This window comes from Vulpes vulpes, chromosome 2 (assembly GCF_048418805.1).
Source record: "Vulpes vulpes isolate BD-2025 chromosome 2, VulVul3, whole genome shotgun sequence".
In the NCBI taxonomy this organism is placed as follows: Eukaryota; Metazoa; Chordata; class Mammalia; order Carnivora; family Canidae; genus Vulpes; species Vulpes vulpes.
Genome location: NC_132781.1, coordinates 138186628 through 138254457, shown reverse-complemented (window position 1 = coordinate 138254457; position 67830 = coordinate 138186628). Strand labels below are relative to the sequence as shown.

Genomic DNA, 67830 nt, shown 5'->3' with positions numbered 1-67830 from the left:
TCTCATGCCTCGCCCCTGATTTAAAACTTTCCTATGCCTCCCTGTAGAATTTTGAGTAAATGCCAGATACTTTAGCTAAGGCCAGAAGTCCATAATTAGCTACCCAGAGGCAAACTGAGCTAAATCCTGAAACCACTTGCTGTTCACGAATTAAGAATAGACTCCCATGCATCCTCTTTTAGACCATCCCCAACCACATAGCCCCTGTACTGACCCATCAGAGCCCTTAGCAAATCGTGTGTGCATGGGTGGGCGTGAGTCTGAATGCCCCCAACATCGCATGGGAGCCCCCAGCTCTGGGTAGTCGTGTTGGACAAGAAAACAAATCTGCAGGGCCAGGGTTGTGCTACCCTATAGAAGGATGTTGGGGTCGGGGTGTCTCTGCTCCCCAGCCATGGCCCGCATCATCGACCTGGTGCCCTGGGATGATGGCTCCACGCACATGTATGCCTCCCCGGCCATTCTGCTGCCTGTGGAGCGGACACGCAACCAGTTGGCTGGCGTGAAGCAGCAGCTCTACCACCCGGCCCTGCCCAGCCTGCGCCGCATGGACATGGACTCGGTCAGGGCCTGCCTTTCCGACGAGCACTGCCAGTCCACCACCTACTGCCGCAAAGGTCCAGCCACCTGGCTGCCTCTGGGCCTTGGGGGAAGGGGTGGGTGATTTCGGGGGAGAGCCCTGGTGGAGGGAACACCCGGAAGCACGGTGGGAGGGTGAGGGGTTAGGGAGGTAGGAGAGGGGACCTGCCCAGGCCTGAGCCTCTGCTTTCTTATTAGGAAAATGGGATAACAGGGCCTGCCTCATATTATGGTGAGATTGAAACAAGCTAAGAGAATAGGGGACAGGAGGGGAAAATAAAAAGAGATAAAATCATAGAAGGAGACAAACCATAAGAGACTCTTAATCGTAGGAAACACACTGAGGGTTGGTGGAGGGGAGGGTGTGATGGAATGAGCACTGGGTGGTACATACAACCAATGAATCACTGACCTCTACCTCTGAAGCTAATAATATACTATATGTTAATTAATTGAATTTAAATTTAAAAATAAACAAGCTAAGAGAAGCACTTAAAGTTGTGCCAAGCATATAGTACCTGCTCAACAATACTATAATGGTGGTTACTCTTGGAGAGAGAAGTGTGAAGTCAGTAGTCGGGGTGCTAGGGATGATCATAAAGTGATAGTGAGGTCTTCTGTCTGATGTGCTGTCTGTGTGGAAAGGGAAGAAAAAGACCCTCCTCACACTTGCCATGAATGAGCTGTGGACAGTAGAGAAGAGCCTTTGGGATGAAAAGGCTGCATGCACCCGAGGAAGAGCCCTTCATCGATTGAGGAGCTTGGGTGTAGAGGTGCGGGTGCCTGTGAGTGAATGAATGAATGGATGGATGGGTGAATGAATACATTTTCATTTTCAGCACATTTATTAAGCACTTGCTTTGTGCCTGATGTTCCTGGGGAAGCAGGGAAACAAAGGTATCCTAGCTAGAGGGGTCAGTGTGGGTGGGGGGACCTGGAAGGCAAAACCTGCCCCAAGTGTTGGGGGACCTTGAGGGGTTTGGTAGGGTCAAAGGACAAGTTTGGAGCGGCAGCAAGAGCCAAGGTTGGGGATGAGGGAACTGTTGCTAAGCTCAGAGGCCTGGACCTTGGAGGCACAGGGGAAGTTCTGAAGACTTGAAGTAGGAATGAGGTCTGAGCAATCTGGGGGTGGAGAGGTAGAGGATGGCCCAAAGGGACCAAAGATGAATAGGGGCTGGGTAGTATGACAGGGAGCGACCACAGTCTTCAGGAAGGAGTGACAGTGTGTTGGCCACTGGAGAGGGCTCGGGAAGGTATTTAGGAGATAAAGACAGGATTTGGTAGCAGCGTGGATGAGGGGCAAGAGTAGGAAGTCTGGAACCATACCCAGTTTCCAGCTCAGGTGACAAATGCGGCAAATGTATCATAGACTGCATGGAGATCTCTAGAGGTCCCATGCAGAGCCCTGGGGGGCCAACATGGGAAGTGCTGGAGGTGGGTGGGGAAGCAGTGAGGAGGGAGGGATGAAAGGTGAAGTGGAGCCCCCACACCTGGCCCTCTAAGGGGGAACAGCCATGGGGCTCCCGATGACTGCTGCGTGGGAAGGCTCAGCACGTTTCTTCCAATTTCCTGGCTTCTCTTGGAAGTCAGGAATCTAGATTTCTAGGGAAAGCTCTTGATTTAGATATGTATTTTATTGCAAGCATATGCTTTTTAAGAAAGTGATAGAGGAAAAATAAATAAATAAATAGTAATAGGGTGGCTCAGTCAGTTAAGTGTCTGCCTTCGGCTCAAGTCATGATCTCAGGGTCCTGGGATCGAGTCCTGAGTCAGGCTCCCTGCTCATCAGGGAGTCTGCTTCTCCCTTTCCCTCCGCCCTCCACCCCCTGCACTCGTGCTCTTCCTTTCTCAAATAAACAAAATCCTTTTAAAAAGTAATAGAGTCACAGGTTCAAAATTCAAAATGTTGTAACAATGTACATCTCCCTCCACTGCAACCCACCTGCGCTTACAGGTAACCACCGTTTCTAACATACCCTTACACTATTTACCAATATGAATACAAACATATATTCTTTTGCTCCCCAACTTTTTGTTATAAATATGTTCCAACATAGAGAAAAGTTGAAAGGATAATATTATGGACACCCAGTGCCTTCCACCTTCTCCAGTTAATCTATTACTTTATTTGGTTCATCTGTAACACACACACACACACACACACACACACACACTCACACACACTTCAGCAAGCAGTTCCCAGTGACAACAACCTCCTATATGACATAATACCATTTTCACATCTAAGAAAGTTAACAATAATAGCACCTACTCTTTGCTCCATATTAAAATGTCCCAAATGACCACTAAAGATGTCTTATAGCTTTAAAATCTTTCTGGAACCAGGCTGCAATCTAGGATTGTGCACTGCAACTGGTGGTTATGTATCCTTTGTGGTCTGAAATAGTCCACCCACTTTCCATTTTTCCCTAATATTTCCCTCTTTAGAGTTCAAAACAGTTATGTTGTATACAGTCCTACGTTGTGAATTTGAGTGATTGTTTCCTTACAATGTTGTTTACCATAATTGTTTTCTGTAAACTAGAAACTAGGTGTACAGGCTTGGTTAGCCAGGTAAAACATTGCTGGCCAGAATCTTGCACAGGTGACGGATGCCATGTTTGCCCTAATGCTTCAGCAGGAGACAGGTAATGCTATTAGCCCACTATTCATGATGCAAAGTCTGATGACTTGGTTAAGGTGGTGACCTGAATGTATATTCTTCTCTGCCTCCATCATCTCAGTTTTAGGCTTTCAAGCAAAAGATAGCATACAGCATATATTCTCATGCATCTTGGAGGGTCTCGTATGGAGAACTTCCTCTATTTTAAGTAGCTGCCTAGTAAGGAGGTATCATAGGGTATTTAATGAGTCCTTTAATGACAGACACTTGAGCTGTTTCATCATTCTCTGCTACAAACAATGCTGAAATGGGCAGATCTTTTACCCACATCATTTGCCAGTCATACACCAGTAATGTGGGATAAATTCCCAGAAGTAGGACTATTAAGTCCAAAGGTATATGAATTTATACTCACATACTCCTGATAGATAATGCCAGTTGCTTTCCATAGGCTGGAATCAATTTATACCTCCTCTGGCAATGTTAGGGCAGTGTCACTGTTTCCGATAACTGCACTAACTTTTGGATTGTTTCCAATCTGATAGGCAAATACTGGCATCTTAATGTAGTTTGAATATGCATTCATCTTATTGTGAATGAGGCTGAGTGTCTTTTCACATGTTTTAGGGACCATCTGCACTCCTTGTGTTTGTGTGTGAACCACCTATGCATATGGCTTGCTCATTTTTCTTTTCTTGTCTCGATTTCTAGCAATTCTTAGGGCAATTGCTCCATCTGTAAACTAAACGGGAATATTTTTTCCCCATTTGTCCTTTGATTCTTGTCAGTTTTGCTGAGCAGAAGTTTATGTTTATGTAGTCAAAGTCATCAATCTTTCCTTTTTGGCTATTGGATTGTGGGTGAGTTGGTATGGCCTTCCCCACCCCAAGGTTATAAGGGAATTTACATGTTTTCCTCTAGTACTTTCATGGTTTCATTCTTTTACATTGAAATCTTTGAACTACTTGGAGTTTATCAGCTGTAAAAGTAAAAATCTAGGGACACCTGGGTGGCTCAGCAGTTGAGTGTCTGCTTTTGGCTCAGGGCGTGATCCCAGAGTTCTCCTGCTTCTCCTTCTGTCTATGTCTCTGCCTCTCTCTCTCTGTGTCTCTCATGAATAAATAAAATCTTTTTTTAAAAAAAGTAAAATCTAATCTTGTTTTTTTTTTTTTAAGTTGCCAAAAACTCCCAAAAACTTTTGAAGCAGTGTGGGCCAAAGATCTCCTGAATGGGTGCACAACGGGCTGATGGAGGAGACATCTCTTCTTTCTCTTTTTCAGATGATTTTGACAATGCCCACTTCACACTTTTGGGTGTCCCCAACAAACCCCTGCATTGCTTGGTAAGTGTCCTTTGCTCCTGGACCTCCCTGGGTTTGCTCAGGAGAGAGGATGTGAAGGTCCTGCGTGCGCCCAGCCCCAGAGTGCCTCGGGTTCTTCAGCCGCCTGCTTGGGCCCCTTCCCCCCTTCCCATGTCCTTTAGGGGGCTTCTCGGGGTCTAGGCCAGGCACCTAGGTCAGACGGGCCAAGATGTCAGTTGCGGTCTATAGGATGGACTGGGTCGCCCCCCCCCCCCCCCCCCCCCCCCCCGCCAAGCTTCTGCACCTACCCACGCGTTCCTGACTCCCCTGGCCCCGGCAGGACATCACGGCGACTGGCCAGAAACTCCGCAACAGGTACCGCGAGGGAAAGCTGGTACCCATTGCTCCAGGCATCAACCGGCTGGACTGGCCCTGCTTCACACGCGCCATTGAGGACTGGTCCCGCTTCGTGTCCGCCGCCGGCGAGTTCAAGCTGCCCTGCCGGAGCAGGAAGGGTCAGTCTCCTGGGCCCGGAGGATGCCCTCGGGGAGGGGCTGGGGGAGACCCGGAGCTCCAGCTGCGGCGGGGGGCATCGGGTGGGCTGCGACAAGGACCGCGGGGAAGCGGAGGAGCAGCTGGGGCGCTTGGAGCGGGCAGGACCGCGATGGGAAGAGGGACAGAGATGGGGCTCGTCCTGGGGGGGGGCAGGGGCCAGGTCCCGCCGGAGGGAGCCCCCTGGGAGGAGGCCGAGCGCGGGGCGCGTTCCGGTCCGGGGGAGCAGGGGCGCGGGGCGCGGCGGGTCCCGGCGGGGCAGTGGGGGCAGGACTGGCTCTCCCACAGGTGTGGGCGTGGTTTGGGCCGGGGGCGGGCCTAGTAGGGGCGGGGGGGGGGCGGGGGCGGGGCGGGGCGGGGCGGGCTGGGCGCTGGAGGCTGGCGGTCCCCCCGCAGGCGAGAGTTTCAGCGGCTACGCGGTGCGGTACTTGAAGCCGGAGGTGACCCAGAACTGGCGGGTAAGGAAGATCTGCGCGCTGACCTGTCCCTGGGGACCAGGAGGTAGGGGAGGAGAGGCCAGCACGCGGAGCGGGGTAGGGGAGAGGTCACCCGGAGCAGAGTTTTCCAGGCCCCAGGGCCAAGATCTCTGGCAGAGAGGGCTGTGGGGGCCGGGGAGGGGGCCAGTGTCCCCCTCGGCTCACTGCCCCCCCATTTCTCTGGCCCGCGCCAGTACTGTCTCAACCAGAACCCCAGCCTGGACCGCTACGGACAGAAGCCCCTGCCTTTTGACTCCCTGTAAGTGACACCACAAGCCCTGGGACCCCATACCTGGAGGAGGGAGGATGAGGGCTTGGCCACTTTCCTCAGAGCACATTTAGGGACCCTTGAATATGTGAGACCCGGGAAAACTGCTTGGTTCCAATACACCACAAGAAAACAGCAGTTTCAAAATGGATAGATGTTTAATTCTCATCAAACGGTGCATCCTGTCGTCCAGTCCCTGGCAACCCCACCCTTTCGGAGTAGAGGCCTTAGGTGGGACAAGGGTGGAATGTAATCCTCCCGGTGGGATGGCGCCTCCCGAGATGGGAATGAGGTTCCCGGAGAGGGTCGCCCCCACCTCGGGCTCACCTTCCTCTTCTTCCACAGGAACGCTTTCCGACGCTTTGGCTCTATCTACAGGTAGGGGAATGACCCCGCCCCGCTCCACACCCAGCCACTCCCCAAGGGGCGGTGCCCAGATAGCCTCGGGGCTCAGGCCATTCTCAGACCCCTCTCCACTCCACTTCACCCAAGGATTGGTACCTCCTGGGTGATATGGGGGTGCCGAGCTGCTTCCCTCCAGGGAGATCTGCACCTGCCCAAGGTGTGGCCTACTGAGAGATGGGAGCAGAATGCATGTCCCACCCAATTTGGCTCAGGCTGGGCCAAAAGGAGAGGGCTTACCGGGTGGAGATCAGGGGCCGGAGAAGTAAACAGACATATAAGAAACATGATAGAGAGAACTTAAAGTCCACCTTCCAGAATGGGGGTAGGTGGGAGAGGCTGAGGCTCCTGTTCCCAGCAGGACAGTGCAAGGTGTTAGGCATCTTGGTCATTTGGCCATCTCCCACCTACCTAGCCCTCTTTCCTGCACCACAGCAGTACCACATTCCTTGGTGTCACCCAAAGTACCAGTACACCCAAGTACACCAGGCCTTTGCTGGTGCTGTTTCAGGGCCTAGATGATCCTTCCTTCTCTGCCTGGAAATTTCCTCCTCATTCTTGAAAGCCCAGCCTAGATGTCCCATCCTCCTTCAAGCCTTCCCTGCCCCTCTACCCCGCCCCTGCAGCTCAAACCCTCAAGGTGGGCCACCACAGGTGCATCCCTATCTGATAAGGATGCAGAGTATTGCATTATAGTTACTGATGGAAAGCTTACCTTCTCTCACCCACCCTGTGCACACACAGGGGAACACTTTCTGATATTTTACTATGATATAATGCCTGCCAGAGTAAGTGCACTAAAAGTTTGAAAAATAAGTAAAGCAGGGCAGGACTGGGGATCAATGAGAAACAAAGATGAGGCAAACTGGAAGGGGAGGGGACTTGAAAGTCAAGCAGAGTCTTAGAAATTATATAAATAAAATGAAATAGGGAGCTGTTGAAGGCTCTTGAGCCAGGAGAGGCAGGATAGAAGCTGTGTTTTTGGAGCCTTGAGGACAGGAAGGTGGGGTGGGGGGCAGGCCTGCAGAAGGACAGCCTGATTTTCCCCAGGACACCCTGGAGGCCCCTGCATCAGCCCTCCTTCTTTCCACAGCCGTGTCAACTACCAGACCCCTTGGCATTAATCTGTGAAAAGGAAGCCAAGCCTCAGGCTGCTGGACTATGTCATCTCAGGTTCTCCAGCAGGACGGAGGGTATATGGTGGCATCACTCATCTCCCTAAGAGTTCAGCCTGACTGAAAATAAACCTAGTAATAATAGGCCAGGCCCATGTCTATGTTTGTGTGTGCATGCACACATGTGTTGCAGGGACTGGGAAAAGATGATGGTATCTTACCTGTACCTGCCCCCTGCCAACTCCTGGAGGACAGTACGGAGGCTAGAAAAAGATGTCTCATGACCCCAAGTAGAGATCCAGGGTCTGCACCCCAAGACTCAGCTGGTAGTGAGGTGTAGAGGCAGCCTGGGAATTGCATTTCCCCTGTGCCCTTGTTAGCTGCTTGCAGCCCCACGACCAAGCCCCCTCCACCTCAGGCTCTGAACTTGGTCCCTAAGGAGAAAAGAGGAAGTTTGAAAGGGATTTTAGATACCTCTCTGGGAAGCTTTCAGCAGACCAGTATAATCTGGGGGACTTCCCTCGGCCTGGCAGGCTCTGGGGAGCTAGATGCATCTCTGGGCATGGAGCAAGAATTGTCTATTCTATCCACATAGCTTCAGGACTAGCCCTTACATCTGTCCACTGCACTACAGAAAGGAAAGCATGATGTCCTGGCGACAGCCATCGGCACTCCTGGGCCAGGTCCAGAATGATGCCACTCAAAGGGCTAAGGAAGAGTTTCTCTGGCATGGTTGGGGGATTAGAGAGCCAGGATCAATGCATAGCTCCCAGACTTTCCAGACATCCCACCTGCATCCTGCTTGTGGGCAGTCTGCAAAGACATATAGCCACCAAGCTCTATGACTATTTGGACAAGACCCCTGCTGCTAGGATCTGGGGCCTCAGGGACCCACGAACCTTTGGAAATTATGAGCAACACTGTGTGTCCTGGGGCACCTGGGTGGCTCAGTGATTGAGCCTTTGGCTCAGGCCATGATCCTGGGATCCCGGGTCAAGTTCTGCATCGGGTTCCCTGCAGGAAGCCTGTTTCTCCCTCTGCCTATGTCTCTCCTCTCTGTGTGTCTCATAAATAAATAAAATCTTTATTAAAAAAATGAAACTTGTCCCCCCCACACATACATTTCCCCATGGAGAGGCTCCTTTTCATCTGATTCTCAGGATAGTCTGTGCCCACAAAGGTTAGGAAACCCTGACTTATACCCTCCCCAGCCCCTTCCACTAATATTTACTGAGCAACTACTGTATGCAAGCCAGGTCTCCAGTGGAAGGGATTTGAAGAACAATACTATCCTTTTATTTCTGGACTCTATGTTACACTATTCAGAATACATTGTCATGTGACTCATTATCACTTTTTGGCTGTGAGCCCCATAAAAACTCTGAAAAGTGACCAGAATGAATGCTATCCTATATCACAGATAAGAAAATTGAGGCCCAGATTGGGAAGTAGTTCACTTCAGCCAAACCCACAACTCAGGACTCAAAGCAAGTCCTGGCACTTGACACAATGGTCACTTATAGTTTATACTCAATATTGTAGAATAAATTATTTCCCAGAATGGGAGGTCTTTTGTTTCTCGGGTAAAAAAACAAGGAGGTGAATTATATTATTGTCATCTGAAAATGCAGAGAGAGCCTGCCTTACAGACTCTAGGCTGATTTTAATTTCTTTTAGGGGTGGAGGTGATGGTTACTATCCTTATACTGAGGTGAGGGACCAGGGTGTCTGTCTCTGTCCTCAAGTGTGGGATTCTGCTGACAATAGAGCAGAAGCTTGGGGGAGTGGGATGCCTGGGTGGCTCAGCGGTTGAGCGTCTGCCTTTGGCTCAGGGCGTGATCCCGGGGTCCTGGGATCAAGTCCCACATCGGGCTCCCTGCATGGAGCCTGCTCCTCCCTCTGCCTGTGTCTCTGCCTCTCTCTCTCTCTCTCTCTCTCTCTCTCTCTCATGAATAAATAAAATCTTAAAAAAAAAAAAAGAAGAAGCATTGGGGGCAGAGCAGACAGGTAAACAGATCACAGAAACCCTTCTCCTTTGGGGGCCTATTGGGAAGGTACTCAGCCTCCTGCCATTTCATGCAGGAAGAAACCCTTTCGTCCCAGCCCAGTGGGCGGTCCACCAGGCTTGAACCTTGGGAAGCCACTGACAGAACCCTTTGGGGTGCCAGAGCCACACTCTGCAAACCTGAGTGCCTCCTCCAACACAACAGCTCAGAGAAAAGATAGAATTGCCCAAGGCTCACATCATGGCAGGGATGCTGGAGTCCTGGCCCGTGTGGGACTGGGGGCAGCCAAAGAGCACACTTCAGTATGCCAGAGGGAATCAAGGGCCTGGGAGCTTTTTCCTGGCCCTGCCTTCTTGACACCAAATGATGGGGCAAGGCCCTCCAGGAATTTGGCCCCGCAGACATTTGAGGCCTTGCCTGGCCCCATGCTGGCTGCAGGAAGGACACGGACCAGATGCCATCCCTGCCTGTGAGGTGCTTCCAGTCCAGGAAGAGGAAGGCAGGCCACACTGATTCAAATATGAAAGTGGAAGGTGAGAATATGGGTGACCATGTTCCTCAAACCCGAGACACTGTGAATGGTAACCTGCACCAGCAATTTAATTGGGTTCTTGTGACCAGTTGTACATTGAATCCTGATTCCACAGACCTAAAAATGTGTGCCCAAGAATAAAGGAAATGCAGAGTAGATGAGTGTTAATAAGGCTTATTAAGTACTCACTTTTTCTTGTTATTTTTAAGTAATCTCTATACCCAACATGGGGCTCGAACTCAAGACCCCAAGATCAAGAGTCACATACTCTTTCAACTGAGCCAGCCAGGCACCCCTGCACTTTCTATTTTTTAAGCCAAGGTAATGAATTAAGCATTTTACAGACACCGTGAGGTGGATAATTTCAGACCCCTTTTATGGATGATGAAATGGACTCAGGGAGGTTAAGTGACTGGCCCAAGGTCACACTGCTGGTGATTGGAGAGCTGGGAATTGAAGCCAGCCTACCTGACCCTTGAACTTGCAGCCACCACATTCCACTGGCTTCCAGCTGTGAGAGAGATTCGAGTCAAGAGTGGAGAGGAAACCAGACGGGGCTTCCTGGGGATAGGGACAGGGAGGCCAAGAGATCAAACTGGAGGCCAAGAGATGGGCAGAAGCCCCATTCCCACCAAGCCTGGGCCACTGTTTCCTGGCCTTGGAGTCCCCTCAGCCTCAGGAGCTCTTGACTCATCATAAATAGATCACATTAGAAATCCTCCCTATGGCCCACTACCTTGGGAGCAGTCCAGCCTCCATGGGCTCACCCACAGGTCTTCCTGGTCAGTCCCCCAGTCCACTTCCTTGGCCCTGAGCCTCAATGTATTCCCCCAACACAAACCTCACCATCAGCCTCCTTGCTGTTCTGAACAGGCTCTTGTCTGCCTCCCCACCTTTGTTCAAAGCCTTCCTCCCACCAGAAATACTTTCCTCATCTATTCCTACCCAAATCCTGCCACTTCTTCCAGGCAGGCCTCTCTCAAGCACTCCCTTCTCCTCCCCCCACCGATTTTCCCCAGGCCTACAGAACAATTCCTAGCCTCTGGCCCACAGTTGTCTCTAAGGAAATACTGCACTTGGAGGCTCTTTTTTATCTCTTTGAGTGAACAGCAGGGCTCAAGAATGGGGCCTGAGACCACCCAGAACCAACACACAGATCTAGACTAAATGAAACAACTTCTACAAAGCAATGGCTATGTTCGTTACAAAGTAACACACAAAACACATCCTCACCCAGGGTCTGGGGCTGGCAATGGGGATGGGTCAGGGGTGGGGTGAGGGTCAGGGAGGACTCACATGTAATATTTTGTGCTACAAATCAGAAGCTCTGACCTTTCTAACCCTACCTTTTGATACATGAAAACTTCAATGCTCTCTCCTCTGAAGTTTTAGCTGTGTGCCCTGCAGTACCAGCCCTTGGGGAACAAAGGCGGGAATGCAGACTTAGGTTGGGGATGCACACACAGGGAAAAGGGAGACCCTGCGGGTGCCCCCCAATCTCCACCCCTCTCCTCAACCACCTTCTCAGGGCCCTGAGGGGGATCGGGCATTCTGGGCCTCGGAGTTCTTTGTAGATTTGTGAAAATCAATGCGGCCAAAGCTTTTCCTGGAGGCCTGAGCCTCAAGGAACAAAGAAAGCAACCGTTTGAGGATGGGTTGTGGAGCTTATCACCAGCAGAGCCTGGCCCAGGCTGGGAGGCCCTGGGCAGATGTCCAAGGCCTGGGCAGCCCACGGTCTTCTTGTCTGCGGCCTGCTCTGGAGGCAGGAAGGAGGCAGGGAGGTAGAAGCGAGGATGGAGGGCTGGAGACAGAAGACTCCCAAAGGCGTCTAAGGAGGTCTAGGCTCTTTACAAAGCTGCCTCTGCACAGATGGGAGACAGAGCACGGCTGCTTTAATCCCTCAAGGAATCCAGGGCCCACCAGAGGGCTGGCCGCCCCCTCTGCCAGCCGGTGAAGAGCGCTCTTGCTCCCCTGGCCAGACCGTGTGCCGGCACGGGTCCCAGCCCTTGTGCCCAGCTTCCCGACCCGCAAAGAGTGGGGGTGGAACCAGAGTCCCAGACTTCAGCAGCCGGACCTGGAGGCCTGTGAGGTTCAGACCCAAGGGCTGTCCCATTTCCCTCTGTCTGTTCCCACCGGGCCAGCCCCCGAAATTGCAGGCATCTTTTGTCACCAACTACGTGGTTTTGGGCAGCACCAGGGCTTCTCAAGGGTCAGCCGGAAGGGAATACTCAGGTCTGCCCTGCCCGTTCCTGGAGATGGTATGAGGCTCTGACCAGCTGGTGGATGGGAAAGGTCTTATGCATAGGGTGTCAGGGTGGGGTGGGGAGAGCCCTGACTGTCAGAGGGAAGAGTTAGGCCGGCTCCCTCCCACTTTCGACCTCTGATAGTTCTGCTCTCCTGAGTGGCCACTACATGCCAAACCCTTCACACAGGCCATTTCACTGTGCCCTCACGCTCCCCAGTTACTAACTCCAAACTGGGAGGCTTATGTCAGCCTCTCCCTCCTGCTCCTCCCAGCTCTGGTTGTCATATAGATGTCACCTCTCAACCCAAGGTACTACCTTCTTCCTATCTTGTCAGTGGTTGGAACAAAGGGAACAATTCCCCAGACTAAAGGAGGTAATACTAGTCTACACCCCTCGTCACAACGTCTGAAGTCCCCTCGTGAAAATGCTAGGCTCTACAAGAGGGAGGCTCACTTCGGCTATGGGACTCAGGAGATGGCAGGGCTCCCAGGCAGACTGGTGGGAGGTGCAGTCAGCTGCAGGCAACAGCTGCTTATGCCAGTCTGTGCTCCTTCTATCACAACTGAAGCCAGACTGAGACAGGAAGACCACAGGCTGGAGGCCAGGAGGGGCTGGGAGAGGAAGAGGAGACAAGGGTTGATCCTGTCACCCTCCCAGAATCTGAGTGTCAGGTCTCTAAGAACCGTTAGAGATCAGGGTCAAGACCTCTGCTTCAGATGGGGAACGGAGGCCCCCAAGACCCCAGAGTGCCTGGGGTCACTTTTTATCAAATGACTAGGACTTGAACCTGAACCTCCAGGCTCTCAGGCTCCATTCACTGCCCCGGTTTTAGTGCAGGTTGGAGGCCAGAGCCTGAGGGCCAAGTAGGGGCTGTAGGAGCCCCACTGCTTTGCAGGCAGAGGTGAGGATGGGCACAGAGCAAGAGAAAGTCATTGCAGGCTCCATGTGAGCTCAGCATGCCCGGCCTGGGCTCCTCCTGCCCCAGGCACACTTAGACCATTGTCCATTCAGGAAAGGAACCTGAAGCCCTAGAGTACCAAACACATGCCAGTGCTTTCCAGAAGTCTCTGCAAGGTGGGTGGGTCTTGCTTGAGGTCACTCAGTTAGAAAAGAGGGCAGGATTGAAGCCTGGCCTACAGGACACCTGGGTGGCTCAGTGGTTAAACATCTGCCTTTGGCTCAGAACATGATCCCCGGGTCCTGGGATCAAGTCCTGCATGAGGCTCCCTGTGGGGAGCCTGCTTCTCCTTCTGCTTGTGTCTCTCTGCCTCTGTGTCTCATGAATAAATATATTAAAATATTAAAAAAAAAAAAAAAAAGAAGCCTGGCTGACAAGTGGATGCCTGTAGGAAGGACCCACACACAGATCCTCAAGGGAAGTCCTCCCATGAGCTCACACAGAGGGAAGAAGGGGACTGTGGGGTCCAGGTCACATCTAGGGTCCCCCTTACCCTTTCCACTATCCGTCTGCACCTAATTTTGAGCTCCCTGTGGCATGGGCAGCTTCTTGTCCTCTTGACTTTCTACTCTCATCACCCCTCATCTCCAGGCCAGGGTGTTGACCACCCTGCTAAGCACCCTCCCCTGGCTCTCAGATGTTCTGACCTGGGGAGACTGTTTCTCCCTCTCTCCCCATCTCCGCTTTTGAGAAATGGAAGGAGTCTGAGTCACAGTTCACCCACTGGGGGACTAGGGCAGGGGAACAGAAGAAAGGTGGGTTGGAAGGCCAAGAAGGGAGGCAGTTGGCTGGACCCACAGATGGATGGCCATGTGACAGCATGAGTACAAGTGGGGCGAGGGCAGGCAACCCCGTGGGGCAGGGCATCTGGCTGAGGCTACTGTTGCTCCAGGGAAGCCCTGGCTTCCCACCGGGGCAGAGCAAGTGCTCACACTTACCAGGCCAGGTTCCCGGCTTCTGACCACAAGCTGCCTGTCCCTCCCAGCCCAGCTCCCCCTGCATGGGCCGCAGTTAGACCCCTAGCAGGTCAAGAGGCTGCTGGCCTATTCCCTAAGGCCCTGAGTACTGTCAGCGCCTTCACAGCTTCCCCACCGGGGCCTCCAAACATGATGCCATCAATTATCACGGCAACCAAGCAAGGCAATTGAGGCAACTGAATCCCAAGAGGTTGAGTGACTTACCCAAAGCAATATGACCAGAACATTCGAAACTCAGGATTCAAACCCAGCCTTATGTCCCAATCCCAAGCCTGCCACCCTAGCCTGCACTTCTCTCTTTCTCCATGCCCCATCATTCCCCAGTGGAAGAATGACCAGAACAAGCAGTGCTTTGGTCTGTGATGGTCAATGTCTTTACTTCTAAAGCATACATTGGACTCACTATATATTAACATCAAAAGGGGCTATCTAAAATGGAGTCATTCTTTTTAAAAATCCAAATTTTCACATTTTTATATAAGATCCAAAATGACATGAAATTAAACTATACAATGTTATGAACAGTATAACAACTGCTTTTAGAAAGCAAAAGGAAAGGGAAAAATTAGCAGTTGGGGCCTGTTGTCGGCCTGGGTTCCGTGTCTTTTGAGGCATTGTGAACTGAGAGCCAGCACCAAGGGGAAGGCCCAGCCCCTCTCTGCAGGCACAGGAAGGGAGTCCAGTCCCATAGAGGAGGCGGATGTGGGCTGTTCAGCCTTCTCAAGGCGAGAGCCAGACAAGACAGGCCTCGTTGCTCCTCCGGGCCCTTGGTGCGAGCACTGATTGAAGTCTTCTTTCAAGACCCACGCCCAAGGAGGGCTGGAAGAGAGCAGGGCAGGGCCACAGCTGGGTTCAAAAGAATCATTTTAATAATAAAGGTCCTCTGGGCTTCCCAAGGGATGCCCCCCCACACACACACACTGGCCAGTCGAGTTCCCTCAACTCCAGGCACCTATGGATTCTCTTCACAGCCTTCTTCCCTGGCCTGCTCCCTATCGCCCCAGACACTCTCAACTTCATGAGTCCCAGTGGGCAGGCAGAGACCTAGAAGGACCCCAGAAGGACCCCAGAGAGAATCTCCAGCCTTGGAAGTCACTGGATGTCATCCAGGGCATCTTGGCAGTGCAAGACCCCTGGGGTCCAGGCCAGCAGCCAGACCATGGTCTAGGGAGAGTACTGTGGTTCAGAGTCCTTTCATTCACCTCCCCACCCTGGGTGCCCAGGCCTGGTCTTGGCCCAGAAATAGAGCTGGGCAAGCTTTTGAGGTCAGGCCTGGACACTTTGGTTCACACATTCAAGGGGGAAGACACTTGTGTGCATCCACTGGTAAGATTGTGGGCTTGGCCCTGCTTCCTCCCAGGCACCAAGGTGGTCTAACATCTAACAATCTCTTCTACAGTGGTTCTGTCTGGCTGAGAACACATTCCCCAGAGCTTGGAACCATGCTGCAAAGGTAGGAGGGGTACTTTCTGAACAGCAATGTTACAAAAGCTGCCTTTCGTCCTTTCACTGTGGATGGCACTGTCCCTGGCTGAGTGTGTCACGGGAGAATTTCTCTGCCTCCTCCCTTCTGGCTGGGCCGATTCTCTCCAAGCAGCCCCAGCTCACAGCTGTGCAGCTCTCCTGTATGTCTCACTGTGGGAACCCGGGAGGCCAAATTGCCCCTAGCTGGAGCAGAGAGGCCTGTGGCTCACCGTCCGCCCTCGTGGTCCCCAGGACTGCATCACAAAGCTGGCCTTCATCAAATGGCAACCTGAAGGAGGATGCCCTATATCCAGCCCACCTATAGGACCCAGCCCTTGTCCCAGGCCATCGTCTTCTTTCCTAACCTATCTGGTTCCTAGTTAGGCTAAAGAATTTGGGAAGGTTGGGCCAGCACCCATTCCTCCGTGGGGTAAAGAGAGGCCACTTGACTTCCAGCCTGGTTTCCTGCCCCCAGAGACAAGGGAGGCTGATGGCTCTCAAGAAAAGGAATCCCACAAAGGGAAAGAGGTTTTTGGGATCAGGTTCAGCCACAGCAATCTAGCTACCCAACCACCACCTCCCGCCCAAAACCAGGAATGCCAGGCACCCACACCCTTGCAACTGCCCAGCCCAACACCCACTGTCTTCAGGCCCAGGGCCTCAGACCACCGAGCTGGGGAGGACAGGGGTGGGAAGAAGGGGGAGGGTTCAATGGGTGGACCCGGGAGCGGGGACCATGGGGGGTGGGGGTGGGGAGCCTAGCGCTGGCGCACTCAGGGCCACCCTCAGGGCAGGCAGGCAGCCACCTGGTAGGCGCCCTCTGCAGCAGCTGCGGCCGCACTGTGCTGGGCGCTATGCTCCTGCAGCAGGGCCACGTCCAGGAAGCGCTCACCACACCACACGCACTTGAATTGCTGCTCCCGGGCATGCACACCCTGATGCTTGTTGAGGTGCTCCCGCTGCTTAAAGGCCTTGTCGCAGTTGGGGCACTTGTAGGGCTTCTCGCCCGTGTGCACGCGCCGGTGCCGCTGCAGGTCGGACGCGTACTTGAAGCGCTTCTCGCAGTCCGGGCACTTGAGCGGCTTCTCGCGCGCCGGGTCGCAGCGGTGCTGCACGAACTCTGAGGACGAGAAGAAGCGGCGCTCGCACAGGGTGCAGCGCAGAGGCTTCTCGGCCGCCGAGCAGTGTGCCAGCTGGTGCTTCTGCAGGGCCGACGCCCGCTTATAGGCCTTGTTGCACACGGGGCACTTGAAGGGCCGCTCAGCCGCGCCTGGCAGGCACTTGTGCCGAAGCAGCTCAGCCGACTGGTCGAAGCCCTTGTGGCACACAGGGCACTTGAAGAGCGTCTCGAGGGTGTGCACGTGCTGGTGGTAGAGCAGGTGGCTAGGCTGCCCGAAGCCTTTCTCACAGAGGCCGCACTTAAAGGGCTCCTCCGTCTTGTGTGTGCGCCGGTGCCGCATGAGCGCGTACTGCTGCTTGAAGCCCATGGGGCACAGGTCACACTTGAAGGGCCGCTCCGCACTGTGTGTGCGCTCGTGCTGCCGCAGGTCCGATGGCCGCTTGAAGGCCTTTTGGCACTCGCCACAGCGGAAGGGCCGCTCCCCGCTTGGCGTGCAGGGGTGCTGCAGCAGCTCCGAGGACTCCTTAAAGTGCAGCTCGCACACATTGCAGCGGAACAGGTGGTGCTCACCCGAGTGTGCGTACATGTGGCGCACCAGGTGAGAGCGGTGCTTGAAGGTCTTCTCGCAGACCGCACACTTGTAGGGCCGCTCAGAGCTGTGCGTGCGCTTGTGGTGCACCAGGTGCGACGACTGGCTGAAGCTCTTGTCGCACAATGTGCACTTGTACGGTTTCTCCCCAGTGTGGATCCGCTCATGCCGCGATAGCTCCGACAGGTGCTTGAAGGGCTTCTGGCAGATGGGGCAGCTGTAGGGCTTGTCGGCCTGCTCGGTGGCAGGAGCAACGGCAGCCGGCGGGGGCGCCGGGGGCAGGGAGGTGGCAGCAGTGGCGGCTGGCTCAGCCGCCTCAGCGGGTTTGTAGGTCTTCTCACAGATGGAACACTTCACGAGGCCACTCGTGCCACTGTGCGCGCTGTGGTGCTGCGCCAGCGAGGTGAGCAGCGAGAAGCCCATCTTGCAGACACCACAGACAAAAGGCTTCTGTTCCGCCTGCACACACTGGTGTTCCAGCAGGTCAGTAGCCTGATGGAAGATCTTGAGACACTGCGTGCACTGAAATGAGCGGTCGTGGCCCGCCAGGCACTGGTGCTCATGTGGGCTGGACAGGTGTGCCAGGTCGTGACCACACACACCGCACTTGGGGCCTGGCTCACCTGCGGCCTGCAGGGGCGCATGCTGAGGGGGCTGTAGGCCAGGGTCTGGCTGCAGGAGGATGCCATAGACGGCACAGCCCAGGGGGTTCTCCGCTGAGCCTGGGGGCAGTGTGTGCTCAGCCAGGGCCGGAGGTGGCTCTGCGTGGTGCTGAGGCTGTGGTGGCTGTGGCTGCTGTGGCTGTGTCTGTGGCGGCTGCTGCCAGCTTTCGGACATGCTTGGGAAGATGAAACAGTGTTTGGAGAGTAATGGCTTCAGTTTCCCACTTAAGGTGATCCAACCCACAGAGAAGCTGCCCAGGATCAGGTATGGACCAGAACCTCAGACAAGGCACAGAAGAGTGACGGGTCAGACGGCCCAAATCATTAACCAACACAGACTACGAGGCTCTGCCTACAGGATGGGAGAGCTCTCCGAGGCAAGGTGCCAGCAATGCCAGACGGGCTCTGCCTTCCGGGATGATTGGTTCTGGAAAGAAGAGAAAAATCATGAGCTTGAGGCAGGGATATGCAGCTGGTCCCTGGGCCTCTCCATTTGGCCCACACCACTGCCACATCAGGGAAGAGAGGGGGGTTCAGGGCTGGAAGACCAGCTCTCCTCATACCCGAGCAAAGAAGTCTGCTGGTGGCTCAGCCCCTCCAGCAAAGGGAGCCTCCCAGCTTCCCAGCCTACCGCCAGCTCTCTTTAGTTAACTATCTCACAGATAAGGGTCTGCGATGGTCTGCCCATAATACGAAGAAGTCATAAATTCTGCTCATGCTCCAAAGGAAGAAAGAGGGCCATGGCGTCCAAACCAATTTCAGCAGCATGACTTTTTTTGCAAATAAAATTCTGACTTGGAAGCCCAATACGTTATTAGATAAAAGCAGAGAGGCATTGGTGGAGGATTCCCCAAGGCCTTCCAGCTCCTCTCCCCTGGCTGCCTGAATCTCAACCCAGCACATCGCTGCTCAGGGTAAGAGCCTGCTGGGCCAGAGAATCAGGCCTCCCAGACCTGAGGGCCCAAACAGCAAAAGGCCTCAGGCAGCCAATATTTAAAACAACTACAGGAAATGAGGACCATCTCAAAAAACTTACTTTGTCAAGGGTGACCAACATCCCTCTCAACTATCCCCAGGCCCTCTATCCTGATTATGTGCCTGTTTCTCACTCCACACAATAGTTAGGATGGCCTTGCAGAGACCCAAGCCAATGTATGATGGGGGTTGGATGATAGGTCCAGAGACCCACCCAGGCTGGAGGTCTCCACAGCAGAATATCCCCACTCTCGTTAACTCCCAGAGCAGCCAAAACTCCTAAATCTTCTGAATCTGATCGTGCCAAGGAAGATTCCCTGCAGGGAAAAGTAGGCAATTAGGAGTTTGCCTTGGCAATGTGGCAAGTAGCATGCTAACCACAGAGCATTCCTCCTGCTCCCAGGACAACCTGGAAAAGACAACCTTTCCAGAGATGCCCTTGTTCCCTTGCTCCAAAACTCTACAACATTTTGGGTAATCGATGGAAGGTAAAGAACACCCAGCCCAGGCAGATCTCTAACTCACCACTTTGTGGCAGCATAAGGTAATGACAGCGAGAGGGAGGAACTTTTAGAATTACATGCAACCCACTTTCAGGTTTCCAGCTCCTCTGCCTCAAACACTGAAAAGTTTCTAAGTTTTCTCCTGAGGGAAAGAGGGGGGGAAAGGGGATGCCTTCACAGGCCAGCCCTGCCTCTAACTGTTCTGCCAAAGAAACCGAAGACTCGGGTAAAAAACTGTCATCCACAGCATCCTCCAGGAAGGAAAGGAGGAAAGGCGCCGCTGCCCCGGGCAGATGCAGCAGGTTGCTTGAGCAAGCAGGTAGGAAGCCTCCCCAGGAAAGAAGGAAGAGGGGCTCCTTTGAGCACAGTCTAGGTCCCGGTGCGCCAACCCAGGTGATTTCCCCCCCTCCCCCCCGCGGCATGAATGGCTGCCAGACCAGAACCAGGGTCCTAGATCCTGGTGCCCAGCTCAGCCGCCCACCCCTGCCCTCTCCAGGAAGGTGCGGCCTGGAGACCTCTCTGACCATTCCGCAATGAGAGACTAGGGTGAGGGAGGCGAAGGGAGGCCCCCACCTGCGCCGCACGCCAGCCCTGCCTCCAGCCCTGCCTCCTCCCCGGGGAAACCGAATGAAAGGCGATCACCGCCCGCCGGCACTGCCAGCGGCCCAGCGGGGCTGCCTGCTGTCAGCCCTCCCCGGTGATGGCCAGGCCTCTCCGGCGCTCGGGCCGGCCCCGCGGGCGACTGGGCCCGACGAAGGCCCCAGGGCCGCAGGCTGGGCCCGGTTAGTCGCTACCCGCCCAGGCTGGCCTGGGCCGCCCCAGAGCTCAGGAGGCCGCCGGGTCGGGCCGGAGGGGGGGAGGTGGTGGTGGAGGCTGGCGGGCCGGCTGGGGAAGGGGTGCGGCGGGCGCGGGAGTGGCCCCCGCCGCAGCCCGGGGCGCCCCGCCGCTCACCTGCTCCAGGCCGCCCGCGGGGTCAGGCGCGGGGCGAGGGCGACCGGCTGCGTTCTCGGCCGCCCCTTTATTCCGGCTCCGGCGGCGGCGGCGCGGCCTACGCGCACTGCCAATCCCCGGCCTCGAGTAGCGGCGGCGGCCGGCCCGGGGGCGGGGCACGGGCGAGCGGCGGCCGGAACCGAGGAGGCGACGTGCGCGGCCGGGCTAGCGGGGCCAGGGCGGAGGAGCGCCGGGAGGGCGGGCGGACGGACCGACGGCCTTGCGGAGACCGGCGGACGGGCGGGCGGCGCGGGGGCCGGGGAGGCGGGGCCGGGGGAGGAGCGGCGGCCGGGGCGGCGGCGGCTGCGGGAGGAGCGGGCGGCGCGGAGCGAGGCCGCCCCCTGCCGGGGACCCCGCGGCCGGGCCGGGTCGGACCGCCGGGCGCGCGGAGTGGCTCTCCAGGGGCCCTGCCCGCACGCGCCGGCGGACCCGGGAGGGCGCCCGGCTCCGACCCACCTGCTCGGCCTTAGGGGAGGGGTCCCGCGGCCCGACCCGCGGCCGACGCCCGAGCTTGCGAGGCGGGCCTCCCAGAGCCTCGGAGCGCCCGGAACGGACTCGCCTCTGATTGCTCGGCTTGCTCTTAGGAGCGCGGGCCCTGGAGCTCGGACCTGGGCCGGCTTGAGGAGGGGACTCCCGGGCCGCCGATCCCGCCCGGGCCTCGAGGGCAGGGGTCTCCGCGGGGCCTAGGGCGCCGGCCGCTGACCCAGGGGGGTCTGGTCCCGGATGGCTGACAGAGCAGCGCACAGAGGTCAGGGCCCGGGGCGATCTGTGAAATGGGCGCACAGAGGCTGGGGGAAGGCGGGGGGGCTTCGGGGAGGCTGCAGGGAGCCGTCGAGGCGCCGCGAGCCGGCAGACGACGCGGCCTGGGCGGGAGTCCCGCCGGGGTCCCGCGGGCCCCGCCCTCCAGGCCCCGCCCAGGGGCGGGGCCAGCCCGGGCCCCGCCCCCGGAGGGCACTTCCGGCGCGGCGGAATTCCGGGTGCGGGCGCTCGCGGTCGCTGCGCGTCGTCCTGGAGGAGGCCCCATGAGCGCGGCGCCCCTGGTGGGCTACAGCAGCAGCGGCTCGGAGGATGAGGCCGGGGCGGGGGCCGGGGCCCAGGCGCAGCCGGGTGCTGGAGGCTGCGGGCGGTAAGGAGCGAGGAGGTCTTCCTGGGGAGCTTGCTGGTTTGCGCGACGCCCCGACGGGACCCGAGGGTCTGGGGGGAAAGGGGCGATGATGGTGCGGGGCGGCCCGCCAGGGAAGGAGGATCCGGAGGACAGCCCCGGACACGGCCCCAGGTGCTCCCACCTGGCTAGGCCAAGGCTAGGAGGCGGGAAACGTGGGTTTGGGTCCAGCCCCCAGCGCTGGCCGCCTGCATCTCCTGGCGAGCACCACGGCACCGCTCTGGGTCTGTTTCCTCCCTTGGAGAGTGTTTTCATTCATCCAGTAAATACTCATGGAGCGCCCGCCCCGCGCCAGGCTTGGGGCTGGCACACCTGGCAGTGAACCAAGCCGTGGAAGTCGGACTGCGTGGAGCTTCAGTCGTCCGGTGCCACGCCTGGTGCTTTGAGGAGTGCCTTTCAAGCAGCAGTACCCGGGCCATCTCACAATAGCTCTGTCAAGTACACTTTACAGACGAGGACCCTGAGGCCCACGGAGTATACGTGACTTGCTCAAGACCCCAAAGCACTTCTACTCCAGTTCAGGCTTGTCCACTTAGGGAATGTGACCTCTGAACCACACACTGCTGCCTGCCCAGTTGTTTCCTGTGGGAACCACGCCCCCAGCTAAAGTCGGCCTCCGGGGGGATTGTTGGGAGACCCCAGTGAGACGGTACCACTGAAAGAGATTTGTGGTTATCTAGAAGGTGCCTATGGCACCTGGATAAAGGGTTATGACTTTTGTTGTAGGTGCAAAGGTAGAGGATGCGAGGAGGATAAATTTGAACGTTCTCTTTTTCTCTCTTGCAGTGCCCAGAGCCCACTTCCCAGCCAGAGGTTGCCAGTCCCCGACAGCGTGCTGCACATGTTCCTGGACACAGAGGAGGAGCCTGTGGATGACCCTGAAAAGCATGGAGGCCGGGTCCGCACCTTCCCCCATGAGCGGGGCAACTGGGCCACCCACGTCTATGTGCCCTGTGAGTACTATGTAAAAGGCGAGTGCCTGAGACTGATGGGATGCCTCTTGATAGATGCCCCAATCAGGAGGAAGAAGCCAGAAACCCCTGATGTTGAGGGTAGGAGAGAGATGGACTTAACAGAGAGAGGGAATTGGGGAATTTTTCTGTAAACTTGTTTTCAGTTTCAAATTCGTTGCCTGAAATATTTTTTATTAACCCTTGGTATAGTGTTTTCCAACTCATGAGGAGGGTGACTAGGGAAGGATCTAGAGTAGAATGTCAAGGCCATCCTGGAGTGTGAGAATGGCTAATAGGTTTTTTTCTAAGATGTGCTAGATATGCTGAGGCCAGGTCCCCCTCCCGCCCCCCGCCCCCTGCCCCCAGCCCTCATGAGTGAGTGGCAGGCAAAAAAATGTCGAAGCTTAAGGGTCAGACCTCGCCACCCACTACTCTGAGCACCCTTTATTAAGTTACTGGACTTCCCAGAGCCTCACTTTGCTTACCTCTAAGATGGAGATTATAGAAATCTGTATGTCTTAGAACTTTTGTGAAGATTAAATCAGATCATTTATGTCAAGCTCTAAGCACAATGCACAGAGCAGGTGGTGGCTCTTAGTACTTTATGTTAGATCTGGTCAACTCTTAGAACCCCCATTTCCCCATCCACAGAAGGAGAGTGATTCTCTCTACTGCCTGTTCACCAGGACATTTGGAAAAAGTGACTCACGATGCGTGTGAGCAGACTGTTAACCACGCAGCTCCAGTCCTACGTCTGGTTAAAAAAAAAAAAGAAGCAGCAGCAGCATATATGAGCATACAGTGGTGGTCATTGTAGTTCTTTTTCTCTGAAAAGTCGGGAGCATTCTAAACGTTTATCAGGAGATTCTAAATGTCTAAGAGGAGACTGTAAGTTACGGATTACTGTGGAGCTGTGATCATGAGCTTGCCCTCTGCCCTGAGAGGAAGATTATCCAGCATGTAGTGTTACATGAAGAAAGCTGGTGGAAGAACAGTTCGAATGGTACAGTCTCATATTTTCAGTAAATAAAATGTATATACTAGTACCTGCACTGAGAGGGGGCTGGCGAGACAGGTGTCCACTTCTGACAGTTTTGATCTCTAGAGCAGTGATCCTGAAAGTGGGGTGTATGCCCCCGGGGGAAGAGGTTAAGATGATCCATCTGGAAGAAAAGTATTAGAACTTCTTTATCTAAATCTTTTTAAAGTTTCTGTTCTTGGGACACCTGGCTGGCTCAGTCATAAGAGCGTGCAACTCGATCTTGGGGTTATGAGTTCGAGTCCCACATTGGGTGTGGAGATTATTAAAAAATAAATAAACTTTTACAAAAATAAATAAACTTTAAATAAAATAAATAAACTTTAAATAAGTAAACAAATAAAAGTCCATTCTCAGGAGTGTGCATTTTGCAATGGGTATAATTTTGTAACGTGAATGTTTGTAATTTATAAATAAATACTGGTTTAATGGAGGTGTGCGTGCAGGTTTGTTTGACTAATGGCCCAGGTGATCACAACAGTTTGGAGACTGCTGCTGTAGGTGACAGGATCTCGGGGGCCCTGCTTTCTCCTTTTATTATTTCCTTTTTTTTTTTTAATTGTCTACAATGAGCATATGTGTGTTACTTCTATAATCATAAAATTGTACTAAGATACATACAGCTAGGCTGCTGTCAAAGTAATTTTCCCCAAAAAACCCAGAGTAACAAATCCTTTCTCTGCCTTCTGGGATACTTCATTCAGCCACACCACCTTGGCTAAGAGAATGGCCCACTATCCACTCTTCTCTCCAGATGAAACCAGGGAGGAGTTCCTGGACCTGCTTGACGTGTTGCTGCCCCACGCACAGACATACGTACCCCGGCTGGTCCAGATGGAAGCATTCCACCTCAGCTTGTCCCAGAGTGTGGTTCTTCGGCATCACTGGATCCTCCCCTTCGTGCAGGCTCTGAAAGACCGCATGGCCTCCTTCCAGCGGTGAGTGCCCAGTGCTTCCTCTGCCTCTCATCTCCTCTGCATGGCTCCTCTTCCTGTCCTAAGCTACTGTGGGGGTGTAGGTGTGGGTGTACCACCCCAGCCAGCAGACCAGACCTAAAGCTTAGAACAGTGAACATCTCTTGGAGCCGCCTGCTCTTTACCTCGTTTTGTGCAACTTTGGACATGCAACATAAGCTCTGGAAGCCTTGCGTCCTTACCTATGGGCAGATCAGGGAGCTGCTTTGGCGCCCTCCTCCACACCCCACTCCCTGAGTCATCCAAATCTTCATCCCTTCTCTGGGTCTGTCCAGTGGCCTTTGCCCTGGAGCCAATGGCCCCCCGCTCACCAACATCACAATCTTTGATCTTGCAACAGCCCTGGTCCTCCCTCACACTCCGCCTTCTACTTGCCTTTGGTGCCACACTTCCCAGGCCGGTTGCCTTGGTCAGGACAGCTTGGAGCTTGGGGTTCGTTGGGCAAAGGGGCCTTTGAACTGTGACTGCCAGGGCCATCTCTGCAGTGTACCGGTAAACGTGTGTTTTCTGGGGGGGTGGAAAAAAGTGGTAGCTTTACTCCAAGAGTGAAATGAGGTCGTGCAGGCCTTGGCGTGGCACTTGGAGGATCAGAATTGGACCCAGCCTCTGATTTTGTTTGCTAGCCTAAGACTTTTCCTTCCTCAACTTTTAACATCTCTTCTTCCTACCAGAGTGCCTTTCTCCTGTACTTGGCCAGGTCAAAGCCCTTCTCCTTCATTGTAGCTCTCTGATTTGGCATCTCCCCCAGAATTCCTTAGTCCCAGGAATTATCCCATGCTGTGCTGTCTATACCCCTGTGCTCACTTCATTCATATCCAGTCCTTCCCATGTCCATTTCCCCCTTGGGAGCCAAGGGCCTGCAGGCCCAGGCATGCACCTTCTCTCCGAATACCCTACACGTCTTCTCCAGTTACTTTGCTGACTGTAGGCATCACATGGGTATTTTTTGAATGATTGATCAGGAGGAGAGAGGGATCCAGAGTGTTGGTTTCAGAAGAAGGAACCTAAAAAGCCATCCAGGGGGTGGTTTTATTTGCAGAGCTCCTTCTTGAAATGAGGTGTTACCCAAAAGCCTAGAAGTGTGGATGTGTAAAAGAACAGAAGTCTTCTGGTGCAAGCCCTACCCCCACAGCCCAGGAAGCCTCAGGCCCAGGAATTCTATAGACTCACTCTGCCCAGGTAGGGAACTGCCTGCCCATTTGGTTCAGCCCTTTCTAAGGGCCAGGGGAGGAAGGGATTTGCTCCAATTTAGTCAACCAGAGAATCAGGGCTAACGCTTATCTCTCCACCTCATTCAGCCTCTCCCTCTCCCCTCCTGTGTGTTGTTTTGTTTTGTTTTGTTTTGAATCTCCACTACCAAATTTACTGAGCAATATATGTATTAATCAGGACTCTCTTAGTCACAGACACCAGAAATCCAACCCAGAGTGGCTTAAACTGAGGGGGAATTGATAGGTATAACTAAAAAGTTCAGAAGTAACACTAGCTTCATGAGTGAGTGGATTGGGGTGACCAGATGTCAGATGGTACCTGACACTCTCACCATCTCTTACCCCTGCCCTTCTTGGTGCGAGCTTCATTCTCACAATGGCAAAGAAGGCCACCAGCAACTCGAGGCTGCCAGCCTGGGGAGACAATCATCTTCTAACAGCTTCAGCAAAAGTTGTGGGGACAACTTTGATTGGTTTACCTTGGCTAACGTGCTCTGCTTTTGTCAGTTGAGTTAACAAAACCCTCTCCCCTTCTATATGAGAATGCTTCAGTTACCCTCCTTCCAGCTCTGTTCTCTGGATAAATGTGGAATGTTAGCTCTGTCTGGGGCCACATTTTTTAGGCCCAAATGATTTGTCATACACTGCAGGCATCTGGGCTGCAAAGACTGTGAGTGAATGAAACCTCTGGCAGGAGGCCATGGCTCTGGGCTTCTCTGCATGCAGTGGTTCTTTGACCAGACAAGTCTCTTGCTGGAACCTCTGGACACTGTGTCCCAGGGCCGTTCCTAGAGATAATGGTCCCTGGGGAGCACAGATGAAGCTTATCTTCTTGCTCCATTTGGGACCAGAGAATAGCATCTAGATCAGAGTAGGCTCCCCCGATGCTCCCCTGCTAGTGCATGGTGTTTCCTGCCCCGTGGCCTGGATAAAGCCGGACTAGGTGGCCTCTTCAGATTTGTCTGTCTGAGCCTGTGACCAAGAGTGGACAGCGCACGTGATTCTGTTGCTGCACCTGAAGGAATGCTGTGTTCTGATTGGCCAAGCCCATTAGATAGCGCTCTACCAGCACAAAATAGGAGAGCAACCGTCCAATACAGGATTCCTGGGAGATGGAGTATTGTTTGGTGTTTTTGGATTCTCTGAAGTCTGGAGTAGTTGCTACTTCTCACTCATTCAGGTTCTATCAACAGATTATCAATGTAATGGTCCCATGTAGTGTCTTGTGTAAGTAAGCACAGGGTGATGGAACCTGCAAGATCAATTATGGCATAGGGCTGGAGATGATATACCCAAGAGGCAGGACAGTGAAGGGGTGTATGCTGGCATCAGCTGCTGAAAGCACACTGACCTTGGGCCTCATGGACAGGGCTGGAGAAAAATGCATTTGCTAGACTGATAGCCACATACCAGGAACCGGGAGCGTGTTGATATGCTTGAGCAATAAAACCACATCTGGAACACCAGCTGCAAGTGGAGTCACCACTTGGTTAAGCTTGTTCTAACTCACTGTCATTCTCCAAGATCGTCTGTCTTCTGTTCAGGCCAGATAGAATTGAATGGAGATGTGGGAATCCTGCCCCTGCCCCCTTCATCTTTCAAGTCCTTAGTGGTGACACCGATCTCTGCAGTTCGTCCAGGGATGGAGTATTGCTTTTGAATTACTACTTTCTTAGGTAGAGGCAGTTCTGGTGGCTTCCACTTGGCTCTCCTAACCATAATCACCCTGGCCCACAGGTCAGGTGGGGATTCTGCCAGCTACTGAGTGTGTCTTTTAATTATGCATTCAGAACTGGAGGAGTAACCACAGGGGGGTTTGGGACCCACCAAGACAGAGCTGAGCTGAAACTCCATTGGCCATCTGGCTTCCATGAGACCCTACTCCGACTGGAGGGCAACAGTGATGTTTTGGTCTCCCAGAATTAGTTCAGAGCCAGGGGCCAGTTGTTCCCAAAAGGTCTAATTATTTCCTTTTCTCTCATGCATAATTACTCCACAAGGCCATAGGTCCCTTTCGAGAAGGCTAGGAAAAAGATGAATAGTATAAATTTTTAACAGTGTACCAGGGTCCTTCTTCAAAGGGACCCAACTTCCCCTTCATTCGAGGAGTTTTAGGTCCATAAACTGGCTCAAGTCTGGAAATTGAGGGTCCGTAATTTTTTTTTTTTTATTCGAGTTAGACGTGGATCACCTGTGTAGAACTTTTCTGTTTGTACAGATGAAGTAAGAATTTAGTAGGCTTCCCATTTATTTCACTTCTAGGGACACCACGACAATTAGCCAGTGCCTAGGTCTGCTGAGTCAGACTCTCCCAATCGCTGCTCTGGTGCGCTGCCTACCATGGTAACTACACTAGCTTCTCAGTTCAGGGTTGGGGGGGTTGTTCGTCTCTGGAGCTGCCTCTCGGTCCATGTTTCAGGTAACTGTCCCAGCAAACTGTTAGATCCCCTTTCTCACTCCCTGAGTGCAGCCTTCATGCCTGGTCTCTGCTTCGTGAGCCCGCATCATGAAATCCAGCCTGATCTGTCTTTACGACACTTGAACCACTAACCCACACCTTTAATATCCATTACCACACACAGCCCCTGGATTTCTGCTCCCGTAGCTTCGAAAACTCAAGTATTTGGGGCATGGCACATCTCCTCACGAGTCATGCTTTGTTGCCCTTTAGGGGTCTGCCAGGACTTTCGTTACAGGCCTAGAAGCAAGGAGGGGTGGCCACGGTGGGTCCTGAGGAGACTGGCCAGCCTCCTGTAGGGTAACTGCCTCAGGGGGGTAGTTACCTGGTCCTCTGGTGGTGCCAGATGAATCCACTCTGATGGAGGCCGAAAGGCCCACAGCACTGTTTGGGGGGCAACTCTAGGGGGGGCCACTGTTGGTGGAGGGCCACTATTGGGGGAGGCCACTGAGGTGGGAGGCCACTGTTGGGGGGCCACTGTTGGGGGGGAGGAAGAAAGTTTGGAAGAATTTAGGGGCTTGGTGTTTCAGCTTCCGCAGGGTTTCCCATGTGTCTGCATTCCAACTTGCAGGATCCCAGTCTTTCCCAGGCAGTGTCTTTATTGGAACTGTAACACCCTACAGGGCTAGGAGTCCAACTTGTGTCATAGTTCAGCCAATCACAGGATGTGGTTCCACCTTTGCTCTCAGCAGTTCCAGCCCTGAGGCTACGGGGACGGAGGCCCTCCCCTCAGAGCACACCTAGAGGCTCCTAGGTCCTTTTATGCTGCTTCAGTTGGGATTTCAAGTCCCCAGCTCACCTTTTTCTTTTCCCACTTTGTCCAGTGAGACAGGAGGAGCAACCAGTCAATGTCATTATATCCCACAGTCTCCCCCAAATTGTTTGAAAGTTTCATACAGAGGGTCATTTGGCTCCTTCTATAATAAATGGTTGACTGGGATTATGCAGTGCAGATTTTTTACATGTCTCTATAATCAGTTCCCATGTGGACTACCAGCACTCTCTTTACTTCTAGAAAGAAGTCAGCCGTGTCTTTGAATCCAATCAAGTTAGCCAATACCAGAAGCCTCAGAACCAATTCAGAAAATTCAACCTTAAAATCCTGGTTTAGAACCACTTTTGGTACGAAAATCTGTGGAGGGTTCTCCAGAGAAACAGAACCAATAGGGTAGAGATGGAGACAGCGCTAGAAATACACAGAGATTTATTATAGGAATTGGCTCACGCAGTTACAAAAGTCAAGAAATCCTGCAATCTGCCATCTGCAAGCTGGGGAACCAGGAAAGCCCATGGTATCATTCAGTCTGAGTCCAAAAGCCTGAGATTCTGGTGGGGGGTGGGAGGTGCTAGGGGAGAGGGAGATGACTCTATGGTATAAGTCATAGAGCCTAAAAGCCTGAGAAAGGCGATGTCTAGTGTCCAAGGGCAGGAGAAAGTGAGTGTCTCTGCTCAAGCAGAGAGTGGGAGCGCCACTTTGTCCTCCCTCTGCCATTTTTGTTCTGTCCAGGCCCTCAGTGAATGGAATGATGCCCTTCCACACTGGGGAGGGCCATTTGCTTTATTCTGTTCACCAATTCAAATGCTAATCTTTTCCAGAACCGTCCTCACAGACACCCAGAGATAATGTTTTACCAGCCCTTGGGGCATCCTTTAGCCCAATCAAGTTGACCCATAAAATGAACCCTCATGGTTGGGGACAAACCTCTAATGTCCACTTCAGGACGTTTGTCAGGTCCCTGCAGAACTCTTTGGAAATGCTGCACTTAACCATGCTCCTGCTGGTTCTGTCGTCCCTTATATTTTCCCCAAAAGGAATACATTTGGAGGCTGAGGGCTGATGGGGAAGCCAAAAGCTGGCGGACTCTAAGCCCCGGACAAGTTGTGAGATTTTACCCAGCGTGCTAGGGTGTTGTGTCCCATCACATGGAAACCTGGCCCAGAGGCCGTAAATGATCATTCCCTGCAATGGTATTTGCCAAGTTGGTCCACTAAGGGCATGAAGCCAGTGAGTCCCTCTGAGATCTCCTAGTGTCTCAGAGAACATAGCCGGAACTGGGCAGAATGAAGGCACTTCCCTGGCTGAACTCGTGCCCTGTGTAACTGATCTGAGAGATGGGTGGGTATGAGGGTGGGCAGGTATTTCTGCCCCATCTTCACACCCCTCCTTCATTATAGCATCACAGGTGACAGCAAGGGCTTTGGAATCAGACTGAAGTTAAGATTGTAGATCACCAAATCCTACTTCACCTAACCTCAGCTTCCGTGTCTGTAAAATGGTAGAGTGCCTGCATCACAGAGTTGTGTGAGGATTCCCTTAGCTCATCCCCACAAAGCCCTCAGCTCAGCGCCTGGTACGTGGGAAATGTTCATCTGCTATCATCTACTTGATGAGTTTCTCAGTTCCCATCAGTAAAATTGAAATAGTCTCAAAATGTTCATTGGGATGAACTGCCATTAATAAAACTTTTGCTGGCTCTCAGTGAAGCTCTGTGTTACTTCAACTGGGTGATTATGGTAAGGCCTTGTTCAGCCCTAATATTTAGGATTCAGTTATATCACCTATATAACAGGGTAAAAAAATGAAGTGTGAAATAAGTTAACTGTTTACAAGTACTCCTTTTTAATATAAATGTTTTTTGGAATTAAAATTATTATTATTATTCCTGAAACATGGTCTCTACTTTTCTAAATTCCAGATTCTTCTTTACTGCCAACCGGGTAAAGATTTATACCAATCAAGAGAAAACCAGGTGGGTCTCCTTGTCTGCCCCTAGTTGCTTCCAGAAGATTCTTTGAAGTAAAGACTGAAAGGGTGTTTTGCTTCCAGCCTTGTCTGCCCCAGTTTTTTCTGTTTGTGCTTTTCTGTTTGTGCTCTGACTATAAAAGCAGCTATTCCCAAATTGGAACCTTTCATTAAGAAAAATAAGTAGAGGGGCACCTGGGTGGCTCAGTAGTTGAGTGTCTACCTTCGGCTCAGGGCTGTGATTCCAGGATCCTGGGATTGAGCCCCATATCAGGCTTCCTGCATGGAGCCTGCTTCTCCCTCTGCCTATGTCTCTGCCTCTCTCTGTGTGTCTCTCATGAATAAATAAATAAAATCTTTAAAAATAAAGATGAGAGAGTATGTGTGACAGCTGAGGGGAGGGTAGCTGGCACCCGAGAGCCATGTCCCCAAGAAAGGGTCCAGACTCTGGAGCAATGCCATGCTGGAGAGCGGGGCCACAAAAGCTTGAGTGTTGTAGACACGTGGCAGGGGCAGGTAAAGGAGTTCGTCGAAGGTCTGAGCCCCTGGGAGGAGAAGAGATGTGTGGTTAGAACCGAGGAAGGAAGGTTTATGGACAGAGGAAAGAGCTGGCTCAGAGGGCGGACAGGCCAGGCAACCAGGAGAGAGGGCGAGAACCCAAGGCCCCAACCTGACTGCTCCCGGTCACTTCCTCCACCCCTAGCCTGGATGATTTACATCCTCAGGGGCTGCATCTCATGCCATGTTGTCTCCACTTCTGCCTTCCACAGGACCTTTATTGGGCTCGAGGTCACCTCAGGGCACACCCAGTTCCTGGACCTCGTTTCGGAGGTAGACAGAGTCATGGAGGAATTTGACCTCACCACTTTCTACCAGGTAACAGCCTCTTGCTCTCCACTGGCCTATCTCAAAGTGGAATAAAACCATCCTCGAAGGAGGCCTTTTTAGAGCAAACCTAAGAGCCCTCCAGAACTTGCTCACACAAAGTGTCCCTAATGCCAGCCTTCTGAGGACACCCACCTCCATGAGAGAGGGGAGGAGAGGAGTCCAAGATGTAGTCAGGTGCTGCCCATTGAAAAATCCGACACTTCATAGGAATCTTTTGTTATATCTTCAGTATACATAAGATTTACCCGTTCTGCTCCATGTGGATCCGTGTTCACATACTTTTTAAGAAGTAGTGGTTCTCCCAATCTTTTTTTAGTAAAAACTCCACATACCTTCCTGCACCTCACGCCATGCCCTCTGGCGGTATTTGAAACTCCAGACTGAATATTGGGTCCTTGAAAGGCTCCTGGTTTTGCTTGATACATTCTTTTTAAAAGCAAGCTGAGGGGGGATCCCTGGGTGGCTCAACGGTTTGGTGCCTGCCTTTGGCCCAGGGCATGATCCTGGAGTCCCGAGATCGAGTCCCGCATCGGGCTCCCTGCATGGAGCCTGCTTCTCCCTCTGCCCGTGTCTCTGCCTCTCTCTCTCTCTCTCTCTCTCTCTCTCTGTGTGTGTGTGTGTGTCTCTCATGAATAAATAAATAGAATCTTTTTTTTTCTTTTTTTTTTTCTTTTTTTTTTTTTTTTTTAAGATTGATTTTTATTTTGTTTATGATAGACTAAGAGAGAGAGAGAGAGAGGCAGAGACATAGGAGGAGGGAGAAGCAGGCTCCATGCCAGGAGCCCGACATGGGACTCGATCCTGGAACTCCAGGATCGTGCCCTGGGCCAAAGGCAGGCGCTAAACCGCCGAGCCACCCAGGGATCCCCCAATAAATAGAATCTTAAAAAAAAAAAAACAACAACAAGCTGAGGTACACCTGGGTTGCTCAGTGGTTGAGCATCTGCCTTTGGCTCAGGGCGTGATCCCCAAGTCCTGGGATCAAGTCCCACATGGGGCTTCCTGCATGGAGCCTGCTTCTCCCTCTGTCTATGTCTCTGCTTCTCTCTCTCTCTCTCTCTCTCTGTGTGTGTGTCTCATAAATGAATAAATAAAATCTTAAAAAAAGCTGAGGCATATGAGTATGAATTTCAGTGGAGATTACTGCTCATAATTTTAGACATTTTAGGTTTTGTTCGTTTCATCTTAGAAAGTATGTCATCTATTGAATTGTTCTAGATCAGAAAATAGAGCTGGAGCCTGCATTCTCATCCAGGTCCCAGATTTAATGACTGTGTACAGGAAAGCTTCTGGAAGCCAGACAGTCTTAGCTGAATCCATTGTAACAAAACACCATAGATGGAGTGGTTTAGACAACAGGGGTTTATTTGCTCACAATTCTGGATCCTAGAAGCCCAAGAGCAAGGTGCCATCATGGTCAGTTTCTGGTGCAGACTCGTTTCCTGACTCATGGGCAGCTGTCTTCTCACTGTGTCCTCACACGGTGGAAGAAGGAAACCAGCTTTCTGTGGTCTCTCATAAAGGCATGAATCCCATTACAAGGGCCCCCCCTTGGATAAGCTCATCTAAACCTAATTATCTCCCAGAGACCCCATCTCCAAATACCATTGCACTGGGGATTGAGGCTTCAGCAAGCACATCTGGCAGCGGGGGGAGCAGGTTACAGACACAATTCAGTCCAGAGCCGGGGCCAACCCAGAGCTAGTTTATCTATCTGTAGAAAGTGCTTGGGAATCAACACTGATCAACACTGAGGACCAGGCCTCCAGCAGGGATACTGTGACAACTGTCAGGACCTACCATCCTGGCTGAACCTGCCAAGGTATCCAAGTGACTGGCTGCCTCCCTGCTGTTTCTCCACAGGCCCCTTCATTCCACATCAGTCTGGCCTGGTGTGTGGATGATGCGCGTCTCCAGCTCGAAGGGCAGTGCCTGCAGGAACTACAGGTAGATTCCCAGTGCAGGAGCACAGAGAGTGCCACATGGCACACCAGGAGTGACGGGCTGCATGCTGGGGAGCGGAGGGTTGCTGGCAGGCCCTGATGATTACGTGTGCAAACCAGAACCTATGGGAGGAGACCCCCTCACCTCACCTTGCTACTGAAAGGGCAGCCCCATGGCCACGGCCCCCGGGGGGAGCCTATTAACAATCCAGACCTCTTTGGCCCCAACCTGGACCCAAGAAATCAGAACTGCATTTAAACAAGATCTCTAGGGATTTGTGTGCATGCTAAATTTTGAGAAGCGCTGCTCTATATGACACTGATCTGGGAGAGTGCTGTAGGCCCCTCCTGAAGCCCTAGTCCTTCGTGCAAGGGTCAAAGGCGCTGGTGCCCACAGGGGCCTGGCAGGTGTTAGAAATGAGTAAAACGGGCCAGGCATCCGCCCCAGGTAGCCTTCCTATTTTGATAAGTGAGCGATACATTTCCTTTCCCATCAGTTCCTTCAGAGGAGCTGATCCTCCACCTCTGGGAGAGGAGGGAGTGGGGAATGTGGACCTAGTGTCGCTAGCACTTCTGTTTTTCAAAGGAGGCCAAAAGTCCAGATTTTTATGTGCAATCTATTTTCAAATGTTGGCACTAATGTGTATTTTTCTTTTTTTTTTTTTCTTTTTTTTCTTTTAATGTGTATTTTCTTAAACATGTTGCAAGCCAAACAGTGTGTCCAGATAGGATAGAGCCCCTGGGCCATCAGCAAGCAGCTGCTTCTGCTCTTGGCCTAATCATGCAGTGGGGGCAAAGAGCCCTGGTTTGGGGCTCCCGTGGACCCGGTCCCCATTCCAGTTTTATTGGGTCTGAGCGTCCATTTCCGCCTCTGCAAAGTTGGGATGATAGGACCAACCTCACAAGATTGCAGAGCTGATGAGACAAGAGATGCCCAAGCAAGAGCCTGGGGCCTGCCAAGCCCTCAGCCTCCCTCCACAAGTGCCGAACCCCTGAAGGATTTTAGTAGGCTGGTCTTATTTGCAGTGCCCTCTGGGTCCCTGATTTGCCTTAATATGACTCTCCTTTCTTGGTTCCCGGTGGAAGAATATCGTGGATGAGTTTGAAGACTCCGAGATGGTGCTGCGCGCCCATGCTGAGCAGGTCCGCTGCAAGTCTGGAAACAAGTTCTTCTCGATGCCTTTGATGTGAGCAGCAAAGACCCTCGTCCCAAGCCAGGCAGAGATGGAGGAGCCAGCTCTAGTCCCTGGGGAGGCGCCCAGCCTCCCATTAGAGGCCTGGTCTGGAGCACAGCCCCTACCGAGGTCCCTGGGTGCCGGTTCTCACCAGGCAGTGGTTTGGGGCTGCAGGTCCCACCTGGCTGTGTGGTCATTGTCAGGAATCACCAGTAGAGGGCAGCCTGGGCTTCCTGGTTCCAGGTCTGTGGTCCTGCCTGGCACGGAATAAAGTGAGGGTCACCCGGTGAGCCCACCCAGACTCAGCCGGAATCCCCACGGTAGCCCTCCAACAAACAGCCCCTCTCTCACACCCTTCCCCCTCCCCCATCAGCTGTTTGCATTTGGATGCCATTGGCCTCCACGGGGTTCTTAAAACCATCCTGCCCTGGCTCTTTGCTCACTCACACTGGACACCGTGTGCTTTAATGGGTCTGTCACCCTCCCTTCCTGAAGCGGGTCGCTTTTATTTATTTATTTTTGGTACCACGCCCACCTCCATGGCCAACAGAGGCCATCTCAGAGCCAAGGTGCAGAGTCCTCATTTGTGCTTCTGCATCAGTTTTCCCCACCCCTGCCTTCCACTCGCCCCCAGCCAGGTGCCTGGGGAACTGGGAGCAGATGTTTCGTTTTGGACTGGCTGGTGGCTCTAAGCCAGGCCTCCAACGCTCTGTGACCTCCAGCTTCTCACTTCTCATCGGCTTTCCCAAAGAGGCAGAGAGGCGCCTTCCCCCAGTTCTCTTTCCACTGCCTCCTGCCGTGGGCTGCGGGCATTCTGAGGCGGGGCTTAGAGGAAGGGGAGCTGCCCAGGGCTTTTATTTTCCACCAGGCCTTCACCAGAGCCAGACCAGTCCTCTCAGTTGTCATTTGCATCTCTGGTGATTGAGAAAGATTTTTATGTGCCAGTTTTCAGTTATGTTCAAATAAAAATTTGTTTTAATTTTGCATTTTGCTTGGGACTGCTTCTGTCCAGCTAGGTGAAAAGATGAATTTGCTCTGTCCCCACCATCTCCAGCGTGCCTCACAGCATGGGGCACTCTTGGGAGTCCCCATTATGGCTTCTAAGGTGGCCGTGAGAGGAGGCATCGGTGGTGCCTCAGTAAAATGACAGTCACCCGGCCTGCCAGGTGTGCACACCAGAGAAATGGCACAGACCACATCTAGCCCAGGGCGGGGACTGTGGCTGGTGTGCAGGTGGGAGGTGGGGAACGGTGCACGCCCCTCATCATTGTAAGCAAAGACATTCAGACCTGACCTGCTACCACACAGTCAGAGCCCTTCCCAGGACCATATCCTCTGTTCTCCCAACAACCCCCTGAAAAGTCAACCAGGGAGGAATGAGTATTCCACTTATACAGAAGAACAGCTTAAATGCCTTATCTCTGGTCCACCTTGACCTCCATCCTGCACTGGGGCTCCCAGTCAGGCCTGCTCTCCCCAGCCTCACCTGAGGAAAGGGGACCTGTCACTCTGGCTCCCACTCCGCCTCCTGCACCCTTCTGAGGTAAGCTCCCAATCGCTGCCCAAAGATGCAGGAAGTCACATTCTGTGCCTCTTTCCCCAACTCCACCGCACTGATGTGCTGATTCAACTCCCACTGAGCAGTCAGTTCTGGGTTTTGAGGTCACAGTGTAAAGGGCGAAGGCTGGCCTCCTTCCTGGCATGCTAGGAACACCGCACACTTGCTGTGCAGCCAGCACTTACCGACACTGGCTCTGTGTCTGGATGCCTACAAGGAGGGGACAGGCAGGGTGTGCAGAGAAGACTCCCCATCTCCAGCTTTGCGCTTCTCAGACTGGGAGGCACAAGAAAGCCACCCGATTTCCTGCAGGCTCCAGCTTGGCGTGGAAGCCAGGCTCCACCAACGCAGGCTCTGTAGCCTCAGACCAGCTGATTTTCCTCCTCACCGACACCAATCCCCCATCTTGGGCGCTGGCTCTCCACAGGAGAGGGCACCCCCATTAACAAACCCGGGAGGACCGGCTGGGCCAGCCCCAGGGGACGCTGTGGCTCCGGGTGGAATTACAGAACTTTAAGAGATGGGCCAAGATCAATAAGGGGCTCTTCAGGCGGAATGGCAGGTGGTGACAGAGGAAGGAAGCGGGAGAGTCGCTGGTGGGGGAGGGTCAGCAGGGAGGCGGGGGGGGGGGGGGGGGGGGGGGTGCCTTGGCGGAAGCCCAGACTCTGAGTGTGCCGCTGGAGCTGGAGCTGGAGCCCGAGCCGCCGGCTCCCAGCGCTCTGCTGACAGTGCAGGAGCAGCTGGGGCTCTTCCATAAGAGGAGATGTGATCCGAAGACAGAAGACGAGACCAGCACAGGCTGGGGTCCACCCCTTGGCAGGCTGGCTCAGAACAGAGAGATGCTCCTGATGGGGATTTTATCACACCGGAGAGAGTGCAAAATCAACACATCTGGCCTGGGTGTCCTCAGATGTTCCCTACAGGGCAGGGAAGTGATCTTCCGAGGCCTCCTTGGCCCATTTCCACCTGGCACTCTTGGCTCTCTCCACACGCCTCTCCAGACCACCCCAGCTTTGTTTCCAAGGAAAAGGGAAATCACTTTGCCTTGGGTTTTGTTTGTTTTTCAAAATTTTATTTAAATTCAATTTGCCAACATACTCTAACACCCTCTGCTCATCTCACATGTTTGGCTTGTTTGTTTATTCCTTATCTTAGTACCGGAGCCTGAGGGGCCCATGGGGGTGGGGGTAGGGGAGTGGCAGCCAAGGATGGGGGTGGGGCCCTGGGCCCGGTTCCAACCCACAGTGCCTTGCCTTTATGAGGGACTTCAGCCACTATCTGAGCCAGAACCCTCTTACAAATGAAGAGGCAGCCCAAAAGAGGGGAAAGAACTTGCTCAGGATTGCCCAGTAAATTAGTGCTGGGGCAGTGCCCCACCCCCAATAACCCCTCCCCACCCCTCCCAGGTCTGGTTTCTAATCTCTAGGCGTTTGTACACCACCTCACAACACCTCGGAGTCTCAGTGAAGCTGCCATGAAACCAGGTGTCTGCACTTTAATTCAGAAAGGCTCCAAAAAAACAAAAAGTGCCAGGTGGGAGGTTCTAGATGCAGTGATATTAGCAAATCACAGATGACATTTAACACTGGGTGACCCAAGGCTAGGGCCCATGGTGTCTGTCCTGCCAGTCCCCTCAGGCCTTAGGTGCTGGCCAGACCCTGTAGGACCACAGACCCCTGTGATGGATGGGTGTACCAAACCACCTGGGAGCCCAGAGGTGACTGCAGGTCCCAGAACCCAACTACTGGGAGCCTCAGGGTCTGGTCACAAGGGATGCCGCCTCTTTTTTTTTTTTTTTTTTTTTTCTTTTTTTTTTAAGATTTTATTGATTTATTCATGAGAGACACACACAGAGAGGCAGAGACACAGGCAGAGAGAGGAGCAGGCTCCATGCAGGGAGCCCAATGTGGGACTCGATCCCAGGTTTCCAGGATCACCGCCTGAACCGAAGGCAGGCACCCAACCATTGAGCCAGTCAGGCATCCTGAGATTTTCCCCAGGAGAGGAACCTCCAACAGAGAGAAAACAATGACCAAACTGAACACAGGTCTCTAAAAGCATTACTCAGTTATTCACAGTTCCTGGGTCCCTCTCTTTACTAAACATCACTAAAACTCAAACTCTGCTTTTTATTTTTATTTTTAAAAGATTTTTTAGAAAGTAATCTCTACACCCAATGTGGGGCTTGAATTTACAATCTGAGTCCCATGATCTACTGGCTGAGTCAGCCACGTACCCCTCAAACCCTTCTTTTTAAATTGGTGATAAATATTGGGAAAGATTGCAATGTGTTCAGTTAAACGAAGAAAAGTCTGTGGTCCATTTCTGACAACCACAATACATTTCAGAATAAAAAATTTAGAAATTTACCACACTTATCGTAGCGAGCACAGTATATGTATAGAATTGTTGAATCAGTGTTATACACCTGAAGCTAATATAACACTGTTGTCAATGATACTTCAATTAAAAAAAAAAATTAGAAATCCATTTCTCAAATGAGGGGGTCCCACAGAAAAGGTAGTGGAAATGGATAAAATTGTCCCAACCTTTTCCCTGAAGAACTAAGGCCCTTCTGCATACTTTCTGCTAGAATCTAGTTTTAGCAAGAAACCTGCTAAATCAGTTTAGCGAGAAATCCCCTCCCCTAATAATCTGAACAAACTCCCCATCCCCACTACCCCCTAGGCAATACCCCCTAGGCTCCTGCCTGCCTCAGCCAGAGCCCACCCCAGACTTAATGTCTGCTCTTAGTGATTTTCCATCCGCCAATGCCCCCCACCCAACTTGCTTCTTCACTATAAATCCCCCCTTGTTCTGGTTGTCTTGGGAATTGAGCCCAAGTCTATACTGGAGTCTCTTCTCCTACTGCAATAGCTTTTTTTGGTAAAAATCTATCTTCACTGCTTTAACTTCTGTCCGACCCTATTTCTCTTTATGGTTGTTGGTAATGTGACCCAGATCTGAACTGGAACCAGCTTCAGACTCACAGACATAACAATCAGGGTTGGTGCTATGCATCTAGACCTTTTGCCACCAGCCTGTTTGCTGGTTTGGGTTATCTGATGATAATCCGACTCCAGAATCCACTGCTCCAGATAAATGTCCCCTGCAACACAGTGAGGACAGATTTTGATTCTTAGGATTCTGAGTATTCCCTAGATGCTGGGTCAGAATCCCAAGCAAGCAGCTGTTTAACTGTTAAGAGTCCTGGATAAACAGAGGCCAGGTGAGTCCTAGGCTTTTCTGATTAGAAGATGCCAGTCTCTGTAAGGAACAGAAGCTGGGTTAGAATCCCAGGCATTTCAGTTCGTAAGTGTAAAGGTACCAGTAGTCTAGAACAGGGAAGCTCTTCAACTGAACGAAAGCTCTCCTCAAACTCCTGCTGGCTATATCCTTCTGTGGCCAAATGCTGTCCACTTTCTTTCTCATTAGCAAAACTTTACTGAAAACTCTCTTTACAGTGGGCCCTCTGGGGGCTCTTGGGATTTGCCCAAATTAGTGCATTACCTAAGGGGAGCCCTAGGGCAATCAAGAACAAAATTTTCTGATGCACCGTGGTCTGCTTTGTTCAGTTGATATGAAGAAACCAAAAAGCAACTAAATGATTCAAACCTCATTCAAACCATAGAAGTTGGGATCCCTGGGTGGCTCAGCGGTTTGGCGCCCGCCTTTGGCCCAGGGTGTGATCTTGGAGATCCGGATGGAGTCCCGGATGCTTCTCCCTCTGCCTGTGTCTCTGCCTCTGTCTCTCTGTCTCTCTCATGAATAAATAAATAAAACCTTAAAAAAAAAAAAAAACATAGAAGTTCTTGAACAATGTCTTCAGAGAATCTGTTCTCAGTAAACCCCTAGAACCCTTCACAGCACCCCCTCACGTTCCCCTCGCAGTTCTTCATATCCATCCCTCTCTCCCAAAATATCCTTCACCATCACCACCCCCAACCCCTCAACTGGCTGCAACTGTAAGACACACCAGACCCCCATCTCTTCTTGCAGATGAGGCCCATGATGTGACCCATACCCATTCTCAAGCCAGGTTGACAGAAGAGACGCCATTTAAAACTTGGTCTCAGAATCAACATGTCACCATCAAGGACTCTCCTGACTCCTGAGAAAAAAGGAAAAGATTTGTTGAATATTATAGGGTGGTTCTGGGAGTATGCTCTCCAGATTCCCTGATTTAGATCAACTTCTCTACCTGTGGTTTGGGGATGCCTCCCTTCGATTTGGAAAGGCCAAAGGACCACCACATCTGACGACTTTCAAGGATACCTCTAACTCCCATTAGAAAATGAAGAAAGTAAGAGAAAAATGACTAGAAGCCATCCCTCAGGTCTCTCTTGCCCAAATGCATTGGTCAGGTATTCAAAATTACAAACAAAGATGAAATGTGCCTAACGATCACCATTAAATAGAGACAGCAGGAAGGAGCACTTGGGGCTGGAGCTGACCTTCCAAATTAGCCTCAGCTCTGCCCACAAGCTTTAGAAATAGTTGCAGACCAAAGCTTCATGACCCATTCCAGAGAAATAATATTAAATAATATTAACTGGCAAAAACGCAGACATGTCTAAGCGCCAGACAATAGCCCAGCATTACAAGGATAGTATTTCAAAACCATTGGAAATACAGAAGGCAAGCTTATGGGTTTGGGATTAAAAGATCTAGGAGGTCCTGAAAGTTTTAATCTATGGCAAATTCCAAAATCACCATCTTCCACCAATTGGGACACTTGCTGAAATTGTAAGAAAGAAGGGTGTTGGGTCTGGGAGTGCCAGGCCTCAAGAGGAAGGGAAAAGCCTGAGTCCCCTCCTCACCAGGACTCTCTCTTTCCGGAGAAAGAAACTCTCTTTCCAGGGAAGTAAGCTTCCAGTGCCCTCAAGAACCACCAAACTCACAAGGGGAAATAACCCCACATCCTTGAGGGCATCCCACCACACTTCTCACTGACACCAGGGCAACTCGTTCTACCCTTAGCACCACCTTGTTTCCTGCCCCCTTCCTGAGGTCACCTTACCAGTGGTGAGTTTTGATTATTTACCTCCTGATCTGCCTCTGTCTCCAACCCCTTAATATTTCCAGGGGACCTCCTGAAGCTCAGCGCAACTTCCTCGTCAGTTCTGCCACCCTGGAAGCCTGGTAGGAAGGAAGCTTCTCATGAGTTGGGAGATAAAAGGTCATCGTGCCCTAGAAGGATTCCTTCTACAAGTCCCTGATTCCTTCCTTTCATGTAAGTCTCCTACCGGCTCTGTCTGACTTCCCTGGGGGTCCTCTGCCCCCTTCAACTGACACCTCCTCACTGAATATAGAAATCAATTATTAACAGGATTCCCTCTTCTTTATGGACAAAGAAACCTCCACTAATATGGACACATAGAGACAGAGAACCCCCTAAGGTAAAGATAGATCTTTCCATGCCCCTCCCAGGATCCCTCAGGGTCATTTAAAGCCAGAAGGACTTGAAGGGCTCCACTCAATAATCCAAGGTTTATGAGACAAAAAACTTGTAATCCCACTTCTAATCCCTGCAATACTCCCACTTTGGCCATTAAAAAGAACTAATGGTGGTGGGGGTGGGGGTGCCTGGGTGGCTCAGGGGTTGAGCATCTGCCTTTGGCTCAGGGCAAGATCCCAGAGTCCTGGGATCAAGTGCCACATTGGGCTCCCCACAAGAGAGCCTGCTTCTCCCTCTGCCTGCGTCTCTGCCTCTCTGTCTCTCATGAATAAATAACTAAAATCTTAAAAAAAAAAACATAGTACTTTTCTGCATCTTGACTTACCTCTCATGAAATCTTACTACTCTCTCCCTCTCACATCACCATATGTCACTCTCAAAACCCTGCCACCTTGCTTCCCTCACCCACCAATGGGATGCCCCACTTGTGTCCTTAACACTAGACTATGATCCTGTCCTCAGCCAGATTAATCAGAACCCCACCCCTACCCCTAACCCCATCCCCTACCCCGCATATACATAGTGACCTCACTCTTCATTTCTTTTTTTAAATTTTATTTATTTATTCATGAGACACACAGAGAGAGAGAGAGACAGAGAGAGAGAGAGAGAGAGAGAGAGAGAGAGAGGCAGAGACACAGGCAGAGGGAGAAGCAGGCTCTATGCAGGACTCTGGGATCTCACTCTGGGCCGAAAGTACGTGCTCAACCGCTGAGCCACCCAGGCATCCCTCACTCTTCATTTCAATGGCTCCTATCTCTGGAAGGAAGATGGAGCCTTTCTGGCTGGATATGCCATCACTGATCAACATAAACCTCTAGAATATTCAGCCCTGCCAAATGTCAAATCAGCCCTGGTTGCTGAGTTAATTGCTCTTACTTGGGCTTGCATAAGAGCAGAAGGAATAAAGGTTAACATATATACAGAACGTGAGTTGGGTTCATAAAACAGAGAGGAATCTTGACAGCAGCCAGTACCCCAGTCGAAAATGGACCCCAAACAGCAGAACTTCTAGAGGCACTGTTATTATCCCAGTAGATTATTATGGTAAAAACAGAGGAATGCAGCACGAAAAGATTCAGCTGAGATCTAAGGAAATAGATTTGACTGATCAGTACGCTAAATCAGCAGCCTCCTGCCTGACAACCCAAGAAACCCAAGCAGCTTCCAAGCCTTGGGACTGTGCCCTTGCATCCTGCTTTGAGAGCCTAGATCTCTGGTGGGATCATTCACCTTCCCTTGAGAGACAGTGCACTATTTTAGGACGACTCCTTAGGAAATGATAAAAGAAATCCATGTAGCCCAAATGGTAGCTTCAGACTCAGAGAGAACTGGATGGGGAAAGCTGGGTATTTAAGCCACTCAGATGGACTTTGAAACACCAAGACGGCTGCTCCACAGTCTTTAAGTTAATCTCTTGAGTTATTGTATGTGGTTTATATAATACGACTCATGGAAAAGCACAAAATGCAGGATATAGTAGACAAATAATGGTCTGGACTGTGGTTCTCATTTGGACCAAGGGGTTGCCCCTTGCCTCAACTGCCAGAAACATAAATCTGGGAAAACCAGGTAAGGTGCAACAAGGAAGGGAAGTAGCTCCCCCTCCACCGTTTTAAGCCATGGGATTACCCAGAACCAGAAAACCCTGCACCTATTCCCATCTATCCTCACAAGGGTAACGTCTTTCCCACTGTGATATTACCATAGGCCTTTTTCTGAGAATGAGCATTTATGGTTACACCTACGTAGCCATCACTAAATCCAACATAAAAGCTCCCAGCCACTACTACAGGGGTCCCTGGAGATCCCTCCTGTGAATGGAAATTCCTACCTTGCTTCTCAGACCTAGCGCGTCCTACACAGAAACCACTTCCAGACACATCTTTTTCCCATCCTCAAAATTAGCATTCTTTGGTTATCCTCAACCACCAGATGATTATTTCTATGACTCCTGGCTAATTCCTGAGGATTCTGACTTTGGGGGAACCCAAGCTTCCTGGCTATTCCCTCCCAACTGGGCCAGCTCTAGCTACCTCACCAATCTTCCCAATCTCTTCATCTTACTCTATTTCCTGCCATCTTCCTGCGTTCTTAAATTATTTCTAAAACAACCATCTCCCACTCAGGGTCACTTCACTCTCACTATAAGAACAAGAGGGATCCAGGACAACATGGATCCTCCCTACGGACATCTCAGTTCCTTGGAAGGTGGGGTAGAAAAAAAAAAGAGCCACAGAACCAGGCCCGTGTTCCATCCAGGACCTTGCTACTTTTTTGGGAAATGTTTGCCACTATTTAAGTACCATCCCCAGGAATCTATCACGTGGTTCAAGAAGTTAGATTCAACAACAGGATCATCAATTCACTGAGGAAGCCATTCACCTTGTCTCTGGATAATATCCCTGATCAGTGACTGGCCAAAGTCAAGAAAACCAGCGAGCCATTCTCTGTAACTTCAGTGCCCTCCATACGACCCTGGTTACAGAAGGGGGCACTTGCACAGTAGTCAGAGGTAATCATTACATTTTCAACCCCAACAGTCCACCAGACATCTTTGCCATAACCAGGAACATTGGAGAGGTGAATGAAGAAATTTTTCATTGCCATCCCAGCTCATGCTGCCATGGAAGGACAACAGGTCCTGGGATGTCTCATAGATCTCTGAAGGTCTATCAAGTTGGGTACGCACATTGATTCTTTATTGAACTCTAATGTTCCTCTATTTATCTTCAAGGCACTCCTTTCATTAAAGGTCACAACAAGCAATTATCTACCGTCACCAAGGTTCTAAACAAATAAATGGTGACCGCATAAGGAATGGACTTATGTTGAACGGAGGAAAGAAGAATTTCTTTTCTTCCCTTGAGCAAGAGGGGAGACTGACAAAGATTCTTTGATTGAATCTTTAGTTGGGATCCCCTGAACCTTCTCCCCAAGGAGGCCCTTCTGTGTACTTCCTTCTAGAATCCAGTTTAGCAAGAATCCTGCTAAGTCAGTTTATCCAGAATTTCCCACCCTGAGATCTTATCATGCTCAGCATCCCTTCTGCCCCCCAGGTGATATCTAATCGTCCTGGGCCTCCTGCAGCCAACCTCCACCCCCATCCTCACCACCCCTAACCTCCCATTCCACTTGCTTTTTGGCTTTCGCCCCTCTTTAGGTTGTATTTGGAATTGGGTCCGATTCTATACTGAAATCTCTCTTCCCCTACTGCAAGTTTTTTTTTTTTTTAAACAAAATGTATCATTGCCAAGTTTAACTTTTGTTTTCTTTCTCGGTGGTCTTTTTCTGCACCTGCCAGGTCTCTCAACAGGCCATTTGCAAGCTCAGCCTGACCTCTCCCATTTCCGGGAGGTGAGGCAGCCTGGGCCACCCCAGGGCTCACTCTAGAGAAACCTGCCCTCAGGTAAGGGAAGTTCCCATCACCAGTGCTGGGAAGTGGCAGAGGAGAGGGAAGGTCTGTCTCCACCCTCCGGCCTCCTGACCTTGGGGCCAGTCTGTGGGGCCAGGACTGCACTTGCTCTGGATTCGCAGTATCGATTCGCAGTATCTGTGGACTTTAGACCGGGGCCTTGGGCATCCGTGCGGAGGCATCCATGCAGACGGATCTCAAGCTGCTCAAGCTGGATCTCAGAACTAAATCTAGCATCTAGCACTTTCAGCTCCACTCTGTGGAAGTTTTGCCCACTGGCCCATCACCTTGTGGAACCGCACCTTACATTTCACTTACACAAAACAGGGTCCTCCGCTTCGACAGCGGAAGCGTGGAGACAGCAGGGCTCCTGGATGGCTCAGTCGGTTAAGCGGTTAAGTGGCTGCCCCTAGGGCCAAGTCTTGATCCCAGGGTCCTTGGATGGAGTGTGGCATCTGGCTCGAGTCTGCTTCTCCCTCTGCCCCTGCCTCTCTCCCTGTCTCTCATGAATAAATAAATAAAATCTTAAAAAACAAAAAGTGTAGAGACAACAGAAGCATACCTAACCCTGGGCTGCCCTTTGCCCCGCATTCCAGGTAAGGACATGGAGGCGGCAGGTAAGCGGCTAAAAGTGCACCTGTCTCCCTCTGAAACCTGTCCCCTCGCCCTTGCAAGGTGCCCAACCTCACTGGGCAACTGAGGAGGGTCACTCAAGGACTCATGACGTCCTGAGGCTTTTGAAAAGACACACCATGAGGTTTCTGTTTATCCTTTTTTCTCCCTAAGACAGACCCTTGGGTCCCTGTTCCTCGGCCCCCCTCCCTGCCCTCCGCTGCCTTAGTATCCCTCCCTACACACCCGCCAGGTGGGGAAAGAAGAGCCTTCCTCCCTCCTGGCTCCCTTCCTCTCCAGGGGGTCGCTGGGGAGGGGGTGGCAACGTCAAACCCGCTCTCCAAAAGCAAGGTGGGAGCGACGGGAGCGGGCAGGGAAGGGCTGCCTCCTTCTGGGAAGAGTCGAAGGGCCGCCAGTTGGACTCCGCCGCCGGCACCTGCCGCGGAGAAGCCCTCCGGCTGCGGCCCCGGCCCCGCCCCCGCCGGCCGGGCGCGCGGAGAGAGCGCGGGCCCTTTAAGAGCGGCGGCCCCGGCGCGCGGGGAGGAGGGCTGGGAGCGCCCCGAGCTGCGCCCAACTCGCCGGGGACGTCGGGCGCCGGCTCCCGGGCTCGTCCACTCGCTCCGGCCGGCCGCCTGCGCCTCCTCCCGGGACTGCGCGGGGGCCCGGGCCCGGCGGGCGCGGGGCGAGCAGAGTCCCCGGGCGGGGGGCGCGCGCTCCGGGCAGCACCCGGCGCCGGGCATGGACGGAGGGAGCTGGGCGCGCAGGGGGCGCCGCGGGGCCGGGCGGCCGGAGCGCTGAGCCAGACAAAGGCTCCGGAGTCGCGCTCGCTCCGGGGAGCCGGGCCCCGGCGCGGAGGCTGCGGGACCCCGCGGCGGGCGGCTCCGCCCCCCCCCCCCCCCGCGGACCTGCCCCGCCCGCTGCTCCCCGGGCGTGGGAATCTGCCGAGGGGACCCCAGCGGCTCCGGGGGCCCGGACCCCGAGGTCTGCCGAGGTCCGCCGGGCGCGGAGCCAGGCAGCGTCGCAAGTTTCCGAGCCGCGTGCGGGGCCCCGGCGCCGGCCAGCGAGGAGCCGGGCGTGGAGCGCGCCGGGCCGGACCGGGCGCCGGGAGCATGGGCAGCGACCGGAGCGCGCTCGGACGGCCGGGCCGGGCGGGCAGTGTCCTCGGCGGCCGGGAGGCGGCGGCGCGGCCGCGGCTGCTGCCGCTGCTCCTGGCGCTTCTGGGCTGCCTGGGCCGCGGCGCGGCGGCGGAGGACGCAGAAGTCAACGCCGAGGTAAGGACCCGGCCCGGAGCCCCCGGCGCGGGGCCCGGAGGGGGCGGAGGCGCGGAGACGAGCCGGGGCCCCGGAGGCGGGGGGCGGGGAAGACCGCGACGATCCGTGGGCCCGGCGCCGTGGGCTCCCGGACCCTGGAGGGCGGAGGACTCGCGCCCGCGGCACCCCAGGGCCCCCCGCGGCACCCCAGGGCCCTCCGCGGCGCTGAGCCGCTTCTGCCGCCCCCAGCCCTCGCCCCCTCCGTGCCCCTCCCCGCGCGGCCGATTCCTCGAGAGCCCTGGGGCGCGCCGTGACGGTCTCCGCGAATGGGGAGGGGGCTGCCCTGGGCCGCCGAGCCGAGGCGCAGCGCGCCCGCCCCGCAGCCTGGCCCGGGTGACAGCGAGCCGCGAGCCACGAGCCGCGAGCCGCGCGCCGGGGGGCAGGGCCGCGAGCCTCCGAGGCCGGTCTCGGGTCGCGGGGCGCTTTGGCGACTTTCTTGGGCTCCTGAGCGGAAGCCGCCCCGGGGCCAGGTGGGGTCGAGAGAGACCCCGTGTCCGCGGGCGCTTCCTGCCACCAGCGCCCCTGCGCCGCCGCCTGCGTGGGAGAGGGCGGACTCCCACCGTGTTTTCATCAGGAGCCCACTGACGTCCCCGCGGAGCCCGACCTCCGTTTGGGTCCCGCGGTAACCAGGCACGGCCTCCTGGTGCAGCGGGGTCCAGCGGGGTCCAGCGGGCATCCCCCGCGCCACACGCCGGCCCCTCGGGGTCGCCCAGCGCCCTCCCCCCAGCACCGACAGTGAGGGCACCAGCTCCGCCCCAGCAAGAGGGGATCGTTCGGTCCACACTTCTAAGCCCCGACTCCCTGCCCCGGACCAGCAGAGGGCTGGATTGGGCAGGAGCGAGGGGATGGGTGGAGGGCCCGGGCCTCGGGACCCTCGGGCCGGCCTGGAGCCTCCCGCAGCCCGGGCTGCGGGCCTGAGTGCCTTCTACTGGCCGCCGGGCCGGTGCTGCCTCCCAGCCATCCCCCCCACCCCCCCACCCCACCCCCGCGCTTCCCCACCTCCCCGGCAGCCTGGGAGATTTTTCCGATGGAAGCCTGCCCTTCCCCGCCCTGCTTTAATAAAAGCTTGGAGGAAGGGCAGGGAATTCCTCCCGGCTCAAGTTACACCTCCCAGCCAGTTCCCCACCTGCTCTGCCCTCCCTCCCTGGCCGGGCCAGGGAAAGCTGTGGGGAGCCTTGGCAGGAGGTGGAGTGGGAGCCCAACCCATGCCCAGTCCAGCCGCCCCCCATTTCACACAAGCAGTCAGGCAGGGGCTTGCTTATAGGGAGCTCCTGCCGGTGGGGACTCCCATCCAGGCAATGGGTAGAGAGTGCTTATCCAGTCCACCTGCTACCCTCTGGAGTGGAGGACCAAAGGATTGCAAGTCATATTACAATATTACAATCTGTTTAAGAATGGCATCTCTGTAAAGGAAGCAACTACAGACCAAGCTGGATTGGGTGGCCCTGCCTGTGAATTGGCATCCTGGATGGCCAGGAGTTGGGGTGCTGGGAACCGTGGTTTGAGGGGCTTTCCTCTCTTTCCTTTGCTTCTGGTCCTCCATCGCCCCCCTCCTCTCCTAGCTGAGGGAGTACCCACAGCCCAGGCCTGCACTGTCAAATCTGAGCCTGTGGTGGCTCTGGCTAGAGATTTGTGACTGGCCTGCAGTCCATCTCCTGGGGGAAAACTTGGGTTAACTCATTGCTGGAAGAGACTCTGGAAGGTAGAAGGATGTTGGAAGCCTTGATGTTGGAAGCCAAGGTAGACAGGGGGCCAGAGACAAGTGGGCTGCCCCAGCAACTAGAGTTGGCTTTGGGGTACAGCCCGTTCTTTGAAGTCTGTCAAGTCTATCCAGATCTGGGCCCCAAAAGTCAAATGGCTTCAGTAACCAGCCCATATGCCAGGAGGCCCATGGGAGAACTGTCCCTAGGCCCGTGCTATCTGGGGACCAGCATCTGAGACTCCTGGGCCTGGCCCATTCCCTGTGTACAGAGCCTCCCTCCCTTAGAGGAAGGGCTCTGGCCCTCACCCGAGACAACCTCTGTAGCTCCAGACTTTCAGGTCAGGCCATGGCTAGGACCTCCCCTGAGCAGCCTGGCAACTGAGTCAAGGCCAGCCCCTCTCTCTTCCCTCTCCCCCTCCCAGGACAGAAACCACAGGAGTTTCACCAGAGTAAAGAATCAGGAAACCTGGCATGTGCTAGGAGCCGGCTGCCACCTGCCACCTGGCACGCCCAGCCTGGAGAAGGCAGTCGTCCTTGAGGGAGTCACCACTGAGCTGCTCTGCCCTGTCCCATTGGCTGCCTGCGATATCAAGTCCCAGGTTCCAGCCATTCTGGGCTGGAGTCCCTCTCCCCTGCACAGACCCGCGCCCTGCCGGACTGCCTTGCCAGTGGCAGCTCCTGGACTCCTGCCCTGAGCGTCCAGCCCCTGCCTTCGGGTCTCTGTCCCGCTGTTTCCGGCTGCCATACCTCGTCTGCTCAGGTGTCTCAGTTTTCACCAGAGAATCTCTGGTCTTCTCGCCGACCTGCACCCTCCTGTGAGACCTGCACCCTCCTGTGAGACACGACTTCAGGTTCTCAGCCCCGCCCCACGGAGGTGACTCAGCTGCAGGGTTCACAGGTGTGGTGCCACTGGTGCCACCACCACTAAAATGTGCTCATACCCGGGTCCGCGGAGGTAGACTTCCGCACAGCTTCCTTGCCTCTAGGGGGTGGCTGAGCAGAATGAGCAAAAAGAGGGGTGCAAGCCACCTCGAATTGTGATTTTGACCTTCAGATCTGATCGTTAGGCCGAACCCCCAGGCAGCTTGTGTTCCCATCTCTGCTTGCGCTACCTTCCTGGTCCTTTTACTTTTTATTTTATTTTATTTTTTTTCTTGCTGGTCCTTTTAGGACCGTTTCTTAAATGCGGAGCAGAGAGTGCAGAGGTCCCCTGTGCCCACCCTCAGGGAAAAGGGGTTAACGTGAGGGCCTTGTCATCGGGAACCTTCAGAAGAAACTTAGTCTTCTCTCTTCCCTCCCATCTTGGCTTTTCAGTGTCTTCTCCAACTAAACAAACCACTCCTCGCCATACTCTGTTTCAAAACCCAGAGAGAACTGGGCTGATGAGCTCAGCCAGGGACCTGGCATCCGATTGGGCCATGCTCATCACAGTCCATCCCCTGCCAGGTCCCCGCGTCTGGGCTGCCCCACCGTCCAGTCAGCCAGCCACCTCCATGTGGAGAATAGCCCAGCGGGTGCTTGTCTCAACACCCGACCTGCCCATTCTGACCCCTGAACACAGCTACCTTCCTTTGTCCCACCCCAAGGAGCAGAACACTCCTGGATCCCCTATGGGAGACTTTGTGCAAACTCCCAGCACTCACTGCCCATGTTTTCTGAGGCCAACTCAGAATGGCCATGGAAGGGCCCCTTCTGTTCCTTGACCAGATGCTCCCTGCCATCATCACCCAGCTGCCCAGCTGGGATTTTGACTTCTGCCTGAGGCCAGCTGGGGGTCACCACTGCTCCCACCTCGGGTTGTAGTTGGTGCTCTACCCTGAATGTGTGTGTCCTCCTTCAAATTCATATGTTGAAATCTGCCTCCTGAGGTGATGGTATTAGGAGGGAGGCCTTTGAGAGGTGACTAGGTCTTGAGGATGGAGCCCTCTTGAAGGAAACTCTGAGAAAGCTCCCTTGCCCCACCTACCATGTGAGGGCACAGCAAGCAGTCGGCAGTTGGCAGTCCACAACCAGAAGAAAGACCTCCCTGGGACATAACCCTGCCACTGCCCTCATCTTGGACTGCTGGCCTCTAGAACTGTGAGCAATGAATGTTATAAGTCACCCAGCTTATGGTATTTTTGTTATTGCGGTCTAAACAGACTGAGACATCTGGCATCTTCCGTATCATCACAAGGTTTACATGGCCCACACCACTGGCCACTCAGGGAGGGGCCAAGCCCCATGGCCAGCTTGCTTTTGGACCTGGAGGTGCGGTCCCTGAGTCGGCAGAAGCGGAGAGGGGTCAGGGACTGTCTGCTGGGACCCCCTCTACCACACAGGGTCCTAGAAGGACCGGACCGATGAATGTGAGGACCAGGGGCCCTGCAGGTAGAACGCTGTAAGCCTGCAGCACACCATAGGTGCCTTCTAGCTGAATGAGCTCCCCCCAAATCAGGGCTCACATGAGGGTGCTCCCCAGTTCTGGAGAAGCCTGGAGACCAAAGGCTGTGGACGGGGCCCTTTGGGGGAGGTGGCACAGATTTTGCATCCCCAGACAAGAACAGCATAGATATGCATGCTGGGCTTGGATCAGAGAGACAGAGAAGGATGCCTCTTACCACGTCCTATTGCCCTTGTGGGAACAGCAGGAAATGAGCAAGAAGACCCAACTCATTTCTGATGTCTGGACAGACAGATGAGGACCGAGGTGCCTGTTGTTATCCAGCCTTTAGAGATGTTTCTCGTCCCACTGCCATCTGATGGTCAAGCTGCCAGAGCCTGGAGGCCAGGGTGTGGATCAGCTTTCCAGGGCTGGCCATTAGCCCTGAGAACTACCTTGTCTTTCCGGGAGCGACTGCCACCCTGGCGGGGTGAGAGCCCAGCTTCATGTGGAGCATTTAGGAGCACGGCCCTGGGTACATAAGAAGCACTTGCAAAATGGTGGCCAAACACAGTGACAATGAGTAGCAAATAGCATTTGCTGTTGGGCAAGTCATGAAACCTCTGTGTGCCGCGGTTTCCCTGTCTACAGAATGAGAATTGTAATAGCATCTACCAGATGGAGTTACTGGGGAGATCCAGTACATTTATGTGTAAAATGCTGAACAGTGTGCCCAGCGGTCCTCACGTGGGGCCCAGTGAGGATCAGGTGTCATTGTTGAGCATCTTCAACATCCGTAGTTATGTCCTAGGCACGGCCCGTGGGTGTTTTGTATGCATTTTCCCATTCAGTCCCGGTGTTAACTCTGCAAGTGTAGGGGCTGTCCTTACCCTGCTGTACAGGAGAGGAAACTGAGACTAGGGGAGGGGTAAGAGAAGTTGCCCCAAACTCCACAGCCAGAGGGGTAGCAGAGCTGGAATGAACCCAGCTGGTCTGGCCTGGAGCACGAGTGCTGGGCTACAGGCTGCAAGGTGTCATCCTGTGTGGTGCCCCCTGAGCTGAAGCCAGGTGGGAAGGAGGTTGTGGAGGTGAGGCCAGAATGGCACCTAGCCCTCCCCCACAGCCTATCCAGCCACCCAGGCTTTGTACCCTGAGCACACTATCTACACTTGATAGATACTAGTATCTACTACAGGAGAGTTTCCAGGTGAGGCCCCAAGGCCTGGCTCCCATCCTGCCCTGAAACTACTAGCAAACGGGGCACATTCACCCCCTCTGGCCCAAGGACCGGTCTGTTTTTCCCTCCAGGTTAGGGATTACAGGACCAGGCTGGAAGAGGGCGGGCGACGGGGGGGTGGGGGAAGAAACCCAGGAAACTCTACCTCCTTCCTGCTTCCCTGGCTGGACCTCCCCACCCCTTCTACTCTGCCTACCACCCAGAGCAACTTCCCCAATTGCAGCCTTCAAGTAGTGGGGCAGGAGAGCAGCTTGAGTCCCAAATAAGCAAGTGTGTTCTGGAACTGCTAAAATATGGACCGTGCTGTCTCAAAAGGCAAAAGCATCCACCAAGGACAGGGGCTTGGCGTGGTGCCCCCTCTCTTCACTGGCCTTGGGTCTGTGTCATCTGTGCTGTCATCCCGTTGTGGCAGGTAGGGGGTAATTAATATTGACTCTGTTTTGCAAGGAAGGAACAGGGGGCTCAGAGAAGCTTAATTAGCGTGCCTGCATCACTCAAAGGCCTGTTAGGTGGACAGTCAAGACCAAGGGGCACGTGTCACTGGGAGGCGGATTTCTGCTCCACCTGAGGAGGAGCTTCCCAACAGTCATGGATGCCCAAAGACAGAATGGGCTCCCTTGGTGGCAGTGGGCATCCCATCTTTGCAGGGGTACAGGCTGGAAGAGTCCTGGGCCCAGCCATGATCCGTAGAATCTTCAGTGAGGTAGCTAGATTTGATGGCCCTGAGGTCCTCTCTAGACTAAGGCTGGATGAGTCTAGGGCTGGGTGGGGTCATCTAGCTGCTGAATGGGCTCCTGGCTCTGATCCCCTGGAGAGGGTACCCCCAAATGGCCCCAGGGTGCATGCTTTGCATCTGCAGGGTTTGTGGCTTCCCAGGACTACAAATCTCAGCGCTGGCTCTGTGCTGGCTGAATCCAGAGCCAAGCAAGACCTTGGCCTGTTCCCAAGAGCCCACAGACCAGGATACAGAGTAAGGGAGGTGAACACCATGAGGACCTCACACCATGGAAGGTCCAGGTCCGTCACTGGGAGCTCTGACAAGATGCCTTTTATGCCTGACTGGCAACCCTGCCAGGGTCTGCTTGGACTGCAGAGAGAGCTTTGGGTGACAGAAGCAGGGCAGAGCCCTGCAGAGAGCGTCCTTATCGCACAGGGTCCGATAAGGCCGGGTGGGAGGGGCCCCAGCAATCAGTCTGGAGGAGCTGGCTGTGGTGGCAGCAGGAGCGCTCCCCCACCCCCGGCCCCCCACAGCCGCTTAATGCACAATATTGATCCGAGGCTCCTTCTCAGACATACCCTCCCTATGGGCCTGGCTTGGCATTGTCTCAGCAATTCTAGGGGGCAGCCCTGCTGACATGGCCCAGCGCCCAGACCCAGCCAGGGAGGTGGGGTGTGGGGATGATTAGATGCCCTCCCCCAGTGCTGTGCTGGGTATTGCTCATCCGGCCAAGAGGAGCTGATGCTACTTCACAGTAGCCTGGGCCAATAGCACCGCTTATGGGCTCCAATTCTAGCCAGACAGTTGTGTGACCCTGGGTGGGCCACTCACCCTCTCTGAACCTCACTCTCTGTATAATGGGGATGGGGTTACTTGTGAGCATTGAGTGGGATGGCGAGAGTAAACTGCCTGGCCCACAGCAGGTTCGCAGCCTTTATGGCCTCACTGAGGGGCCAGGGGGCCAGGAATCTCCCCTCAGACTCCTGATGGTCCCACATTTCCTTACCTGGGGTTACCACTCACCTGAAGCGTCTATACATACTTAAGAGGGTGAGGTCTGGAGCTAGGGAAAGAAATGGCTGGAAGAACTTGGGTGGTGGGGTCTCTCTGCATGGTCCCTAGAATTCTCTTTTTAGATCCTTCTCTGCCTTCAACTGCACATTGGCCCTCGTAGAGGAGGTCCCCCTGCTTTGCTGCTTCCTGACCTGTCTGCCCCTCAGTTTCCCCACCTGCTTGGCTTACCCCACTTATGAGACTCTAGGTAACAAGAAAGAAAAGGGGGCTACTTCTGTAACGGACAGACTTTACAGTCACCAGTGGGAGCAGCAGGGCCTTGAACACAGCCCCTCCCCGACTTTGAGCCAGCAAGGTCGGTCATGACCTTGGAATCACTACCCCCTTTTGGCCCATAACAGCAGAGCATGCCTGCAAGCTGGGACCCGAGGGGTGCGAGCAGCCGCTGTCACACACCTGTGCAGCCGTATGCCATGCTCTCCCCTCCTGGGCTGGTCACACAGCCTGGCAGCAGGGCGGAGAGAGACCCCCTAGACACGGGGAACGTGAAAGCCCACACAGCCCCAAGGCGGGTGTAGACCATCGGCGCTTGGCAGTCAGCCCTGAGCACAGGCTTGCCAGAGTCAGGCGGGCTCCAGCAGCAGCTTCACCCTGGCGTCTGGGGCTCCGCCGCCCTGAGCCCCGGCCACGTGTCTGCCCCCCTCCCTCACATGCCCTTGCTTCCTGGCCGCCTTCTCGCACTGGCGGTGCCCAGGGCCACTGGTCCCCAGGAGACTGACAGGTCAAGGCCTGGCCGATGCTGACACGGAAGCTCTTGGCTTCCCTGAGTCCCCAGGGGTGCTTGTCTGCATGGAGGAGGGTCCTCAGGCACCCACGAGACCTTCCCATCGGCCCTGAGCTGCCCCTGAGCTGCCCCTCGGCTCTGCAGGGTCTGGAGGTCTTCGCCGGGATGGCCCCAGCTCCCCTCCCTCCCCAGGGCCTGCCGAGCCTGCCTGCCTGCCTCGGAGCCTGCCCCTCCCCTCCCCCTGTCACTGCAGACGCTGCTAATCAGCCCCTTGGTGGCCTGTGATTGCTCTCCCTGAGATATTTTTACCTTATGCAAATAGGTGCTGTAGAGGCGCCCTCGTCCGTCTGCAGGCTCCCCCCACTGTCAGCTGGCCTGGCATCATGGTTCTGTGTCTCCAAGCCGCTTCGGGACCCGCGGGCTCGGCCGGTGGACTCCCACCCTGCCCTTCCGTGCGCACGGAGCTTCAGGAGAGCTTGCCCGCGCTGGGGGAGGACAAGGAGGGGGCCTGTGGCCCTGCCAGTGTGGGAGGGTAGGACCCCTGGGTGGGAGGGTCGGGGAGGTGGGGGGCAGAGCACTCCTGCCTCCCCCTCTGCCCTGCCCTGCCCTGGCCTGAGCCTGGAGCCTGGACCCTTCCACTCTCCGGAGAGGCAAAAGGCTGCCGTTCCAGGGACAACCAGACAGGCCTCTGTCATTAATAATACATTGATTGAGCACCTTTCCCTGCCCAGCACATGGCCAAGCCGCGGTATGGCCCCCCCACTCCTCCTCCAGGAAGCCCGCGTGAGGAGGCAGGTCCTGGTCCAGCTGCCCCGTGTAGGTGGGCTCTGACGTCTGCAGGTGCCTCATCCCCAGTGCCTCCTGGAGGTCGGAGCCAGGCCAGCTGGCCTGCGGACCCCTCACAGCTCCCCCGCTGCTTCACCTGCCGTCACTCGTCCCTTGCTTTCTGGGGGTGCCCAGCGTCCCAGGGGAGGGGAGGTGCTCCAAGGCACAGATTCCCCCCTAAGTGGCCACATCTCTGTGGTTGTCTTCTGTCTCCTTTTATGTCTGACATGGATTTCATTAAATGCAGCACTTGATTAGAGGATGTTTGATTTTTTTTTTTTAACACTGTCCCTTTGAATAAATATAAACTTGGCTGTCTTGTCTTCTGGAAATAAAAAAAAATGTAGTCTGCCAACAGCCTAACGCACAGGCGGCATGCAGCCACACCTGAAGTGCCTGGGCCAGAGTTGGTCCCCAGCTCTGTGTCTCTGCCTCCTTGTTCTGTGGCTGTTTCTCAGGGCCTGGGAGGCCTGGTGGCTGTGGCTGGGCATTTGTGCCCCCCTCTTTGGATCCACAGCCATTGCCTCCAGCAGAGGCAGTGGTCACTGCTGAGCCCAGCCATGCCAGGGCGGGGCGGGGGGTAGGCTGGCAGGTGGCAGGGAGGGAGCAAGTATTTGAGTTGGCTCTGCTGCTGGTGGCAGGAGACATGGGCGTGGCCAGCTGACATAGGGCTGTTGGTCCACAGCAGCCACCATATCTGGCCATCATCCTGCCTTATGGGACTTTGATGTGCAGCCTTAACCTCCCAGAGCCTCCAAGAGAGCAGGCCTCAGGTGTCCTCATTCTGGGGCCCCCCAGAGACCCAGAGTGGGCCAGGAGAGGTACAAAGGACACTTCCATGTGTCCAGGGACTGCTATGGGCCGTCCCATGGCAGTCACCATGCGCTCATGGCCAGGATGAATTCTTACTGCGATTCAGTTTGGCTCATCAGGGATCCATCCTCCAGCTGCGGCTGTGACAGTCATGTCTGCTCACAGACTTGCAGGCGTGAATCCCTCCCTCTGTGGGAACACCTGGTCTTTCCAGGGAGCCCGTAAGCCCCTGGAGGTCAGCACAGCTCCCCCGTGGTCCTCCATAGCCTCCAGCTGGCATGGTGTCCGGCACAGGGTGCCACAGAAACTCTCGGCAGGAGTAGGGGTGGGTGGATGAATGGACAGATGAATAGATGGAGAAGACTTGCCCATCAAGCTCTGGAAGGGGACCGGCACCCCCATTGTGTGCCTGCTGCTTTTCCCAGGGCTGTCTTCCTCAGATCTCATGACCTCCACAACCCCATTGATTTCCTTGAGAAAACTCAGGCCTGGTGAGAACAAAGCATCTGTGGCAAAGCAGGGACTGGACTTTAGGCCTCCTGGCCCATCCTCTTGGACCTGGGTGTGCTGCCCAAATCCATCTTCTCTTCTTTCGGGAGGGTCAGATCTGTCAGAGAGCACTGCCAGGGGTTGGCTTTCCTACTTGGTGAGGCCTCAAGAGGTTCTGAGCCCCTCAGGGTCCCCAGCAGTCTGCCAGGAGTAGTAGGGGCCCCTCCCTGGAACAGCCAGTACAATGACAAGGACAGCTACTGTGGACTGTCCTCATGGACGGTTCCCATCCTGATGGGGGAAGACAAATAATAAATACCTAAGTGAAACATGTAATGTGTTAGATGGTGACAAGTACAGGGAAGGAGAAGAGGGGATGCAGGGTACACAGATGGGGGTCTTCTTTTAACATTGTGTTGTCAGAGAATGCCCCTCCACTAAGGGGAGGTGAAAGCAACAAAAAAAAAAAAAAAAAAAAAAAGGGGAGGTGAAAGCAGAGCCTGAAGAAAATGGGGGTGGGAACCATACAGGTGTCTGGGCAGCAGGAGCAGCAAGTGCAAAGGTCCTGAGGCAGAGATGTGACCAGCTAGGGTCAGGCGGGAGCAGTGAGGTCTGAGAGCGAAGGCCCGGCCAGGTACTGAGGGCCTGGCTTTTCCTCTGAGCTGGGAAGTCTTTGGAGGATTCTAAGCAGAAGACTCAGCAGACCTGACTTGTAAAGGCCTTTTATTCTTGCTCTTGTGTGAGAACAGGCCGTAGGAGGTGGCAGCAAAGAGAACAGTACAGAGGCTCACATGGTCACTGCAGTAGGAGGTGGCAGCGGCCCCAACCGGGCGGTGGTGGCGGTGGTGGGCAGTGGTCAGTGCAGGCTGTGTGTTTAGAAGTAGCAGTGCTAGACATGCTGACCGGGTGGTGGCTTCTCCTTTGCAGAACTGGCTGAGGCTGTACGGCTACCTGCCCCAGCCCAGCCGCCACATGTCCACCATGCGCTCCGCCCAGATCCTGGCCTCAGCCCTTGCAGAGATGCAGCGCTTCTATGGGATTCCTGTCACGGGCGTGCTTGACGAAGAAACCAAGGCGTGAGTCCCTCCACCAGGCCCTCCCCCGACCCCAATGGCACCTGCCCTCCTTCTGACCTGCTCTGACAAGGGTTTGGCAGGTGGAGTTTCCAGATTAGAGGGGCCTAGATAAGAAATGGCAAAGGGTTAGGTCTTCCATGCTAGTTCTGATTCCACGCTGGGAGTGGCTGCCTGAAGCTTCATGTTGAGCCCCCGGAGGTGACTCTGGTCAAGCAGCAAGGAGCGGGGGGCGGGCTTGTGATGTCTGCCACAGACAGGGGAATGGGGAGGAGCAGCATGCATGCCTTAGCTGGGACATCCTCATCCTTGCTTGGCCCGGGCTCTGTGCTGAATCTGACAGAGGTGATGGGACACGTCGTTGAGTGTGCACTGAGCATAACATATCAAGGAGTAACTCTCCCATTCCCGGGTGATACTGGTGAAAGGGGCCTAGCTTGGTGGAGCCCTACTGGGCACTCAGTCTTCCAGTCTGAGGTCAATGGGCCCGTGTTTCTTTTTTTTTTTTTTTTTTTTTAATTTTTTTTATTATTATCATTTATTTATGATAGTCACAGAGAGAGAGAGAGAGGCAGAGACATAGGCAGAGGGAGAAGCAGGCTCCATGCGCCGGGAGCCCGATGTGGGATTCGATCCCAGGTCTCCAGGATCGCGCCCTGGGCCAAAGGCAGGCGCCGAACCGCTGCGCCACCCAGGGATCCCCTGGGCCCGTGTTTCTTTTGAGGATACTGAAGCACGGAGAGCCTCCCACCTCCACCATACCCATAGAAAGGGTGGCTGGAGGCCACAGGCAAAGGGGTGAAAGAAGGTGGGCTGCCTGGAAGAGGCAGAGCCAAAGCAGGCAGGCATAGGAAGGAGAGGCTCTGGACTTACCCCTCTGTGCCCATGACCCAGGTGGATGAAGCGACCCCGCTGCGGGGTGCCGGACCAGTTCGGGGTGCGCGTGAAAGCCAACCTGCGACGGCGGCGGAAACGCTATGCCCTCACGGGGAGGAAGTGGAACAACCACCACCTGACTTTCAGGTAGGGACTGCGGCGGTCCAGGGCAGCAGCCCTCCCGTCGCATCACTTGGAGACTGCCCACTCCTCTCCCCACCCGGGCTGAGGCCTCAGGCTTCCCAGTGGGCTTGTCTGGAAGGCTTCCTTTCCCAGAAGCCCACCCCAGGGTGCCCAGCACAGACAGTCCGGCCCACTCCCACGCACACAAGTTCAGCCGCACACCCCAGGCAGTCTTCTGCCGGCAAAGGTCAGGACCCTTGGAGCTGCTTCCGCTCAGTGTTCCTTCCCTCCTCACTCCCTACCCACCAGCAGTCCTGGGGCTGGCTTCCCAGCTGGGGGTCGCCGCACTGCCTGGCAGGGGGACTTCAGGCACCTAAGGGGAGGCACGCACCTAAGGGTGGCATGGTGCTGGAATCCAGGCCTCTGGCAGATGGGCAGGCAACAGGTCCCTGCAAGAACCCTGGGTCAGGCATCCGCCTCCTTTGGCAAGAAACCCCCTGAGCCCAGAGCCCTGTGGCAGTCCCCAAGGGCTCCCCTTCCTGTTTCACTCCAGCCACCACCCCACCCACAGCTCTGTCTCCCGAGGAAGAGCAGCTCCTGTGGCCACTTAGACCCCAGGCCCCCAGAGCGAATTCGTGGCCCAACCAGCTTTTAATGGAGGAGATCTGTCCAGCACACAGAAGCTTAATCTGATTTATGTGGGTAATAACAGGCCGCATCCTGCTTTTATCACGTGCAGACTCGGGGCACATGTCCTACATGAGCTAATTCGTTTCATCCCCACAGCTCCCCAAGATGAGAGCACTGCTCTCCTTTTCCCATTTTACAGATCAAGAAACTGAAATACAGAAAAGACTAAGTCGCTTGCCCCAGGTCACCTAGATCATGCCAGAGCCCAGTCTTAAACTCAGGGCAGCCTGACCCTACAGTCCAATAATCAGAACCACTTGGCCCATGTTTCCCAAGCTTCAGCCATTTGTATCCAAACCATCTAGTTCTTTCTCTCAGCTACATAGTACCTATAGTTTCGTTTGCTTAATGATTTTCCTATTTAAGATCATTGGGGACAGTGCAGCCTTATTTGGTGATATCCTAATGAACTCCCGGGTTTGACACGTTCTGTTTTTCAAATTGACATCGGAGTAAACTAACAGTTTGTACTGATGGGCGCTGTCCGTGAGCCAGCTCAGATCTTCTATATGTTTCTCATGACCATGTGTCTTCACCCCACCCCCACCCCTGCAGCGGGTGCTAGCAGGGGACAGTGGAACACAGTAGGCCCTGGGTTCAATCCCTTGTCTCCCTGCCCACCCACAGCATCCAGAACTACACAGAGAAGCTGGGATGGTACCACTCGCTAGAGGCAGTGCGAAGGGCCTTCCGCGTGTGGGAGCAGGCCACACCCCTGGTCTTCCAGGAGGTGCCCTATGAGGACATCCGGCTACGGCGGCAGAAGGAAGCTGACATCATGGTACTCTTCGCCTCTGGGTTCCATGGCGACAGCTCACCGTTTGACGGCACGGGGGGCTTTCTGGCCCACGCCTATTTCCCTGGCCCTGGTCTGGGCGGGGATACCCACTTCGATGCAGATGAGCCCTGGACCTTCTCCAGCACGGACCTGCATGGTGAGAGCACCTGGCCAGGGCAAGGCAGGGCAGGGGAGGCAGATCCGGGCACTGCCCTCTGAGCTGGTTGAGCAGGTACTGGGTTGGTTGCGGGGAGCTTCCCCTGTGCATTTCTCTGAGCACTGCCCCTCCATCCCAGTCCGTTGTCCCATGATCTTCAAGGGGCTATAGAGAAGAGAAATTATCGTACCCATACCCCAGGTGGGGAAGCACGAGGCCCTGGAGTCAGAGCAGCTCAGCCTCTTCTAAAGGGGCAGAAGGGCCAGCTCTCTGATAGCCTCAGCCCACAGGCCCCAGGCTGGGCCAGAGCTGACCATGCTGCCCACCCCCGCTGCAGGGAACAGCCTCTTCCTGGTGGCAGTGCACGAGCTGGGCCACGCTCTAGGGCTGGAGCACTCTAGCAACCCCAGTGCCATCATGGCGCCCTTCTACCAGTGGATGGACACCGACACCTTCCAGCTGCCCGAGGACGACCTCCGGGGCATCCAGCAGCTCTACGGTGAGGGGGCAGCGTGGGCACGGCCAGGGGGCTCTGCACTCCGGCTCTCGACTCCCAGCCCGACCAGGCATAGGCACCACCACTGACCCTGTTCTGTAGATGAGGAAACCGGCCCAGAGAGGATTAATGATGGCTCCGCATCACTCAGCGAGTAACTGATGGTGCTAGAAATCACACCCAGGGCCAACTCCAGGGCCTGGCCCTCACCCAGGGCCCTCATGGTGGCTCCAGGCTGGGGTCCCCGAGGCCCCTCACTGACACCTCCTTTCCTCCTCAGGGTCAGTGATATTCTTATTAGACAGGGATGCCCCTGGGGTTCCAGACCCCATCCTTCTCACTCCTACTCCCAACCCAAGGCTGTCCCAGGCTCTCCAGTGAGCGTTGTTGCCTTATCACTTCACAGAGGCAGGTGGCACCCCCTCCACCCACGCCCCACCCAAGAGGGCCTCCAGTGGTGAGGTCTCCAGTTCTGTGGGTCAGGGCCTGCGCTCGGTGCCACACTGGGCCCCTTGTTAGGGCTGGCACTGCTGCGCACGGTACCTGCCCTGCTGCGTACATGATAGATACTCCCCTCTGTATCCCTGCAACTGGGCAATGAGGTGGGCCCTCAGCAGAGGTCACAGAGCCACGTTCTTTCCTCTGCACATGTCCATGACTTCCTGGTCCCCTGAAGCAGGCTTGTGCCCTGAGGGGAATGTCCCCAAGGAGAAGTGGAGACAGGGGCAGCCTCAGGGGCACAGTGACCCATGTCCAGAGTGGGGAGGTCAAGGTGGGAGTTATATGGAGGATGGAGGTCCTGAGGGTAATGGCCGGTATTGGGCAGGGGTCTACTGTGGATGGATAGCAACTTGGTACATGTCTTCCTGGACTGGGGGCCCCAGGGTCCCCTGGTTCTGGGCTGACTTCCCACTCTCCCTACCCCGCTCTGCAGGCACCCCGGATGGCCAGCCACAGCCCACCCGGCCTCTCCCCACCGTAACTCCCCGGCGGCCAAGCCGGCCAGACCATCGGCCCCCCAGGCCCCCCCAGCCACCACCCCCAGGTGGGAAGCCAGAGCGACCCCCGAAGCCAGGCCCCCCAGCCCAGCCCCGAGCCACGGAACGACCTGACCAGTATGGCCCCAACATCTGCGACGGGGACTTTGACACAGTAGCCATGCTGCGCGGGGAGATGTTCGTGTTCAAGGTCTGGCCCCTGTCCCTGCCTCCCCAAGTCCCTTGGCCCAGCCTCAGAGCAGGAGAGCACCCCCACATCCCCCTCTGCCTGCCCCAGCATCCCCTGCTGCCTCGCTGAGCAGCCTCTGGGGTGCCATCAGACCTTAGGCCAAGAAGAAACCAGCCTGGAGAGCTCGGGGCTCGGGCCGGGGTGACTAGCAAGTGCAGGCCTGTATCCCGCCCAGGGCTGGCTCGCTGGTGCCCCGCTGGCTTTCCAAGCGACCCTCTGATCTCCCTGATCTGGGCAGGGGTGGGCTGAGGAGGAGGCCTGGTCTGCTCACTGACATACACGCCCTCCCCAGGGCCGCTGGTTCTGGCGGGTTCGGCACAACCGCGTCCTGGACAACTATCCCATGCCCATCGGGCACTTCTGGCGTGGCCTGCCCAGTGACATCAGTGCTGCCTACGAGCGCCAAGACGGACGTTTTGTCTTTTTTAAAGGTTAGCTGGGGTAGGTGGGAGGGCGGGGCAGCCTTCCTGCCCTGGCCTCTGACCCAGCAGGCCTGAGGGAAGAAGAAAGGGTTACATTGCATGTGTCATCCTGTTGTCCCCCATGGGGGCAGATGAGTCAGGGCAGGGGTTGGGGAGGTAGACGGCAACCGGGAGATGGGGAGACCCCCCTAGTGGGGAGGTGAGTGTCTGTCTTCTGCAGCATGGGGCTCTGCATCCTTTCCCTCCATGCCTCTGGCAGTGTCCCCTCATACAAACAGATCCCTTGAGCCCACTCGGGCAAGCCTTCTGGGGTCTGTCTGCAAGGACAGAGGGGCTCCTTCCTACCAGCCCTCCCTTTGGGGCCCACCTCCCTGGGGAGGGTCTCAAGGGCAGGATGCCCTGGCAGACCTGCCATGTCCCCAGACCTGTGGCCTGAGCCCCCGCTCAAAGCAAAGCCCCTGGGCCCCGAGGCCAGGCAGGGTGCCCCCTTTCCTGTTTGTGCACAAGGACTGTGTGTGGTGCGGGGCAGACGTTCACATGGGAATACAGGCCATTTATAGCGGGAACGTGTGGTGTGTGTACAGCTGTGAGTGAGTGACTTGTACACATGTAAATAAGTATGTTGTGGGTGCCCCTGAGTGGCCAGTGTGTGTGACATGCAAGTGAGTTGCATTGTGTATTGTCTTGGGTGTGTTTGGGGGGGGGGTCAGTGCCTGTCCTGCGTGTAAGGGTGTAAGTATGAGCGTGTGTGTGTGTGTGTGTGTGTGTGTGTGTGTGTGTGTGGTGATTGCAGCCGTGGATGTGAATGAATCTGTGGATCCAGGATAGTATTCCTCGTGTCCTCACCCACCTCCCACTCCTGCAGGAGACCGCTACTGGCTCTTCCGAGAAGCAAACCTGGAGCCTGGCTACCCACAGCCACTGACCAGCTATGGCCTGGGCATTCCCTATGACCACATCGACACGGCCATCTGGTGGGAACCCACAGGTCACACCTTCTTCTTCCAAGAGGACAGGTGAGCACCCCCTTCCCCAAAGGGAGAAGGCCCCAGTTGAGCGCCCCTTACCCAGAGAGGACCACATCCCAGTGCTTTTGGCCACAGGTACTGGCGCTTCAATGAGGAGACACAGCGTGGAGACCCTGGCTACCCCAAACCCATCAGTGTCTGGCAAGGAATCCCTACCTCCCCCAAAGGGGCCTTCCTGAGCAACGATGCAGGTACCAAGGCCAACCCCCTGCGTGCTGCCCAGCACCCACATCCCCCCTCCTCCACACCCAGGATTCACCCAGCATCGCGATGGCAGGAAGGGGGACACAGCTGTGTTAGAGCCCTGGGCTGGAGGCTGCCAGAGCATGACTCTCCTGGTCCTTGCTGCACTGTCTCCATCCCCTTTTTACAGACAAATAAATCAGAGAGTTTGAGTAAAGGGCCCAAGTCCCCCAGCAAGTGTCCAACCCATGTCTGCCTGTGTCCAGAGCTGGCCCTGGAACTGCCCTGCTCCCTACAGAGTCCAGCCCACCCTGGGAAGCCCCCAGGGACCCTGAAGCCTGAGCAGGGTGAGCTTGGCTCAGAGCACTGGAGGGCAAGGGTCTTCCCAGGGTCCCCGTTTACCCGCCTCAAAAGGAAGCTTGACCTCTGTCACCATAACTGACAAAAGGGAGCTGTGGCTTTTATTTCTCTGGTGAGGTCTCTGGCAAACGTAAGAGAAACCATTAGTCTCTGTTCTCAGGTTCTGGGGTCTCGGGCTCAGGGGAGACCCTGCTGGCTTTGCCAGTGCCTAGGCACATCACATGGTGTCTTGTACGATGGCATCACTCCCCAGCCACGCTGATCTCATTGCGTTCAGCCGAGTCTAGACTCACCCATTAGTTCAGACTTGGCCCTTCCTGGGGCTGATGGGCCGTGGGCAGAGTGCCCAAGGCCCCAGAGCCGTCCAAGGCAGTGCGGGGCTCTGCTCCAGGTCCTCCACAGGCTGGCTGCATGGCCTTGAGCAAGACACTAGCCTCTCTGGTGTGGGGTGGAGCCAGTCCTGGGACAAGGTAGCAGGGCCCAGGACCCTTGTGTGTCCCGCCCCAGTCAGTGTCAACCCAGCCAGGAAGCACTAGAAGCATAGTCAGGCCCTTGACCCAAACCCTGCCCCTCTCTGAGCCAGGTATGGCTCCTGTATGTTGGACAGCGGGGGGCAGGGTGGGGGCAGGTTTGAAAAGGCTCAGGCAAGTGACTGAGAAGGTGGATATTTTAAAGCCGGGGCACCTTCAACGTGCCCTGGTTGTCTTGAGGGTCTCTGGCTGGTGAGTGGGGCCTGACCTGACACCTCTCTTCCCTGCCTGCCCCCTGCCACCCCTGCAGCCTACACGTACTTCTACAAGGGCACCAAGTACTGGAAATTTGACAATGAGCGCCTGCGGATGGAGCCAGGCTACCCCAAATCCATCCTGCGGGACTTCATGGGCTGCCAAGAGCAGGTGGAGCCAGGCCCCCGATGGCCCGACGTGGCCCGTCCGCCCTTCAACCCCGATGGGGGTGCAGAGCCTGGGGCAGGCGGGGACGGCGAGGAGGGCGAGGAGGGCCATGAGCCTGGCACGGGGGGCCGAGACCAGGACTCCGGGGAGGACACCGACAAGGATGGGGGCAGCCGTGTGGTGGTGCAGCTGGAGGAGGTCACGCGGACGGTGAACATGGTGATGGTGCTGGTGCCGCCTCTGCTACTGCTCCTGTGCATCCTGGGTCTCACCTATGCCCTGGTGCAGATGCAGCGCAAGGGTGCGCCCCGCATGCTCCTCTACTGCAAGCGCTCTCTGCAGGAGTGGGTCTGACACCACCCCCCTCCTGCCCTCCTGCTCCTGCGCCTCACGGTGCTAAGGGCTGGGGCTGGCGGGGCCTGTGCTTCTCAGACACCTGTGCTTCTCAGAGGCAGACGGTGCCTGGGGGCACCCAGCCAGAGCCTCCTGTGGCTCCCTCAGCCCCTGGTTGGGGACCCCTCCAGGCCCGCTGACATCCCTGCCAGCCCTGCCCCATTGATTATTTATGCCCGGGTTTTGTTTTTCTTTCTTTCTTTCTTTCTTTCTTTCTTTCTTTCTTTCTTTCTTTCTTTTTTTTTTTTTTTTTTTTTTCACACTAATTGAGTATTTCATTTCTACTTTCCTGACCAGAAGCAGTGGTCCCTTAGGACAGGGGTCAGAGCTTTCTAGATGTAGTTCTGCTCTGGACAGGGAGTTAGCCCCGCCTTAGCCACGGCCAGAGGAGCAGGGGGTCCAAAGGCCCCGCTGGAAGGTGGCCAAAGGGTTCCTGCGGCTCCTTCCAGCCCTGGGCCCTGCTCAGCCTGAGCTGGCTTTGGAGACTGGTGGGGCCCGACTGGTGTCCACCCAACTGAATCTCTGCCTTAGGAAGAGCATTCACCCGGGGCGGCCTCAGGCCACAGAGGACAGAAGGGTCAAGGGGCCTACTGGCCATGAGTCACGTGGAGTTTTGATTCCTTCCCCACCCACCCCTCTCAACCCGTGACCCAGGCTTCTCTTGCCTAAGACGCCTCCCCTGGCCCGCCAAGGGCCCCACAGTCCCCAATTCCCACATTACCACTTGAGCCTCCACCTCCTACCCTCTCTGCAGAAGAAGCCCTGGGCCTGCCTTACCAAGGACCAAAGGGGGTTTGCCAAGACCCCTCCACCCAGGGGCCTCCCTCCAGCCGGCTCCCAGCCCCTGTCCGCTCCTCTCTGAGCTATGATCCACCTGGGTTCCTGCCCTGGGCCTCCTCCCTCTCTCCCTCACCCATACCACAGTCCTCAGGGGCCTCAGAACCCCATCAGCCTCAGGCACCCACTGCCAGGTCCCAGCTGCCCTGAGGAGACAGGGGGCTGATGGAGACCCACAGCCCCCCATGTACCAGACTTGACGGCTCCTCCCTCTAGCTCCCTGTCCTCCAGGGCGCTAGGAGGAGGGACACTGGCAGAGAGAGGCCAGGAGCTCATCCCCTCATGCAGACTTGTGGGACATGGCTGTAGATCCCCAAGGAGCTCACTGTGGCCTGGAGACTCCCCCTCTCCCTGGCTCAGCCCTAAAGGCAGGGACACTTCCTCCTTCTTTTCCTTCCCAAAGTAAGCAGGAGGCAAGGCTGCCGTGGAAATGGTACTGTACAGCCGGCTCTGTCCCCTGTGCTTCCCCGTAGCCCTGAGCACGCGGGCCTGCCACCCGGACCCCCGAGGGCCCCTAGAGGGAGAGGCGTCTCACGGGCTGGCCCGGAACACAGGTCTGGCAGGAACACAGAGCTTGCTCCCCTCTCCGTCCTCGGAACCGGAGGGCCAGCCAAGGGATGGGGGTGGGGGGCAGCGTCCACCCCCAGGCATTTCTTTCTGTAAATACTCTGCACTGATTAAATTGTACAGCCGGCAAGCGTGGCCTCCTTTGTAAGAGGCTCGAGGCTGGTGCTCACGGCTGGAGGGGCTGCGGGTGACAGGAGGGGTCCAGGCTGGGACCAGGGGCCGGCCCTCCATGCTGAAGAGACCTCGGTCCCAGGGTCCCAGTTCTCAAGGAGACGGTCTTCCCAGGGGGCCTGGGAGGGGCGGGGCTCGGAGGAAGAGTGAGGGGTGCTGCCCTCCGGAGACCAGGGGATAGTGGGGCAGGGACGGGCTTGGCCCTGCCGGAGTGGGGCAGGCAGAGTGCAGACTTGACCTGACGTTCCTTCGTGGTGAGGGAGGGCGTCCCTGCTTCCCACGCACAGTGTGTGGCCAGGAGGGGTGGGAACGCCAGGCCAGGCCACCTCGTTCTCCCACCCATCCACACTGGGTTCTGGGCGCCCGAAGACAAGCT

The 67830-nt window shown here is 54.9% G+C and overlaps 4 protein-coding genes and 1 long non-coding RNA gene across 9 annotated transcripts; 3 read left to right on the top strand and 2 right to left on the bottom strand.

Annotated features, from left to right (window-relative positions):
* The first annotated feature begins 394 nt into the window (after window positions 1-394).
* On the top strand, window positions 395-7324 carry SPMIP8 (sperm microtubule inner protein 8). The gene is made up of 7 exons (XM_026011714.2): window positions 395-617; window positions 4483-4544; window positions 4843-5017; window positions 5451-5512; window positions 5725-5789; window positions 6144-6176; window positions 7294-7324. The coding sequence occupies exons 1-7, from the start codon at window positions 395-397 to the stop codon at window positions 7322-7324; spliced, it is 651 nt and encodes a 216-aa protein (XP_025867499.2).
* Window positions 7325-14385: 7061 nt separating this feature from the next.
* On the bottom strand, window positions 14386-20612 carry ZNF319 (zinc finger protein 319). Of its 2 annotated transcripts, XM_072750138.1 has the most exons (3): window positions 20299-20609; window positions 19059-19161; window positions 14386-18296 (listed from the first exon to the last, which is right to left on the bottom strand). In XM_072750138.1, exon 3 carries the CDS (start codon window positions 18042-18044, stop codon window positions 16284-16286), a length of 1761 nt encoding a protein of 586 aa, XP_072606239.1. In that variant the 5' UTR covers window positions 18045-18296; window positions 19059-19161; window positions 20299-20609; the 3' UTR covers window positions 14386-16283. The 2 variants fall into 2 exon arrangements, with proteins under 2 accessions (XP_072606239.1, XP_072606238.1); XM_072750137.1 differs by lacking the exon at window positions 19059-19161 and having other exon boundaries at window positions 20299-20612.
* USB1 (U6 snRNA biogenesis phosphodiesterase 1) lies at window positions 20005-35867 on the top strand. 3 transcript variants are annotated; one of them, XM_026011828.2, is made up of 7 exons: window positions 20005-20129; window positions 22286-22452; window positions 24246-24429; window positions 30831-30884; window positions 31648-31753; window positions 33629-33712; window positions 34795-35867. In XM_026011828.2, exons 2-7 carry the CDS (start codon window positions 22341-22343, stop codon window positions 34897-34899), a joined length of 645 nt encoding a protein of 214 aa, XP_025867613.1. In that variant the 5' UTR covers window positions 20005-20129; window positions 22286-22340; the 3' UTR covers window positions 34900-35867. The 3 variants fall into 3 exon arrangements, with proteins under 3 accessions (XP_025867613.1, XP_025867615.1, XP_025867614.2); XM_026011830.2 differs by lacking the exon at window positions 20005-20129 and adding an exon at window positions 20889-21085; XM_026011829.2 differs by lacking the exon at window positions 20005-20129 and adding an exon at window positions 21265-21463.
* A 4536-nt stretch (window positions 35868-40403) lies between these two features.
* Window positions 40404-46480, bottom strand: LOC112929587 (uncharacterized). The gene is made up of 3 exons (XR_003236950.2): window positions 45633-46480; window positions 41486-41580; window positions 40404-40552 (listed from the first exon to the last, which is right to left on the bottom strand). It is a non-coding gene; the product is annotated as an uncharacterized lncRNA (long non-coding RNA).
* Window positions 46481-46766: 286 nt separating this feature from the next.
* On the top strand, window positions 46767-67413 carry MMP15 (matrix metallopeptidase 15). Of its 2 annotated transcripts, none has more exons than XM_072750134.1 (10): window positions 46767-47197; window positions 58108-58256; window positions 59148-59276; window positions 60570-60877; window positions 61215-61376; window positions 62308-62561; window positions 62893-63031; window positions 63888-64038; window positions 64126-64241; window positions 65374-67413. In XM_072750134.1, exons 1-10 carry the CDS (start codon window positions 47036-47038, stop codon window positions 65838-65840), a joined length of 2037 nt encoding a protein of 678 aa, XP_072606235.1. In that variant the 5' UTR covers window positions 46767-47035; the 3' UTR covers window positions 65841-67413. The 2 variants fall into 2 exon arrangements, with proteins under 2 accessions (XP_072606235.1, XP_072606237.1); XM_072750136.1 differs by lacking the exon at window positions 46767-47197 and adding an exon at window positions 51305-51790.
* The last annotated feature ends 417 nt before the right edge of the window (window positions 67414-67830 follow it).

Coding starts and splice junctions, on each gene's coding strand:
- SPMIP8 (XM_026011714.2), top strand. CDS start 395: ATGGCCCGCATCATCGACCTGGTGCCCTGGGATGATGGCTCCACGCAC. Junction 5,018..5,450: donor GCCCTGCCGGAGCAGGAAGG/GTCAGTCTCCTG, acceptor GTCCCCCCGCAG/GCGAGAGTTTCAGCGGCTAC. Junction 5,790..6,143: donor CCCCTGCCTTTTGACTCCCT/GTAAGTGACACC, acceptor CTTCTTCCACAG/GAACGCTTTCCGACGCTTTG.
- ZNF319 (XM_072750137.1), bottom strand. CDS start 18,044: ATGTCCGAAAGCTGGCAGCAGCCGCCACAGACACAGCCACAGCAGCCA.
- USB1 (XM_026011829.2), top strand. CDS start 21,360: ATGAGCGCGGCGCCCCTGGTGGGCTACAGCAGCAGCGGCTCGGAGGAT. Junction 21,464..22,285: donor GGTGCTGGAGGCTGCGGGCG/GTAAGGAGCGAG, acceptor TCTCTCTTGCAG/TGCCCAGAGCCCACTTCCCA. Junction 31,754..33,628: donor ACCTCACCACTTTCTACCAG/GTAACAGCCTCT, acceptor GTTTCTCCACAG/GCCCCTTCATTCCACATCAG.
- MMP15 (XM_072750134.1), top strand. CDS start 47,036: ATGGGCAGCGACCGGAGCGCGCTCGGACGGCCGGGCCGGGCGGGCAGT. Junction 59,277..60,569: donor AACCACCACCTGACTTTCAG/GTAGGGACTGCG, acceptor GCCCACCCACAG/CATCCAGAACTACACAGAGA. Junction 64,039..64,125: donor TTCTTCTTCCAAGAGGACAG/GTGAGCACCCCC, acceptor TTTTGGCCACAG/GTACTGGCGCTTCAATGAGG.